This window comes from Maylandia zebra, linkage group LG7 (assembly GCF_041146795.1).
Source record: "Maylandia zebra isolate NMK-2024a linkage group LG7, Mzebra_GT3a, whole genome shotgun sequence".
Classification (NCBI taxonomy): domain Eukaryota; kingdom Metazoa; phylum Chordata; class Actinopteri; order Cichliformes; family Cichlidae; genus Maylandia; species Maylandia zebra.
This window is the reverse complement of record NC_135173.1, coordinates 26586745-26657756: the sequence shown is the minus strand read 5'-3', so window position 1 is coordinate 26657756 and position 71012 is coordinate 26586745. Positions and strand designations below refer to the sequence as shown.

The 71012-nt window shown below is 40.1% G+C and overlaps 5 protein-coding genes and 1 long non-coding RNA gene across 10 annotated transcripts in view; 3 read left to right on the top strand and 3 right to left on the bottom strand.

The window, feature by feature from the left end:
* LOC101480502 (peroxisomal succinyl-coenzyme A thioesterase) overlaps positions 1–12002 on the bottom strand; it is a 31139-nt gene extending 19137 nt beyond the window's left edge. Inside the window, exons 1-8 of one of the 2 annotated variants that reach the window (XM_004556278.6) lie at positions 11380–12002; positions 10505–10701; positions 9364–9463; positions 9097–9287; positions 8847–9016; positions 7405–7524; positions 7083–7165; positions 6873–6966 (exon numbers count right to left, since the gene is read on the bottom strand). In XM_004556278.6, the coding sequence (XP_004556335.2) occupies positions 6873–6966; positions 7083–7165; positions 7405–7524; positions 8847–9016; positions 9097–9287; positions 9364–9463; positions 10505–10700 (954 nt within the window). In that variant the 5' untranslated portion in view covers position 10701; positions 11380–12002. Of the gene's footprint in view, positions 1–6872; positions 6967–7082; positions 7166–7404; positions 7525–8846; positions 9017–9096; positions 9288–9363; positions 9464–10504; positions 10707–11379 lie in introns of both variants that reach the window. The other variant, XM_004556277.6, reaches the window with a different exon arrangement.
* A 5338-nt stretch (positions 12003–17340) lies between these two features.
* Positions 17341–20555, bottom strand: kbtbd13b (kelch repeat and BTB domain containing 13b). The gene has a single exon (XM_004556280.3). The coding sequence runs from the start codon at positions 20486–20488 to the stop codon at positions 19046–19048; it is 1443 nt and encodes a 480-aa protein (XP_004556337.1). The 5' UTR covers positions 20489–20555; the 3' UTR covers positions 17341–19045.
* An 898-nt stretch (positions 20556–21453) lies between these two features.
* On the top strand, positions 21454–26937 carry LOC101481950 (serine/threonine-protein kinase pim-3). Its single transcript, XM_004556281.2, has 6 exons — positions 21454–21688; positions 22310–22419; positions 23475–23525; positions 24830–25193; positions 25439–25615; positions 26381–26937. Exons 1-6 carry the CDS (start codon positions 21556–21558, stop codon positions 26581–26583), a joined length of 1038 nt encoding a protein of 345 aa, XP_004556338.1. The 5' UTR covers positions 21454–21555; the 3' UTR covers positions 26584–26937.
* Positions 26938–31674: 4737 nt separating this feature from the next.
* On the top strand, positions 31675–39206 carry ftsj1 (FtsJ RNA 2'-O-methyltransferase 1). The gene is made up of 11 exons (XM_004556283.3): positions 31675–31809; positions 32076–32213; positions 32518–32587; positions 33765–33885; positions 33978–34056; positions 34153–34205; positions 34280–34333; positions 34926–35028; positions 35373–35456; positions 37220–37323; positions 38586–39206. Exons 2-11 carry the CDS (start codon positions 32093–32095, stop codon positions 38757–38759), a joined length of 963 nt encoding a protein of 320 aa, XP_004556340.1. The 5' UTR covers positions 31675–31809; positions 32076–32092; the 3' UTR covers positions 38760–39206.
* Positions 39207–40035: 829 nt separating this feature from the next.
* Positions 40036–54538, top strand: LOC101482734 (bromodomain-containing protein 1). Of its 4 annotated transcripts, none has more exons than XM_004556285.5 (12): positions 40036–40345; positions 41847–43231; positions 43680–43836; positions 43930–44058; positions 44477–44605; positions 46101–46413; positions 46593–47324; positions 47433–47562; positions 48771–48901; positions 49936–50030; positions 52204–52358; positions 52959–54538. In XM_004556285.5, the coding sequence occupies exons 2-12, from the start codon at positions 41865–41867 to the stop codon at positions 53143–53145; spliced, it is 3525 nt and encodes a 1174-aa protein (XP_004556342.1). In that variant the 5' UTR covers positions 40036–40345; positions 41847–41864; the 3' UTR covers positions 53146–54538. The 4 variants fall into 4 exon arrangements, with proteins under 4 accessions (XP_004556342.1, XP_004556341.1, XP_004556345.1 ...); XM_004556284.5 differs by having other exon boundaries at positions 40037–40345; positions 46593–47330; XM_004556288.6 differs by lacking the exon at positions 49936–50030 and having other exon boundaries at positions 40037–40345; positions 46593–47330; positions 52959–53125.
* On the bottom strand, positions 50801–57061 carry LOC105941020 (uncharacterized). The gene is made up of 4 exons (XR_001167663.2): positions 56926–57061; positions 56599–56678; positions 52604–52640; positions 50801–52386 (listed from the first exon to the last, which is right to left on the bottom strand). It is a non-coding gene; the product is annotated as an uncharacterized LOC105941020 (long non-coding RNA).
* Positions 57062–71012: the final 13951 nt, after the last annotated feature.

The window sequence follows — 71012 nt, the reverse complement described above, 5'->3', positions numbered from 1 at the left end:
TTCCTGTCTCCTCACCCACAACCCGTTGCGTTGGCTACCCCTCCCTGAGCCTGGTTCTTATGGAGTTTTTTTCCTGTTAAAAGGGGAGTTTTCTTTTCCCAACATTCTCTGCATTATAAGGTCTTTAAAATACAATATAAAATACCCGGATGCAACTGTTGTTGTGATTTGCTGCCAATTGACGGCATCCCAGGTCGTATCCTCAGAGACTGCGCATACCAGCTAGCTCCTGTGTTCACTGAGATATTCAAGATCTCTTTATCTCAGTCGGTGATCCCCACATGCTTCAAAGAGTCCATCATTGTTCCTGTCCCGAAGAAACCCCACCCTGCTTCTCTCAATGACTATCGCCCTGTAGCCCTCACCTCAGTAGTGATGAAGTGCTTTGAACGCCTGGTCAGAGACTTCATCATTTCTTCACTACCAGACACACTGGACCCACTACAGTTCGCTTACCGTCCAAATCGTTCCACAGACGATGCCATCTCTCATCTCCTCCACACATCACTCACTCACTTGGACACTAGAAGGGGGAATTATGTTAAAATGCTCCTCATAGACTACAGCTCTGCATTTAACACCATAATTCCCTCCACACTCACCACCAAGCTGGAGCATCTGGGACTCAGCTCATCTATGTGTCAGTGGATCTCCAACTTCCTAACTGGCAGACCACAGGCAGTAAGGATGGGCGGACATGTCTCAGCCTCCACCACTCTCAGCACTGGAGCCCCCCAGGGGTGTGTTCTGAGCCCCCTGCTGTACTCTTTGTACACATATGACTGTGTGGCCACTACCAGCTCCACCACCATCATCAAGTTTGCTGACGACACCGTCGTGGTGGGCCTGATCTCTGATAACAACGAGACGGCCTACCTGAAGGAGATTGGGAATCTGGAGAACTGGTGCCAGAGGAACAACCTCCTTCTAAACGTCAGTAAGACAAAGGAGCTGATAGTGGACTTCAGCACTAAGCAGGAGAGGAACTACCAGACCCCCGTCATCAACGAGTGCCCAGTGGAGAGAGTGGACAGCTTCAAATACCTCGGAGTTCACATCACGCAGGACCTGTCATGGTCCTGTCACATCAACACTGTGGTGAAAAAGGCCCGACAGCGTCTCTACCACCTCAGACGCTTGAGAGACTTCCAACTGCCCTCCAAGGTGCTCAGGAACTTTTACTCCTGCACCATAGAGAGCATCCTGACGGGAAACATCTTAACCTGGTTCGGGAACAGCACCATGCAGGACAGACGAGCTCTACAGAGGGTTGTGCGGTCAGCTGAGCGCACCATCCGCTCCGAGCTCCCTGACCTGCACTCAATCTACAGCAGGCGGTGCTGGACCAAGGCCAGGAACATCGTGAAGGACCTCAGCCATCCCAACAACAGACTGTTCTCTCTGCTGAGGTCAGGAAAGCGATTCCGCTCCCTGAAGACCAACACAGAGAGACTGAGGAGGAGCTTCTTCCCGCAGGCGATACGGTCTCTCAATCACACCACCACACAGTACTGACCCACACATACAGTTCTTACACACACACACTGGACTTTCTGGACTTTGGTTTTGCACAACACTGGTCACTATATTCTTCATTTCCGGTTAATACTTGTACAGCTGCTGTTATTGTGTATATATTTATTTATATTTAGATTTCTTCATACATTCTTATATAGTTCTATATTGTGTATTTTGTTGTACAGTTATTTTATTTTCAACTTTAATTTATATATTTTATCTTATTGTTTTTAATAAAGTACAGTTTTTAATTGTTTTTGGGTGCCGCTGTTACACTGTTACTTGTATTTTGTATTAAAAATTAAACCCTTTTTAACTAACTGTGCGTCTACAGCTCTGTCCTATTTTAAATAGGTACCTACCTACATATACATACATATACACACACATATACATATGTATATGTGTATGTATGTGTGTGTGTGTGTGTGTGTGTGTGTGTGTGTGTGTGTGTGTGTGTGTGTGTGTGTGTGTGTGTGTGTGTGTATATATATATATATATATATATATATATATATATATATATATATATATATATATATATATATATATATAAAAAAACACCCAGCACGCCCCTGCGGGCGGTTTATCCTTCAAGCTCGGGTCCTCTACCAGAGGCCTGGGAGCTTGAGGGTCCTGCGCAGTATCTTAGCTGTTCCCAGGACTGCGCTCTTCTGGACAGAGATCTCCGATGTTGTTCCCGGGATCTGCTGGAGCCACTCGCCTATCTTGGGAGTCACCGCACCTAGTGCTCCGATTACCACGGGGACCACCGTTACCTTCACCCTCCACATCCTCTCGAGCTCTTCTCTGAGCCCTTGGTATTTCTCCAGCTTCTCGTGTTCCTTCTTCCTGATATTGCTGTCATTCGGAACCGCTACATCGATCACTACGGCCGTCTTCTTCTGTTTGTCTACCACCACTATGTCCGGTTGGTTAGCCACCACCATTTTGTCCGTCTGTATCTGGAAGTCCCACAGGATCTTAGCTCGGTCATTCTCCACCACCCTTGGGGGCATCTCCCATTTTGACCTCGGGACTTCCAGGTTATACTCGGCACAGATGTTCCTGTACACTATGCCGGCCACTTGGTTATGGCGTTCCATGTATGCCTTGCCTGCTAGCATCTTGCACCCTGCTGTTATGTGCTGGATTGTCTCTGGGGCATCTTTACACAGCCTGCACCTGGGGTCTTGCCTGGTGTGATAGACCCCAGCCTCTATGGATCTTGTGCTCGTTCCGTAGTCGGTATCCGTAGCCAGTCTTGTTAATGATCTCACTGAGGGGGTTCAGGCCTATGCAGAACAGCAGTGGGGACAGAGCATCTCCTTGGTAGATCCCGCACTTGATGGTGACTTGTGCTATGGGCTTGGAGTTGGCCTCTAGTGTTGTACGCCACATCCCCATTGAGTTCCTGATGAAGGCTCTTAGGGTCCCATTGATGTTGTACAATTCTAGGCATTCCAGTATCCAGCTGTGGGGCATTGAGTCATAGGCCTTCTTGTAATCAATCCAGGCAGTGCACAGGTTGGTCAGTCTGGTCTTGCAGTCTCGGCTGATTGTTCTGTCTACCAGTAGCTGGTGTTTTGCGCCTCTGGTATTCTTGCCAATTCCTTTCTGTGTCCCGCTCATGTATTGACCCATGTGCCTGTTCATCTTAGCCGATATGATGCCTGACAGGAGCTTCCATGTAGTACTGAGGCAGGTTATTGGTCGGTAGTTGGAGGGGACCGGTCCCTTCTTGGGGTCCTTGGGGATCAGGACCGTCCGGCCTTCAGTTAGCCATTCCGGGTGTATCTCGTTAACTAGCAGCTGGTTCATTTGTGCTGCCAGACGCTCGTGGAGTGCAGTTAGCTTCTTCAGCCAGTAGGCGTGAACCATGTCGGGCCCTGGTGCTGTCCAACTCTTCATACTGGAGACCCTTTCTTGGATATCTGCCACTGTGATGGTTACTGGACCCTGTTCAGGGAGGTCGCTGTGGTCTGCCCTCAGATCCTCTAGCCACTGAGCATTGCCGTTATGGGTTGCATCCTTCTCCCATATGCTCTTCCAGTATTGCTCCGTCTCCAGCCTTGGTGGTGCTGTTCTCTTATTGTTCCCTTGCCACTGAGAGTACACCTTTGCTGGTTCTGTGGAGAACAGCTGGTTTATTCTCCTGCCTTCTATCTCTCTGGTGTACCTCCTCAAGCGGCTGGCCAAGGCTGTGAGTCTTTGCTTGGCAGTTTCCAAGGCCTCAGGTATGGACAGCTTGCTGTATTTCTTAGGCACCTTATTCGTCGCACCTTTCTGCAACTCCGTTAGTTGGCTAACCTCTCTCCGTGCTATATATATATATATATATATATATATATATATATATATATATATATATATATATATATGTGTGTGTGTGTGTGTGTGTATATACATACACATATATATACACATATACATATATATACACATATATGTATGCCTACTGAATGCACTGCTTTTTTGTGGAAAATTGGGTGTTGTGAATAGAGCAGGGCGATATGGCCAAAAGTATTTATCACGATATATATTTGAAAATTTGCGATAACGATATAACTGACGATATAATTGATGCGAGACAAAATACAACTCCACAACTTTACTAGCGCAAACCCCCCCCCAAAATCCATTTATTTTCACTTAAACAAGCAGCTGTTTTTTTACATGCATTAAAGCTTTATAAAAATGTAACAGTGCAAATGCAAATTCCTTGCTCAAAGTTTAACCAAAAGGCATTTCCAGTAGAAATGGGCTGACATATCCTGAGCATAACCATGTATAATATCCACTGAAGTTAAAAAGAGGTGCTTTGCAACATTAAACTACAGTGCGCCAAATAAAAAAGTCAAATATGTATTTTTCGGACCATAAGGTGCACGGGATTATAAGGCACATTAAGCAAAACAAAGCAGTCAGAGAAATCAAACTTTATTCAACTCATTGTTCTTGCTTCCTCCACTTCTGTACCATTGATTCATTAATGCTGTACTCTATCACAGCTGCTCTATTCCCGTGTTGTTGCAATATATTAATGACTAACCTCGTATTGTGGAAGGATTATCTCAGTTGTTCTCCTGACTGAAGTTTGGTCTGTTTACAGCATCCTGCCATGCGATTGCATTTGTCCCTAACCACCAGGAACCCTCACGTTAACTTTTATCGAGGGGAAAAGTGTTAGCGTTCATCCTCCAGTTTCACTGTTTATGTTATGCTAATGTGTAAGGGGCTACTAGCCCCTTTATGTAGGGGTGAAGAGGCGCACAGGCTGCCCTGAACGACTAAAGGGTGGTCGGATCTGAGTCAGTGACCCCCCCCCCCCCAGTACAGTTGACCCTGATACTTACTTCTGTAAGAATCGTTTTAGCTGTCTGGCTGCTACAGGCACAGAAGAAGGCTCCGGGGCCCAAACCTGCGAAACAACGACTGCCTGGCGCGCACTGTACTGTTGAATATTAACACAGCCTCGCTTACCTCCGTTTTTCTGTACCTAACCAGACAACTCGGGTGCCCCTACTCCAAGGCAACCTAAGTTAGACAGAAGCATACAATGACTTTTTAAACAACGTGGCCCCTTTTATTTTTTCGGATGGCCCTCGTGAACCAAGATTGATTATAGATGTTAACAGTGCCCTGGAGACAAAGGGCGACAGTAAGGAAACTCCCCAAGAGTAAAATAAAATAAATCAAACAGGCTGTTGTAACCCAATGTTTCGAGTTCTCGACCCCTCCCACCACACTAGCCACCGGAAAAGGGCGCCAAGATCACAATACAGCAGAACAATTCAGGTTAACACAGAAATTCTCTTATCTAGAATGGTTAACACAGCTTCATCACATTACTTGCAATGTCCAAACAGCAAAAAAAAAAAAAAAAAAAAAAAAAAAAAATAGTTCCAGTCTTTACAGTAAAGTCCGATCCAGTGAATTGTCCCTGGTATGTGAAACCAATAAACAGTTCTAGGTGTAGCTGTCGTGAACCAGAGTTCCCGTCTGTTAGGCTGCCCAGAAATTCCACAGCCGGAGCAGGATATCCAGACTCGGGTTCACAAAAAAACAAAAAACTGCTGTAACCTGAGTCGGATTCCACACACGGAGGGAAACTCCACATAAACTCGCTGCGATCCCGTCCGTTGCCCCACTAACCTCCCGGTTACTCTTCGTTCAGGTTCGTTCTGACCGCGGGGCTTTCCTGGTGTCTTCCGCTGTAATGGCACGCGCGGGATCAGTACCGCACACCCCGCTCGCTCCCAACAGCGCACCTCCCTGTTTTTTTTTTTCGCGCGCCCACAGGCTCTCCTCAATATGTCACTTCCTCTTGGCTTATTCAGACAGGCCGCTAAAGGCCCTACGTGACAGTTTTCCACAAGTTATATGCATGCGCCCTCACACTAACATAGCTGTATCACTAGCGATCACGTAGCACATCATTATATACCACCTAGCCCAACTTCAGTAACCCTACAAACGTCACTGCTGTTTAGTTTCCCGTCTTCATTTATGTTGGAAGTGATAGCAAAGCAGTACATTTGAATTTTCTCAGAAATCTCTCAGTCAGAACATGCTATATCATGCTTAAGTAACTAGCGAAACTAGCGAGCTAACTTCCGCTAGCTTCCTGCTAACTTCTAACTCCGTTAAATGTAATAAATTCTGTTTTCATGGATGCCTGGATGTTCAACTTCATAGTTACACCTGGTAAAGAAGCAATGCTGATCGTTTTATTAAAGATGAAAGAATTTAGACAGTTTTTAACTCTCAGTGATGCTGTGTGTTCGTTTGACTTTGGGACCTGAAGGGGACGGAGTTTCGGATCCAGATTACTTCCAGATTTACGAGCACCTTAGTCCGACAAATACGGCAATAACGACGACCCGCTTGCATGTTCTACAAAAAAATGTGCTTTGTTGTGTATCTGATGGACAAACACCAAACCAGTTCCACATCACTGAACTTGCACCATTTTTACAAACCAATTCTGGTTCATCCGTTTCACTCAACAATCGGCCATGTGCGTATGAAAACAAAGGCACTGCGCATGCGCGTTTTATCCATATTCTATCGCGGTATTTCATTTTCTTACCGTTGCCTAACATTGTACCGGTATTACCGTGAACGGTATAATATGGCCCAGCCCTAGTTGTGAAAGAAATAAAGTGAAGCGATGATGAGTTTATCTTACTGCATCCTACCTCAGCAGCAGGAATAATTACGGGGTTGGTGTGAATGGCTACATTAGATGAATCCAAAGGTGACTTTTAATGCACAAAATATAAGCATGGATTTATTGTCTCTCGTGTGTAAGGGCTTTAAGACAGAAATATGCTTTAGCTGGTGGTACCCACATTGACTTTGAGTGAAGGGTCGGTGGGGATGGGCAACAGCAGATCTCGCCAGATCACCTCGTTCTTTTCACTGAAGCGAGTCTTTTCACCATTTCTGATGGGACAAAAAATTAAAAGGGAAAGTTAAAAAGGATTATTCTAACATCTTTCAATATATTAGATTTCCAATTTGGCTTTAACTAAAAAGTAACTGACAACACGTAAACTTACTTCTGAAAGAATCTCAATATTTCTTCCACAGATCCATCAACTGGCTGCACATGACTCCCACTGATGCAGACTGCAGCACTGAGCTGGAAAAAAAACACATAAAATACACAGATGTTATCAACTGACAAAAAGACCTGATTAGGAATAAGATGGGTAGACAAGAATATTCTAAGAAATGATGAAGTTGCAATTTGCCAAAACCAGTGACTTTAAAAACACAGCCAGTGGTCAACCTATTTCTTCATCCTGACCATGCATTGTTGCTGAAAATAGACTGATGTTGATTTTCCAGCTCCAGTGTCACTATAAAAATATGTCTTACTTTTATAACTTCAGAGTAAACAGCCATCTTGAGGGTGATACTGGTGCCAAAGGAAAGACCTATCATGGCGATCTTGCTGCCGCAGACCTGAGGATGTTGCTGCAGGACTCTGTAGGCTGTCTGTAGGTGGAAAAATATATCAGACAACAGGTAACACCAAAACCAGGACTTTCATTTTGATCTTTGAGGTTAGATAAACAAATTCTTCAAGAGGATTTTTAGGGCCAGGAAGTGTCAAACCCAATTCCTCAAAACATAAAGGTACCAACATAATTACTAGGCAAAACACAAAATCTTGTACAAAAGTCAAAAGATATAAACTAAAACTGAGAATGACAGAAACCATAGTCCATGGTATATCATCTATATTTTAAAAATCATGCAGGGACCATGCATGCCATAACACCTGAACAACAAATTTTAATTGATTTTAAACGTTTTAAACTAAAACAACTTCAACACTTTTCATTCTCGTTTCTGTGGTCTGATTAAAGACGTGTGTGAAAGAGAATGACACTTTGAGACAGTTTTTCATGGGGCTAGTTACCTATAAACACACACACAGCATAGTGACAGCAGCTTCAAGGGCAGTTTGCATTTCAGTATTTGAAATTAAAGAAACTGAAGATCTTTTAAGGCATACATGATTTGAGATGATCAGATGTCCCATTTCTTTGTGGCATCTCGTGACATCACCCAAATGTTTTATTCAGTCTTAATCAACCTGACATGAATCATGGTGCATCTAAAAGCCCAGAGCTTTGTAGCATTCAAAGTATTTCAGGCTGTAAACTGTCTCGCTGTCATTCTAACTTCATCTGGTTTACATTATACAGAGATTTCTGAGCTGTTTTCATACATCAGAAAGGTTAAGAGAATTTAACCAAGGACAAAGATAGTGCTTGGGTAGGAAATGCTGGAGGCAGGATGCTGTTGCATGCATGTAATCAGACATTGCAGAGACTTTGTTTGAGGAAAGTGGCATTAAAGATCATTTAATATCAGATCCAAAATGCATGACTACTTCATTTTTACCACAGACTCTATGAAAACCGATTTTATTCACTGATGTACGCAACAGTATCAAGAAGTCTAAGTGTATTAAAACATACCTTGTTTTCCATGATCCATATGGTGATTCATCTGGTTGCAAAAAGACATGTATGGAAGTCTGTGGAATGGACCTGAAATCCTTCAGTCTATGACATCAGTAAACATTCTTGTTTGGCTTTTGGCTTAATTGCTTGTTTCAAGTCTTTTTGAAGACAATATGATTTTGTAAACTACAGTCTTCATTGGAGTCAAAAAGAAGGATAACTCAGGTGGAAGCCCAGGGTGGTCAACATTGCTATAGAGGTGAAAGAGACTAGCTGAACCCATCTCCTTTTTTTTTTTTTAACGTTGTTTCCTTGTAACCAAAACATTAACTTTGTTAGATGTACCTCAAAATACTGGTTGTCCACCATCTTTCCAGTTTCCATGGTGATTTTAGCGGTCAGGTAGTCGATGGCCATACTAGCGAATCCATGAGAGGCCAAGAGCGCTGCACGGTACTCCACCAACTGCCCTCCACCCCCCCATAGATCCAGCAGGCCAGGAAAAGGTCCAGGACCTTAAGACAAGTTAACAAACATGTGCTGATTTAATTTACACCCACGGGATATCTCACTGTGGACCTTCTTCAGGACTTACCCGAGGGCAGAAAAAGGGCTGCGGTGAGTCCACCTTCTGTAACTGGAATCCTACGCACACCAGGTGCCATATACCAGCGCTCCACCGCCACACCAGAGAGTGGCACCAGATCTGCGAAGCCCTCTGTCTGGTGACCCTGGTAAACAGAAATTGTGACCTCCATGGGAGTCTGGATGTTCTTCTTTCGCATCCTGAGGAGAGATGGGAGAATTATCTATGGTGCCAATACTGGATTCTGCGTTGGTGTCATCTCCACAAAAAGACTACCTCAGTCCAGATTTGCTGCCTGGAATTGGTCTGAAGCTCCACAGTAGACCCATCTGTTCGACTCCGGAATATGTCCCACCTATACTGGGATCCTCTGAAACTAAAAAAAGTCAAATAAAACACAATCTTTTAGATACGTGCACATAGGGGTGGGCGGTATAAACGGTATATGGTAGAAGCGATATGAATTTGGCCAACGGTAGAGATTTTGACTATACCTCGGTCGTTGTGTCCTTGGGCAAGACACCTCACCTACCGCCTACTGGTGTTGGCCAGAAGGGCCGATGGCACGATATGGCAGCCTCTTCTGTCAGTCTGCCCCAGGGCAGCAGTGGCTACAACTGTAGCTTGCCTCCACCAGTGTGTGAATGTGTGTGTGAATGGATGGATGACTGGGTGTGTAAAGCGCTTTGGGGTCCCTAGGGGGAACTAGTAAAAGCGCTATACAAATACAGACCATTTACCATTTTATACCGCTCTACCGCGATAGCGCATGTTGATGGTATCATCAATCTGCGCCTGTCTTGGTCGAAAGCATTGCAGCGGCTGCAAGCAATATCATCTGCAACTTTTGCCGGGCGACAGTAATAGCCAAGAGATAAAGCACCTTTTGTTGACGACAGTTATGTAATTAACTTTTTAATTACCTCATTACATTATGTTATTTCTGTCATCTATAATCCCAAATTTGGGGGTAGCTTTCATGGCTACCATTTTTTTCTGATAATAAGGCGCACCGGATTGTAAGGCACATTATGTGAAACATAACAGTCAGATAAGTCAAATTTTACTCAACTCATTCTTCTTGCTTCCTCTCCCCCCCAACACACACACACACACCTGCCCTCTCACATCATCCATAAGTGACTGAGACAGGACTCTCTTCTAGATACTCTAAACCCACCGGCACAATGTACATTTCAAATTCCTTTAATTTTAAATATGTTCATATTGTCTATTTTGTAAAATAGTCAGATTGTCTATTCTTATTTAATTCACTTAATGTACAGAATTCACCTGCTTGCTGCATACATGCTACTACTGCACATTCACCTATTGTATATATTATATATAATGTCTTTCTACATCTTTCTACATTTTCTTCTCTTAGTTTTCTAGGTCTCAGTACTGAACAATGTACCATTGATGGTCCCTGTGGTATCAGCAGTGTAGTGACCAAACGCTTCCCAGCTGTGTCCATCTTCACACTGGTGCAGGGCACGGATGGTCAGTTGGGAACCAGGCAGGGCATTCTGGACGAGGACAATGAATTTCTCATCCATGAGCCCTCTGGATGGCTGAACCGACAGCTTCACACAATACTGCTTCCTGTCCATCCTGAACTAAATACAAACATATTACTTGACTTGGATTTGGAATTGAATCACTCAAGCATTATATGCATTTGTATTAAATACAGTTCCGATCAAAAGTTTAAGACTACTTGAAAAATGGCAAAAAAAATCATATTTTGCATGGTTGGATCTGAACAAGTTTCAACATGAAAACAAGAAGAAATGGGAGTGAAAGAAAACATTTTTGGGGCATGCAATTTATTGAAAACAACATTTAAACTAAAACAGCTATTTTACAGCTGATCAAAAGTTTAAGACCACACCTCCAAAAAACGGACTGGACCTTTAACATGACTGACACCTCTACTGTAGAATGTGGTCAATAACAAGAACAACTGTTACATTTTGTTTTTCCTTTTTGCAATTATTCAGTGTCATTACTGTGCTCCACTGATCTACGCTGTATACCTTAAAATGCCAAAACATTTGAAATTTTTGGGCAAGTCATTAAAATACTAGTTTTTGCTGGCGACCTGTCTGGAACCTATATTAATTTTATTACACATGTATTGGAAAAAATATAATACTAAATGAAATATAGTGACCTGAATGTAAGTGATATAACAGACCCTGATAGTAGTCTAGCACATCAGTGGAAAAACACATTTAAGTCTCAATGACAGCTGCATAAACATTGTAGCGAATGTGGAACATTTCTTACCTTTATTTGTTAAATCACGTGAACAACTTCCTGTTAGCAGCAGACCTTTGAGCTGGTGTCTTCGGGTTTGTTGCTTCTCCGTCGATTTTTGGTCTGCAAGTTCCCTATAAGGGTCTTAAACTTACCGAAGAATCTAGCTTTAAAAGTTGAGTCAACAAAACTGCGAACTCAAAGCTTCCACACAAGCTGCGTGAAAGGGAGCTACAGTCTCCTCCTACAGGGACGTGCTCACTAGTGATGCGCGAATCATGAACGAATCGTTCAATACTCGAGAATGACTTTACTGACTCATGAATCATGATTCATGAATCATGATTCACAAGCCCAACTGACTCACTGACTTATCCCTGTTGCTGTTAGCAGAAATGTATCTAGCTTATAATTAAAATTGTGGAGAAAAAGACAACATCCAGTATCGTAACAAAAAAATTTCTGCTCTGAACTGGAAGAAAAAACCCTGAGTAGAAGCTCACATCAAGAAAATAGCTCCTCGGTTCACAGTAGCATCGCTCTGCTAAGATGCTAACAACACTTTGAGCTACTCACTCCCTCCCTCCTGTGCTGAATCATAGAGCGAACGAATCACTCAGGACTCACTAACGCCCTCCCTCCTGTGCTGAATCGTAAGCGTAAGCGAATCACTCAGGACTCGCTCACCCTCTCCCTCCTGTGCTGAATCATAAAGCGAACGAATCACTCACTCACTCACCCCCTCCCTCCTGGCTCACAGCTTCTTCTTTTTCTTGGTTGTCAACCAATGTTAAGGCGCATTACCGCCCCCTGGCTCACAGCTCAGTGGACATTTAGATGAGAAAATATATATTTAACACATTTAACGAAAATACTAATAAAATAAAAAATAAAAAATATATTAAAATAAAATAAAATGTTTATTAAGCAATTTTGATAGGAAATTGCTTAATTTTAGAAATGTTTTTGCTCTTTTTTGTTTCTATAAAATAGTGGTTTTCTTTTAGAATCATTCATCTTAGCAGTAGGATTTACATGAAAAGAGAAACAAATTGAGTTTGAGTGAAAATGTACATTTTTTGCACTCTCTGGTCGACTGACTCAGTGAATCAAATGACTCAAATATCGATTCACTTTGGTGAGTGACTCATTAAAACTCGATTCAGTAAAAATAATCAAATTTATCATCACTAGTGCTCACTACCATGTATACGCCGCTGGACACAAGATGGCGTTATCAGACAGTGGTAAGCGTTCATAATCTAGGGCACCCAAGGGAAAACTTAAAAATAGTCATCATTCAGGGCTTCATGTGATCAATAGAGAATTATACTAAAATATTAATAGTCAACCTTTATAAAGTGGAAACACTGCTGTAGTCATTTACTGAAACATCTAAAAACATAAAGGTTAATGCAGTGTGGGGCAAATACAGAACATGTACAAATCTAATTGTCTTAAAAGTCACGCACACACAAAATTATCTTGAGCAGCTTGCTTGAAATTTAAGTTTTTCATCAATTGTTCTCAAGGCTTCTTGAAGGGATTTGCAAACTTTTTCTTTAGGTGTTTTTGCTATTTTACTGCCATGATGATCCCATGCTGCTTTAAAAACAGTGAAGCCATTGTCATGCTGAAAAATGAAGCCAATGATGTACATTCAAGAAGCTGACTGCTTTGAAAGATCCCCAAACCACTTCCTTTAATGTAGTTGGCTGTAGATATACTGTTGTACCTCTCCCCTAACTTCCAGTCTACATATTGATGCTCATTTGGAGGCCTGCCATTTCTTCACTTGTTAGAGTTGGATGTCTCGAGACTGGTCTTAGTCTCGAGACCACTTTTATGTGGTCTTGTCTTGGTCTCGACGGACTTTGGTGTTGGTCTTGGTCTCGCTGTCTAGGTCTTGCTTTCTCAGATCGACATAGTGGTCGGGAGATTTGGAGTCAGTCAACAGTATCCATGACACACATCATCACGTTCGATAATGTGTCATGCACAAAAGCATCAGCTCTAAGAGCCGTGCTTAGAGAGTGCTTTATAGTGAATCATAGTGGACTCCCATTGAGCGAGAGCCAGCTCCTCACTTAATTTCCTTTCGCTGCTCAGCTCTCACACAGTGGCTCAGCTATGCTCCAATCCTTCCGTATTGTGGCCAATCACATGCGAGGATATAGGATAATATCATTATGTGAAAAACAGAGAGCGTGAGAGACGCGACAGTCAAGTGGAGCGTGTGTCTGTCCTCTCAGTAAGTGAGTGAGACAGTAGACAGCGATGAGGAGGGCTGTGCGAGTGCATCGCAAAAACACATAAATATGCCTGACACCCGTAGACGAAGCAGCATCTGGCTGCAGATTAAAGACTTTTTTTGTCTCTGTCTTGGTCTTGGTCTCGATACCCTCTGGTGTTGGTATTGTCTTGGTCTCAGTTTAGGCGGTCTTGACTACAAGTCTATCATTTGTCCTCTCCTTGTTGAGATTTTGTTAGGCTTTTCTTATTTTATTTTTTTTCAAAGAACACACTACACACCATTCCAAGATATTCCAATTTTTCAGCCACTTGCTCTCTGGAAATCACCTTGTTGGTCCAAAAATACTAGTTTGCCTGTAGAACCATGTTATCTTTGGCATTTTTAATTTTGAAACAAAAAAAAAAAAAAAAAAAAGGGGGGGGAAAGTTTTTTCGCTCACATTGATCACCTTTTAAAGAGGAGATAGGGTACACATGCAAACATTTATATGTATATATGTATATACATATGTGTGTATACATGGTCTAACTACCTGCCCAAAAGCTATCTCAATGTGCCTGACAGTCCTTAACCCAACAGCAAGACCAATATCAGTTCCTTTATGCAAGGACCTCCAGGAGGCCACTGGTGTGAATGTCTCTGACCAATTATAAACGGACTTCATGAGTGTGGCCTGAGGGCATGGCGTCCTCTTGTGGGCCCTGTGCTCATTGCCCGGGACAGTGTAAATCATGATTTACCACAGAACACAAGAATTGGCAGGTCCACAACTGGTGCCCTCTGCTTTTCATAGGACACCATCCATCATCTCATTAGGAGTTTGTCTTAGTCTTATCTTCCTTTATTTTTAGCTGTTTATCAACCTACACTCTCTTGGATGCTATCGAGCTAATCATAGTAACAACTACGTAAGGAAAAACAAGCATATTGAGATGAGTTAAGAGGTCAAAGGTCAGCAGAGACTGACATGGTGAAAAATGTCTTCAGCCACGCCTCTTTTCTGTCCAAAGAAACATGCACACAATGCCTGACAACACAGACTAATTAAAGACAGACAGACAGAAAAGCTCAGCAACTCATACATTTTATATTCACCAGAGTCACAGGTTATTCTGCTGACATGGGTGGGATGGGTGGGGAGTCTGAAAACCAAAAGACACAAAGGAGGGAACATCTGTGATCATGGGGACTGATTGTTTTCTCTGAAAAGTGAGACAAGACTGAAATGTAAGTGAAGTGCTTTGGGAAAACATACCATTTATTTTTGATCACAACAACTGATTTAATTTCATTTCTACCAGCTTACATAAGCTTTAACTGCCATTATTTTTTAACATGTTACTAAATGACTGGCTAGAACTGCCGTATATCAAAAGTACAGGCTAGTTGTGTAATGATTGTGGACAGTGTTTTCTTGGTGTTCCACAGGCCCTTTATGGCCAGTTCATGATGATCTGAACTCTAAACTATGTCTGAGTCATAATGCTAATGTGTATCCTGATATGGGTATAGTGTTTGATCTTATAGCTACTTTTAGCATGACAATGCATCATTTTAACAAGGTGAAATCTTCTCAGTCTGGCTTCCAAAACATGACGATTAGTGTCAATGGATTTTAGGTGCTTCCCCAGACAACAGATCTTAATGGAATGGAGCATCTTTGGGTTTTACTGGAATAGTGGAATCTTAAAGGAACAGAGTCCAGAGAGTACGTGCCCATGTCATGAGTTCCTCATGTCAAAACTTGTCCTGGTTTTCAGCACCAAATGTTGGATCTCGACCAGGCACTCTCAATCCATTGCACTGAATCAATCCATAGAAGGAATCGTGGGCAGCATGATGGTGTGGTCCTGAGTTCAACTCCACCATCTGGCCATGGCTTTTCTGTGGTGTGCAGTTTGCATGTTCTACCACCAAGTACCATAGGCATAAATGGTTGTTGGTCTTTCTGTGTTAGTCCTGCAACAGCAACCTGTCCAGGCTTTACCCTGCCTCTTTCCCTGTGTTAGCTGGGAAACGTGACTTGTTTTCAGTAGCCTTTTATTACCAAAACAAAACACTTCATTTTGTTTGTTTAGGTTTGTTGACGTTGTCCTTCACTTAAGTGTGTGTGTCCAAAAACTTGAGATCTGCAGCTTGTATATTAAGGGGTTTCCCCAGCTATTTCCACCTCTAAGTGAAGATACAGGTAGGCGTATTAGGTCAGATCTAGTGTGATCGATCATTATTTATTTTATTCTTGGCTTCCACTCATCCACCACGATAAATACTAAGATTTATCTTCTTTTTTTGACTATATGTTACATTTTACTTAATATTTTAAAATATATTATAACTTGCATGAAACAAATCAACAACAAATTGGCATGAAAGAACATGCTCCTTTTGTCGTCCATCTTCTGGACATTGTAGTTTTAACATGGTAGGTACATTCTTAAGCTTAGGTTTAGTTAATATTCTCTGAGCACTATGGTTCTCTTTCCATCAAATGAATCAATTCATAAGTTGGTTAAAAACTGCTGTTACCTGCATAAAAAAGTAAATAAGCTGTTGTATTTGACCTCAAAGATCAGCTGGAGTATAAAATAGAAATACTAAAGTAAAGAAGACAATCAATATTTTTTATTTTGGTAGTTTAGGTTTTGTTTTTCTTGTTTGTTTGTTTAAAGTGTGTAGTAGGATTGGTTCATGTGTGTTTGCAGAGACGCAGAGCAGACAGAGCATGCCCCCAACACTCATGACAAGATTAATGTCTATAGACAGACGTTCATCCATCACCTAGGCTGGGTCCTGGCTTCTGTCCCAGACTAAAGCTGACGGGGGTCACATAGAGCGTCCTCCCATGTGTGCAGACCAGACATTGGCCTTCCCCTTATTCTTGGTCACATTTACCATTACAGAAGATCTATAAGAAGATAGTATTAGGAACAGTCCCAGGGTTGTATTTGACACAATTAACATTGTCGTTTCTCTCCCACCTCAGCTCTGTTACTCTCTCACATTATTGTTCTCAGTCTTTCTCAAAATAAGGCTGTGTACCTGAGATCCAAAATCAGAATACTTTATTAATCCCTAAGGAAATTATGTGGGTTACAGTTGCTCCAAGACAGTAACAGTAATAGACTAAACTACTTAATTAATACAATATGTTACAGAGTTAACACATTTAAGAAATAGCACTAATATATACAAAGCGCTCAATTATAAATATCAAGAATATTAGACGGGTGGGAATATCACAGAGGTGAAATATATATGATTGACATGTACCTCTAACCTGTGAACATTGTCATTTGCTATTTTACTGTACAAAGGTACTGTGCAAAAGGTGTAACTATTTCAGTCTACATCGCATTAGGTGGAGGAGTTGTACAGGGAGATGGCCATGGGCAGGAATGATTTCCTGTGTGGTTCAGTGGTGCTTTTTGGAAATCTCAGTCTCTCACTGAACGTGCTCCTGTGACTAGCCAGCATGTCATGGAGTGGGTGGGTGGTATTATCCAGCATTCCATTTATCTTTGACAACATCTGCCCGGGGCAGACCCAGGACACGCTGGAGAGATTATATCTCTCGGCTGGCCTGGGAACGCCTTGGTATTCCCCCGGACAAGCTGGAGGAGGTGGCTGGGGAGAGGGAGGTCTGGACCTCTTTGCTTAGGCTGCTACCCCCGCGACCCGACCTCGGATAAGCGGATGAAGATGGATGGATGGATGGATGGATGGATGGATGGAACATCTGCCCCTCAGACACTATCCTAAGGGAGTCTCGCTCCATCTCCACAACATTACTGGCCTTGCGGATCAGTTTATTTAGTCTGTTGGCACCTGCAATCCTCAACCTGCTCCCCCAGCACGCTGCAGTATAGAGGATGGCATTGGCCACAACAGACTCATAGAAAATCCTGAGCGTTGTCAAAAAGATGTTGAAGGACCTCAGCCGCATCAGAAAATAGAGTCGACTCTGGCCCTTCTGTGGAGTGCAGTGGTGTTTTTAACCCAGTCCAGTTTATTGTCAATGTGTACTACAAGGTATTTATAGTCCTCCACAATGTCCACATTGACCGCCTGGATCAAAACAAGGGTCAAGGTTTTCCTTCAGTCTCCCCCCTTATGAAGATAGCCTGAATCATTTATCTCATTTTTCATTAGACTGGATTGCCTCATATATATTTGATGGGACTTTCTCTGTTAAATCATTGCATTTGTTCCAAGACTCTTGTGCACTGGTAGAAGGCACATTGCCTTCTACCAGTGCCAGTCTATTGGACAGGTGTCCATCCTAGTTCAGTGTCAGGCCTGGATAAGTGACTGGGTTTACTCCATATTTATATTCTGTTTTTCTAAACATATACATTGATAATAAATAATAAACTATGAAAATGAATAGCATGTCAGGTATTTTGTGTCCTTTTTCCAGTTTGTTATACTTTTATACAGTCTGCTGCTGTCTGCTGAGCTGCCTGGGGATGCTTCATTCACTTGGAAATAAGAGTTTACATGTACCATTATCCCATTAACATGAATAGGAGAAAAATGTGTGGCTGGATTTAGAAAGAATAAAAAAAATAGAATCAATAATCTTAGCTATGGATTAAAAACTATATATTTCACATTCAAGCACCACATTTTTTTTCTTACTAACAAAAGCCACATGGAAATTATAACCAGAACCCTAAATACTAAACTGAGAGTATAACCAAGCAATATGTTACAAGAGAAATGATGCAAAGCTCAAAACACCATACAACAGTAACAAGAAAGAGCCAGAAAGGAAAACATGATAGAGAAGACCTAAACAGCAGACAAACTAAGAATTAAATTAAACAAAAATAATAATAAGAACTAAAAAGGACCCCCCACATACATACACACACACACAAAATGCTGAGTCAAAGAGCAAGGACTGTGAAATCCACAGCAAATGCAGATCTTCTGTCGTGCGCCCTCCACATTTTAACTTTAGAAACTGAACCTAAATTTAATGCATTTGTTCAGTGAGCCAAAATAGAAGAGATTTGTCTCACTGAACAAGAAAAAAAATGAAAAGCTGCACCTGAAGTAATTAAACTGCAATCAGAGTAGCAAGAGCACCTTGTATAAAATTCAAAGTGTTTGAAATTTTGCAAAAACATACACATTTTGTTCAGTTGTTGTGGGTAATGCTGATAATAAAATGTTATCATTTTTACTATGCTTGTTTCACATGTCCATTTTCTAAACATGTACTCTTACCAGTAGCACTTTATAAAGAGATAAAATCACTACCGAGCAAACCTGAGTTCATTTTATTGGTTCAGTTGACTTTTTTATTCACTTACCTGGATGATTGAGCATGCATCAGGACTAAAAATAGTAATATTGCTGTAATAAACAAAAAACTAACAAAACCCCATCTGAGTTTAATTTAAATAATACTGATAATCCAAAAAGCAGACAGTGTCACTACTGCAGGCTGAGAGCTTTTGGCAGCTGAAGCAGAAATGTCCACACAGATCCACTTCTTGGGAAACCCTTCATCTGCCGCCTAGGCTTCCAGGTTTTACCTTCCACTACGTATTCTAGAGTCATGCTTCTGTTCAGTGTAAACACATAGTCCCCTCTTACAACAGCAGTGAATAGTGAACCTTTACTGTTGGCGAAGTGTCCAGGCAGGGTTGACCACTGGCCCAAGCTCAGATTATAACAGTCTATGAGGCATCTTAGGAAGTCATCAGATGGGCCATTTCTTATGATGAAGAGGTTGTCCCTGTGGCCCACCATGCAGTGACCATAGCTTTGGTGCCTGATCAGTGTGGTAACTAGATGCCACTCATTTTCCCCAGATGCATACTCGTAGATCTCAGTGGTCTCCATTGGCCTCCATAAACACACAAATATCCTGCTCATGGTTTTGGTGCAAGCTGCTCCTGCTGCCGGCCGAGGTAGGTTAGCAGCAAATGTCCACGTTCTGTTTTTTACATTGTATATTTCCACAGACGACATTACTGTTCGCTCATACTCCCCTCCGATGGCATATAAATGACCATGGAGACCCATAAGGCTAAGATTGTAACGCAGCTGTGCTGGGCTGGGAATCCTGCTCCAGCTGTTGCTTTCAACACTGTAGCAAAAACAAGATTCCACAACTTGTTTATGGATGCCATGAATGCCACCAATTATGAACAGTTTGTTGTCTAAAACAGTCACTCCAGCCATTGAGGTGCTGGCCTCTAGTGGAAGATCTGTTAACACTTTCCAAGTATTGCCAGTTTCATTGAGGTAGCAGATGGTCCTTGAGGCAGCATGTACAGTTTCATCCAAACCACAGGTCACATGGGCTCCTACAGCCATGAAAACATGGGGGGTCAAAGACTCCACATAAGAGATAAGCTCTAATGGTAAGGTTTTCTTGACCTCTACCTCAAGGTCAGTGTACATGTCTCGAATGAACAGTGCTGCTGCATGGTACAGATCCATAAGTCCAAAGACTGCAGAGGTGTGATACATCAGCAGACAGTTTTCTGCATCAAGAAGGTCAATAAGATGCCTAGTAAGTGGGGGCACCTGCAAGAAAGCTGCACATTCAATGGCTTCCACAATGTCGTCCTCATCCAGAATTGGCTTCTCTCCATGTAAAACTGCTAAAGCTAAAAGGAATCCTTGAGCTCGCAGAGACTTGAGGTGGATTTCTTCCTGCTGACATTCCTTCATACCGGAGCGATACAGAGCTTGAAAATAGTCGCAGCTCTGCACCAGTAACATTTTCTCCTCAGAGAACTGTCTGTCTCCAACCACAATAGTTAGTTTAGCCGAGACGAGACCAGAGCCAGCACATGGTAGATACCTTTCACAGTCTGCACCATTGAAGCGGTCACTGTCCTCTGATTCTCCATTGTACACTGACATTATAACTTGCTGGCAGTAACAAATATCCTCTGTAAAAATTACACAACAGGTTAAAGCTCTTGGAGTAGAGCACAAGAGCAGTGACTCACTCTTTAGAGTGGATCAGTTATTGCACAGGCTTTAAAATAGAAGCAGCTAAATATAGCAGAGAACAAATGATCGGGGTCACATTCATGTAGTGGACAGGACTGAAAGGGGTGAATACAGGGTTAGTGGTTGTTGCTGATACAAAATCAAAAAATCAGTTTGCCCCAAATTTACATTTGCTTTTTGATATAAAACAAATATGCCTTAAGAAATCTTTTTTTAGTACAATACTTTTATAACTTAAAATTGCTACTTTATGGTATTTAACAACAGTGGTCTTGATGGTCTACACATAACATGGACAATCAATGGTACAACAAAATTAAATCTTCACATTGACCCAAAAAGTAACATATGAGTAACTGGAGCTTCCAATAGCAAATCATCTCCATTACCAGTCTTTAGCGAATGGTTTGGAAAAAAACAAAACAAAAACGACATCATATTAACTTTCTCTCACATTGTCCAACCAACCTTATTACCATAAACAATAATATCATTTTAATTCAAATATTAAAATCATTGCATTTTAACATTATTTATTTATTTATTTATTTATTCGTTTATTGTTGGGGGAAGCGCTTTTTCGTTTTTGGTGTGCTGCAGCATTGCCGAGTGACCGTCTCCGAATCCCTGCACTAGTCGCGTAAAGAATAAACTAGGCCGTGGGTTTCTCATTGAATTACGACTACATTTTCAAGAAAATGACTTCACATTTACCTAAAACATGGGGCCCCTTTGTTTTTTATTCCATTTAAGTGTGTTCGTGTAGTTTTAATGCAGCAAGCTTTGTGGTACAATTTGGTGTGTCAGCGGGGGTCAGGCGGAAGGATTTTCTTGTATATACTGGCAGCAGCGTTATAGCGGAGCAACCTCAGACTTCTGGGTTTGCGCTCTGTGGACCACATCCGGAATGGATTTTAGGTTATGTTTATCTCTCCCGTGAGAGGAGCCGAGGACTGTTTTTTTTTTTCCTGAGGATGTATAGCGCCAATAATTTCTCGGTGCGGTTGAATTATTCGGGAGAAGTCAGGAGCAGCATGCTGCTCTCTAAACTGGACACCCTCTCACACATGTCGTTCAGCATGGACCTGCCGGTGAAGCTCCTGCAAGGTAACAGCCTCGACTTCGCAGCTGTGTCCATTTCACGTCACTTTATTTTACCCGCCACGCTTCAAGTCTTAATCAGAAATGGATTATTCGAAGCCGGGATTTCGAATCGGGTTGGAAAATCTGGGTCATCTGATACAAAATACAGATTTTTCTGGACTTAGTTATTCATTTAGCTAACATGTGACTAAACTAAAATGAATTTATTATTATTATTATTATTATTATTATTATTATTATTATTATTATTATTATTATTATTATTATTATTATTATTTTAAGTATTGAAATCAACTCAGCCTGAATGGAGCTAGGACACCTTTACCCCAATCGGAGGGACTTAAACCACTTAAAGTTTCATATATCTGCCGAATACATGGCGATCATTGTTTAAATTAGGACATTTTCAGGCCAAGGACGGGACCATTTTGACATCTAGGTGTCTTGTATAACGTAAAGTGAGTTTTTGTCTTTGCTTTAAACGTTGCAAGTGTATTCGGTGATGTGTACGTTTGTGTCGACGATTACACGCAGTTCTAATCGCGGGACGTACTATGTTGGGGTTTATTTGCAAAGTTGACATGACTTTGATTAGCCCTGACTTTTCTTCCCTGTGCTCTGCAGCCAACGCAGAGAAGCAGTCGCTTGAGAAGCAGTACCGGCTGGGTCCGGTTCTCGGCAGTGGGGGATTCGGTACCGTTTACTCAGCTGTTCGCCTCGCTGATGGTTTGCCGGTAAGAACCGAGGGGCGGCTTTGTTTTGGTCGCAGCACATGGCCAACTCTCATTGTCAAGATGCCTTGTAGCAGACAGCTGAGTTTCCTGTTTGACCCTTCAAAATCAAGCCGTACTTGAATGTTCGAGTTTAAAAACAATAACTGACAATCCTACTTAAATATTTTGTATTAGGCCTCAAGGTTCTTGCATTAAAAAGGAAGACTGAATTTGAGACTAAATGAAAACAATTATCTCAAATACGAATTAATTGAATTGAAATAATGAATTGACAGTCATTAATTTTTCAGTCTTTGTTAATTTGGTCCAGTCTTTCAACAGCCAGAATGAAGAGGCATTGTTTTATTTAAGACCAGTGTCTACATGACTTGTAGTCTGCTCTGAACTTAAATCTTGTTGTTTTCTCCAGTAAATGTGTCACATTCATATGAATTCAATTAATCTAGGCTTTGTTTTTGTTTTTTTAATTGTTGTTTTCAATTACAGCATCTCCTTAGTCTGTTAAAAGTATTGGCTTCTCGCCTACATTATCATTACAATTTTCCATAGCTGTAATTTTATCTATCATCATTTTATTATGTAATTAACAAAAAATTGAAAATTCCGTTTCTTTTTGTCAGTTCGGAATAAAAAAAAAAACTTTTTCAGATGCTGCTTTTATTTAAAACCCACATCTGTCACTCTTACTTCCTCTTTTACTGCTATCAGCTGTGCAGCTTGACTCAGTGCTGGCATGCCTGGCTCATGTCTTTGTTGTCACAAAGAAAGCTGGTTATTAAACAAAAGTGCTTTACTCTCTGTTCCTTCTGCTAAATCTTTACTTATTGGAAGTAGGAATTTGACAATAATAGTTATTTTAATTACAGTGGGAAAATAAAGTTATTTCATAAATCAGGAACAACATTGTTAGACCAAAAGATTCATATTATCAGCATGCACAGATCTACCCTAAAGCTGCTGTATGATGGTTTGTATTTTAGTATAGAAAGAGAATTTATTCAGTTTTATTCTGAGGATATGTTTATAATATTTTGATGGTGTTTATTTACATGTAGGTGGCAGTGAAACATGTGAGCAAGGATCGGGTGACTGAGTGGGGTTCTCTGGTAAGGGCTGCCTGCATTTCTACTTGCAGTTTAACAGTTTTAATTGCCTTACTACCTGTTTTCTTACCACTTCAGCTTCTATTACTATGTGAAATTATCTTTCGTGTTCACAAATAGATGAATAAAATGAATATTAGGGGTGGGGGGAAAAAATCGATACTGTGTAGTATCGTGATATTTTGTTTGCTAATAATGTATCGATACAGGGACAGCAGAAATCGATATTTTGTTACAAAAAAAGTTTTTGTGGACTGGAACATGCTCCGACTTCAGAGCATGTTGATCCTTTTTCTGAGCAAGAATCCTGACATTCCTTCACTGTCCAAATGTGTTTAACTTTTTTTTTGGCAGCAATAAACATGACAGTTTACTTATTTTAATTTAAGACATGTTTTATTTTAATTAAGTTTAAAACTTTATTTAATGTAAAATTATATTTTGTTTTAATTTACTTTCAAATTCTTCAGTTGCTGAAGAGGCTGCATAGGTTTCACAAATTGCATAGTTCAGAATAGCTATAATTGTGCCAGATGGTTGCATTCAGTTAAGTTGGACTAGACTGTAAAACAAACCGATCAGTTTGTCAACAATAAAACTGACTGAAATGAGAGAGAGACTGAGTGTGAGACTTTGATATTAGATAAAATGAATATTGATAGTTTACCTTTATGTACAGAATCTGAATATCGCAAAATATTTTAAAAAATTGCAATAATATCGTATCGTGCGTTAAGTATTGCGATAATATCGTATCGTGAGATGTATGGTGATTCCCACCTCTAATGAATATGTCTGGTCAATAACTAAGTCTAACTTTCTACTGCTGCTATGTATGGCCCATGAAGCTTCTTACTGTGCCCCCAGTTTCCTTGTGTTCTTTGCATGCTTTGGTATAGTTGCATGACTGGTTATCATTAGACAAAAAAGCCACTGTCAGAGTGCGTGTGCTTCTGTAGGATGAGGTGCTTGTTGCATGAATGCATTAAATGATTTAAAAATCAGGATATAGGTTTTGTTTACCTTAACTTTATAAACTGCTGTAACAAAGGAACATCACAACTGTTGGGACAAATAAAGTATATCTTGTCTTTATAATCATAAATTTTTTACCAAGCAAAACACCCCAAACACCTTAGTTCCTTGTTTTTGGATTTGTTTGGATTTCCAGCAACCTGTTGGTCCTCATGTGCCATTCTTCATAAAAACCCACATGATCGTCTTCCTCTTCTTTGCATACTTTTATCTGTATTTAACTTGATGTAATTTAAAGGACGACATCCTGATTATTTAAATTGCTCTCTCAGTCCGGAGCTTTAATTCCTTTAGAGATTGTGCTGCTGAAGAAAGTGAGTGGGACCTTTGCTGGCGTGGTGCAGCTCTTGGATTGGTGGGAGCAGGCGGATGGCTGGTTTATAGCGATGGAGCATCCCAAGCCATGTCAGGACCTGTTTGATTACATCACAGAGCGTGGCGCTCTTGATGAGGAGGCAGCACGTGGCTTCTTCCTGCAGGTACTGGAGGCCATACGTCACTGCTATGCCTGTGGCGTTGTCCACCGTGATATTAAGGACGAGAACCTGCTGGTGGACCTGAGGACCGAGCAGGTCAAACTCATTGACTTTGGCTCAGGGGCTGTTCTTAAAGACACTGTCTACACAGAGTTTGATGGTGAGTCCAAATGTCCCATTATCTGTCACTGTTTTTGTGTCTGTCACTATTTTGTGCTCCCACCCACACATCCCCCACTCACACACACAAAATTACTATTTAGAGATGGATCATTATGCTCAGAAAGTTGCCTTCATTGATGAGGAGGACATGTTCCTGACTCTATAGGCAGCCAGGAGTTGCAGCTGGAGCCATTGCTTGGCTTTAAAATGCCTGATGCTTTTCTGTATTTGTCCTCCCTGCAGGGACACGAGTATACAGTCCTCCAGAGTGGATCCGATTCCATCGATACTATGGGCGACCAGCCACCGTCTGGTCACTCGGTGTGCTGCTGTATGACATGGTGTGTGGCGACATCCCCTTTGAACATGACGAGGAGATCCTAACGGGACAGATCTATTTCAGGCGGAAAGTCTCCTCGGGTCAGTCTACCTAGTGATAGAAATTGTCTATTGTCTCTGTTCCTGTTTTGCAGCATTGGCATTTTTAGTGGCAAAGAGGGTGGGAAAACTGACCAATGAACTGACATCATACACACAAATGCTCACAAGCATGAAGCATGAAAGAGGCTATCCTGGGCTCTGTTTCATGAAACAACTTCATCCACTCTGAGTTGATTGACTCTATTTACTAACACACTGTGCCAGTGCAAGCTGGATTATGGCAGAAAAAGAAGTGCCAGTATTTACAAAGACAGTGCAATGACAAGATTGTGTATAAGAGCTGGAAACTCAGATTGTTGTGACTCACCCTATTGCAGGGGTCTCAGTCCTTGAGGGCCGGTGTCCCTGTTGCAACACACCTGAATAAAATTAGGTCATTAGCAAGAGCATAGAACTGCATGCTGAAGTGTCAACCCCTAACCCTACTAAAGTAAATTTAAGTTAATGTAAGTGTTTGGAAAAATGTACTTCTAAAAATACTTTTGCACCATGTTCATTCACTCATGAGCTGCTGTAAGATGAATCAAATGGCTGAATTGCCACCTCAGCATGCACTCAAGTTCTACAGTCTTGCTAATGACCTACTAATTGTCTTCAGGTGTGCTGCAATAGGGACACATGGAAAAGTTTCAGGACAGCGGCTCTCAAGGACTGGAGTTTGAGACCCCTGATATAAATGATTGGTCATTGGTCAGTGTGTTGTGCCTCAAGCTTTTGTACTAGTAGTTTATCTTTCTGTTGCAGAGTGCCAGCAGCTGATTGGCTGGTGTTTGTGCCAGCAGCCGTCCGACCGGCCAACCCTGGAGCAGATCTTCCTCCACCCTTGGTTGATGGGCAGCAGGGCTCAGCGAACAGACGAGGCAGCCATCACACTTCATGCTGTCAAAGATAACACCTCCTGCTCCTTCTTGAATCCATCTTCCTCCTACTCCCCTCCCAACCAGTAGAATCTCATGGTGGGCATGGTTTGGACTTGACTGACAGCTGTCCTTCAGTGTCTATGACATGTCGGTGGGAGTTGTTCACAGTTGTGGATGAAGTTTGCTGCTGTGGCGCAGCTTTGTGCTGCGTTAAAAGTGCCTTGAATTTGTTTATTTAAAGCTGCTATGGGGAAAGTGTCATTCATTGGCAAAAACCAGACTGCAAAGGGAGAGAATCTCTAGACCAGGGCTGCCCAATCCCAGTCCTCAAGAGCTACTATCCTGCAGCTTTTAGATGCATCCCTACTCCAACACAGCTGAATCAAATGGTTTGATTACCTCTTCAGCATGCCATCATGTTTGGTAAAGGCCTTATAACAAGCCATTTAGAGCTGGGCGATATATCGAGTTTTTAAAAAATATCGATATATTTTTATACGAGATATAAGATGTGACCATATCCTTTATATCGATATAGTCTATGTTACGTTATAATTATACTTGTGGAGCCGCAAGTTTGCCTCTCTTTCGTCCACTTTCGTCTTTACGCAACGTTACTCGGCCTCGCCTCTCCTTCACTGAACACAACTCCCCCTCCTCCCCCATCGCTTCACCTGCAGGAAGCGACAAGATGGACACGGCAAATCTCCGTTAACGAGTTACTGCGCATCGCCCCATGCGTCAACGTGTTAGCTAGCTAACCACGCTAACGAGCTAACCACGCTAACGCCATGCAGCCCAGAGGTGCTGCACGGACTAAAATCCTTTCATTTTCTCAAAAGTTGACAGCGCGCCTTATGTATGAATTCTGGTTGTGCTTGATGGCCGCGAACCGATTTTATGTGGTACACGGCGCTCAGCAATCTGTCACAAATGTTTGAGTACGACTTTGGTAAGCTACGGAGCTGCACCGCTTGATGGATTGTCGGAGCATTACGGCTGAGCCTCGCGGAGTGATACGTACTGTGCTTCAACGTAATATTACCCTACTGTGTATAAGGACCATAAATGGCACCTGTTAAGAGACGTGGTTGCGAAGCGGATTACAAACTCCAGGCTGTCAGTCACGCAGTACAAGTTGGGAACAGAGCAGCTGTGAAATCTGTCTTTGTTATTGTGCTCAGCGTCTATTAGTTTACATTTTGACTGCACAATTGTGAGCTTTTTGTTATGCACAAAAACAACATTGTTTTCTTTTATTTATGGAGCATTATTATTTAATAAATGCTCATAATTTATTTTTGAGCAAATTTTATGTACATCTGCTCTATGTTAATAAAAGTGCCTGTGTGACATCTGGGACACAGCTTTGACTAAAAACTCTCTTTTTGTTCTTACTTTATGGCTTTAAAAAATATATATCGAGATATATATCTTATATCGCCATCCAGCTAAAAAATATCGAGATATGAATTTTGGGTCATATCGCCCAGCCCTAAAGCCATTCATTTGATTCGGGTGTGTGGGAACAAGGATGCATCTAAAAGCTGCAGGACGGTAGCTCTCGAGTACCGGGATTGGGCACCCCTGCTCTAGACGTTGAAAATGAAAACATTTTTGAACATCTGGTTAAATTCTGCTGTGTGCAGCCACATCAGGGCAATGGAACATCTAATCGTCTGTAAGGCTGCAGGGGATTTTAAGTCTTCCAGATATATTTAGTTAGTCTGCAATGTAACACTTTTTTGTTTGTTTGTTTTTTGTTTCTTGTTTCTATGGTTAAACAATCATCTGGACAGTCGGTTTTTTAGTTGATTGGGTTTTTTTTCTCGCAGGGCTGATTTTACTTAAAATGTGTCCACATCCAGTGTGCTTGACAGGGAATACCTGCAGTCAACCTCATCTGTTTGTCAGGGTATAAGATGCACAGTCAATGCAAATATTGTGTTTTTTATTTTGAAAACATGCATTTTTGTTATATGTATATACTTTTGTATGCATTTATTGTATTTTGTTATCTTCTTTATTGTTTTTTAAAATATTTTATTTGTTGACATTTTGAAATGTAGAATCCTGGCAGGAAAGGTTTCTTCATGGACATTATTCCAATTAAACTTTTTTTTATATATATATTTTTATATAGAAGCAGATAATATTGGTCTCAATTCTTTTCACTATACTACACAGCTTTTCCCTGTCACAGCTGCCACCACCAGTACTCTGACTCAGTCTTTCTCTATTAATAGCTGTCAATCAGGGTCAAGGCCCTCATAATGTAGGTATGATCAGCTTTGAAGAGCAGAACTGTCTACAGGAACATTTATGGCAAGCCAAATATAATAAGTTTGTTTAATACTCTACACACAAGCGTGACGGCCAGCAGTAATGTTGGCCACTCATGTAGGTTATGTTGTACGGCTCTGCAGAAACATGTAGTCATGTAAAAATATGGCAACTGTTTTACTTTGCGTGCTGGAAAGCTAAAAGTTGACAACTGCCAGACAGGTGCCAATCTCTCCTTCACATGGTTAATTTTTATGTGACTGAATAACAAATAGGTAAAGGTTAAAAACACTTTTTTAACTTAAAGAAATCCTACACAGTCCTACTCTGTGCAAACCAGGATTTGCATGTAGCCGGAGTTTACCATTGCCTGGTATATACCCTCTTAGTATGTTACTGGACTGCAGTATGTCTCTCCTGAACCAGGGGAAGTTGTCGGAGGGCTGGTGCCGTGGAACATCATGAGGATGTGTCCATGCTGCCCGCATCTCCAGCACTTCTGCCCTGACAATTGCACGGCTTCTGAACAGCTGGGCACAGTTTCTGTGGCTGCCGGGAATTGTGGAGAGACAATGCATTTAATCAAAGGAAATGGCTGCTGCTCAGCAGAACCTTGAGAAACCTTGTTAAGGCCAGGTCTGCCTGACTTCCTGCCGCTGGCCTCGGCTGCTCCCGCGATGGAGCTAGCCGCACTGCCGGATGGTCCTCAGCCAGGGTCACGGCAATCTCAAGGCTCGAGGACCGGTGACAGCGGATTCACTTTGCTGTCCCAGCCAGGAGCCCCTCCATGGATTGCTCCAGAACCACCATGTTCAGCACGAAAACTTCTCGCGGGGAAGGGTCAGGCTGCAGCCACCTGGCCACAACATCATGCACCTACCTAGCTAAGGCAAAGGGCCAGTCCCCCATCTGACAAGAGACCCAGCAAGTCTAGGATTGCCACTGGACCGCATCAAATGATGTACATGCTGTAATTTGGAGGCTGAGGGCTGTGGAACATCTGTTTCATTTGTTAAAAAAAGATCTAAAGTAAAGCGTAAAAATTCATCTTTACGTTTTCTTCCTTGAAGGCTTTATGAGTTTTTGTACATGTGCGTCTGTGTGTTTAAGTGTGCAAGTAAATGAGTGAGTTTGTTTCTGCAAGCCTTTAAAGTGAAATGTGGTGGCTGCAATGTTGAGAAGCAAGTATATTAGCATTCTGAAGTTTGCCCTGTGCTTTGATGCAAAGTTCTTGTGTTGAGGGTATGTTGGTGTACATGTTAATCAATATTAACAATAATTCAGTGTCCAAGTTCAAATCCCTCAGGTCAGTGGCTCAGTTTTACTGGCCCATGTACATTTTTATTGGCTTGGGAGTTTTAATTTTTTTTAGAAAAGATATTTTTAAATATTAACGCAATTTAATCGAGTCAGTATTTTATAATATTTCACTTTCAGTCTGAAAAATGTTATGAAACTACAAACCTATAACAACTCCGGTCACAAGACTGAGGCAGTTAAGTGTGTTCTTCTGTCATGCAGACAATCCATGAGAATAAGGAAAGAAATGATGGAAACTGAGTCAAGGACATAATGTACAACGTAGAAGTGGCGTACAGTGATTTAGTAAGGGCAGCACTATTCAGTTTTCCTCAGAGGTAGCAAAAGTGCAGACATTCTGTACTTAAGTAGAAGTACAGATACTTATGTTATAAATACTGTAAAAGTTAAAGTACTGATTTTACTTCTTTACTCAATGAAAAGTGAAAAAGTGCAGCCTCTGAAATGTACTCAAAGTAAGAAAGTAAAAAGTAGTCTTTTAAGGCCATTTGCAGGCTACGAGTTATTACTGTGCAAAGCCAACTGAATCCTGTATTAATATGATAAAATTATATTAGTACAAAGGAATATAAACTTTCAGTCCTAATATGCTTTATGCTAAACAGTATAAAACTGGTATGAAGGTGGAATTCAGTGAATGAATCTACGTGTCGTCACCAAAAATGTAAAATAATTTCCAATTCCCTTCATTTAACCTACCCATGACCAAGAACATCACAGCTTCTGTGCAGCAGTCCGACACAGTACAGCAAACCAACCTGTTTATCCTGCATTAAACTGCACAGTATTTTCATGCAACCTTTCAATAATACAAAGTTACTAAGCTATACCTCAGTTTGTTTTGCAGGATGTTTCACAATATGAAACATCCTGCAAAACAATGTCATATACAGAGCAAATATCTTATTTTTAAAAATGAGGATTTACATGTTAGCTTTAAATTTCCCCCTCATCAAATCCCACTGGCTAGGCCTTAATTTTAAATACAACTTCTCTTCTTCCTATCCTGTCCTGACTTTCTTATCTTTTTCCACCTCTGAGTAAAGTTAAGTGTAGCAGCAGATACACCTTTAGCTAGCAGACACACTGTGTGAGAAACAAACAGTCTGTGTCTTTGTTGAGCTGACATAAACCTTGCATTTGAAAATACTTACACTTACAAAATGTTACCCCCTTTGTACATGCTTCTCTTCTGTAGAGCTAGGTAGATGCTGAAGTACGCTAACCCCTGGTGATTGACACACCATTAGGACTATCTTTCATGTTTTACTGTGTTGGCTCAAATCGGTTTAATGTTTGAAGGCCCGCTGTGGCATGAAATTTAAAATCACTTCAAATATGTTAAACCGAAAGTAGTCTATTTTGAAAATGAAAGGAGTGGGAAGTACAGATATTTATGTGAAAATGTAGGAGGAAAAGTAACGTTTTCAGAAAAATAAATACTCAAGTACAATTTTCAGGTATCTATACTTTACTTAAGTACATTAACGAAATATTTGTACTTCGTTACTTCCCACCTCTGGCGACATAAGAGGATCAAGAAGCAAAATGATTGGCTAGTGACCTTAAATGATTCGACAATCCTACAGGAGGCAGTAATGCACTATCCTGGATGCGAATTGCCGTTAAACACCAAAGAAGAAGAAGAGGCGGAAGGACGAAAAGAAGAAGAGCCTTTTCACAGTCGACAACAGCAAAGCCCACGTGAAAGTAAGTGAGTCTGGATGTCGTGAACCAGTCTTTGTGTTTTTACGTGTTTTGTGTAGTATGAACTTGAATTTAATTCACACAAAGACGCTTACCTACCTTCAAACAACAAGGACGGACAGCCATGCAGCGGGTCTTCTCCTGTAGTAACCGAAATCCAAATGCAACAATACTCAAGAAATACAGCCTGTGTTATACAGACAGCTTCCATTATAGCGATAATAGCTCTAAAAGAATAGGGGCCATTGTGACTGTGTGTTTTCCTTCAGAGGGGTCATAGGTCAATATGGGTCGGTCCTCCAAAGACAAACGAGACATTTACTATCGACTGGCCAAAGAGGAGGGCTGGAGAGCGAGGAGCGCCTTCAAGCTGCTGCAGCTCGATCAAGAGTTCAACTTGTTCACAGGTGAGACCCATAGGTCACCTGAGAAAGACTTTTATCAATAGTTTAGTATATGTATAATATGTAGAAAAGGGGTTCTTTAGAAAACCCTGATGTGACTTTTTCATGATATAAAATGATTTAGTATTGAGATGTTTTGTCATGAGCTTATAGGGCATACATTCTTACAAACCTTCTAATGTGGCTAAATTAAAATAATTCTGTAAAGAATAGTGGGCCAAAATTTCTCCACAGTGACATGAAAAACTCACTGCCAGCCCTTGTACTATTGTGTCTGTTGATAAATGTCTGTTTTCTTCTTTTTTAGGTGTAAACAGAGCAGTGGATCTCTGTGCAGCCCCTGGAAGTTGGAGTCAGGTTCTCAGCCGGAAACTCAGGTAACATGTTACTTATTTTAATATGCCAACATATAGTGAACATATCCTAGCTGAGCAAAAATGATTTGCATGGCTGCAGTATATTACACTTTTATACAACAAATCTTTTTTTTTTAGAAATATACCATTAAAGAAATAACATGGGCCTTAGAGTTGAACTCTTATCCGATTCCTCTTTTTATAGCATATAAACTGCTGCAGGGGTGTATTCTCATATTTATATGGTGTTTTCACAACTGCGGTGTTTAATCCATTTCAATTGAACTCCCGGTTCATTTTCCTACCTGGTGCAGTTCATTTGTGCAAGTGTGAACACAGTATTCGTAATGAGATGTGAACCAAAACAACCCCACCAAGACAATTTGGAGGAGGTGGTCTCAGTACCATTACAAATAAACTCCAGAGCAGTTTGTTTATGTGTCAACCTGATCCAACTACGTCACGAGTTTGAGCTATAAAAAACCCCACCCCATAGCCATCCATGTATGCTTGTTTTCTCAGTGCAGAAAGGTACTATAGATGTGCAAAGGTCTGTACGGGCTAGCAACAAGCTCTGAAATGAAAGTAAATTCTGTGTTCTCCAATAAACCAGAACACAGCACCTTCTTCCTGTATTTACTTTTGTTGCACTTGCCCCAGACACATCTGGCTAATGAGCTGACTGAACATTCTCATGTGGTTTATAGTGACGCATTTTAGATCTTCCTCAGTATGAAAACAAACTAACCCACAGGAAAAAGCTACAAGTTTACAAACTCATCAACTGATTTGGATCAAATTAACAAACTATAGGTATGAAAACACCTATAGGATTAAAAAAGGTGTTGGAAATACCAGAATATCATGCTAAGAATAACACACCATCCTTATGCTGCTCTTGTTGTTTCTGCACCAAGTGACCCCTAGACTGGCATCAGCTGTGGTTGTCTTTAAATCTAATCTGAACACATTTATTAAGCTTTCAACGCCTAATCTCTGGGACTGTGGATGGAGGACAGTTTGTTGCTGTGATATTTTATGTAAATTGTGTGAATATGTGTTTAAATGAATTTTTTGGAGCTGCTTTATTTCTATTATAAAGTATTTGGATTATGATATGTGATATATTCATAAAATGTGTCTACTTACTAAAAAACTATTCTGTGCATTTTGTTTGTTTGATTGTTTTTATTAAAAGAGGGTGTGCGGAGAAAGCTGAAAAGGGTGAGAGCGGTGAGGAAGTGAAGATTGTGGCAGTGGACCTTCAGGCCATGGCTCCTCTGCCCGGAGTTACTCAAATCCAGGGAGACATCACCAAGGTAGGGACATAAGCACAATGATGTCAGTAATCACAGTAACTCAACTCGTAGGCGTGGAGGAGTGAAGACCTATGTCAATGTCTTTCTCCTAGGTGTCAACAGCTCAGGAAATAATTCGCCACTTTGAGGGTCACCCGGCCGACCTTGTAGTGTGTGACGGAGCTCCAGATGGTGAGAGGCTTGCTTTCTGTCTGACGTCGTTGGTTCTTAAGTCTCCTCTGTCCCCCTCTTGTTGTTCTTATTCTATTTCTTATGTTCTTTTCTTAGTAACTGGACTCCACGATGTGGATGAATACATCCAGGCTCAGCTCCTGTTAGCTGTGAGTACAGAGATGTGTTTGATTGCACTGTCAGATTTCTTGTGATGTCACGCTAACAGCTGTTTGTTTCTTAGGCTTTGAACATTACCACACATGTCCTGAAGCCTGGAGGAACGTTTGTGGCTAAGGTGAGCTCAGGATTTGTGGTAATTCATAAATGTACACTTATAACATTTGATGTTAAATAAATGAGTCCTGTCTGCCAGAGAGGTGACAGTCATTTAAAATCCATCCACCCATTCTCTTAAAGTCTCATGGACACTTCCCGTCCTTCTTTTCCTGCTGTCATTTATGACAGACGAACTGTCAAGCTATTGCCACAGCAGTAGTAGTGCTGTAATGCAACAATAGTGACAGAGTATTATATGTCAAATGTATATATCAAAAGTATTGTACATCAAATGTGAGCACTAAAGCATCCAAGGTCCCATGAAATTTTAAGTATAACATAAGTGCATAACTTTTTGGTTTACTTAACAAGAAGTAAAACTTAGCTAAACTAACCAAACCTTGGAACTCTTCAGGAGGCGGCACAATAATGTTGCACGCTAAAACTGAATTTGAAAAATATTTTCTACCTGGGTTTGGTTGGCTTTCTTACACAGCTGCGTAAAACCTTCCTTTTCCACCATTTGAATTAGCCCTGTTGTGGGTCCTGGGTTTCATGTCTCTTGTCAGATTGGCCTGTAATGACAGCCGGGCTTTTACTCTCTCTGACAGATTTTCAGAGGTAAAGATGTGACACTGCTGTACTCCCAGCTGAAGCTCTTCTTCGATGGTGTGACCTGCACCAAGCCTCGCAGCAGCAGGAACTCCAGCATCGGTGAGCCACCACAGTCATAACCCACTCGCATGGATCTAATAGAAGGAAAATCTCATCTCCATTTCATTTATTTATTTTATTATGAAATCCAAAGCAAAGAAATTTATATTTGCTGTGGATTTTATTACATGTTTCAGCAGCACTCACACACAGGCGGTGGGCTACACAAAATCTTATACTAATAATGAATGGCTGCCTGGTCTTATAAAATCGTTTGGAGATTCTCTCTGAGGAACTTTCTAATCCAGTATCCATTGTTTGATTTTACACACCCATTCCCATCTCAAACATTTGAATGACCTCTGTTGACATACTGCGTGAATGATCTGTCTTTCTGTGTACAGAGGCCTTCGTGGTCTGTCAGAATTACTCTCCTCCCAAAGGCTACATCCCCAACATGTCTAATCCTCTGCTGGATCACTCCTATGGTAATTATCAATCATTTAACCACATAAGTCTTTACTTTGCTATCTGAACTGGATCAGGAAACTGTACTTGGGTCAGAATTATCACCCTGTTCTATGTGTTCAAACTAGTCATTGAAAAAATGTAAACCAAGTCTAAATAATAGTTTTCTCATGTTTTCAACCATGTAGTTTTAGTTGCAAGACAATAAGTTGTCTTAAAATTTACAGACGTAAATTACTAAGTGTGTAACATACATTGTATTGCCAAAAGTATTAGTTCATTTGCCTTTACACACATATGAACTAGACTGACATCCTATTCTTAATCCATAGTGTTTAATATATTGGTGGGCAACCCTTTGCAGCTATCACAGCTTTTGACTCTTCTTGGAAAGTTTTCTACAATGTTTAGGAGTGTATTTATATTTTTAGAAGCACATTTGTGAGGTCAGACACTGATGTTGGATGAAAAAGGCCTGGCTCACAGTGTCCACTCTAATTCATCCTAAAGATGTTCTATTAGGTTGAGGTCAGAACTCAGTCAAATTGTTCTACACCAAACTCTTTCATCCATCCCTTTATGGACCTTGTTTTGTGCACTTGTGTACAGTCATGGTGCAACAGGAAAATACCATTCCCAAACTGTTTCCACAAAGTTGGGAGTATGAAATTGTCCAAAATGTCTTGGTATGCTGAAGCATTAAGAGTTTCTCTCATTGAAACAAATGGGCTGAGCCCAAGTCTTGAAAAACAACCCCACACCATAATCCCCCCTCTACTTTATACTTGGCACTCTGCAGTAAGAAAAGTACCGTTCCCATGGCAACCGCCAAACCCAGCCTTCTCCATCAGATGGAGAAGTGTGATTTGTCACTTCAAGAGACACCTCTGCACTGATCCAGTGAGTCCAGTGATGACATGCATTGTGCTTGGTGATGTAAAGCTTGGGTGCAGCTGCTCAGACATGCAAACCCATTCCATGAAACACTATTCACTGTTTATGAACTAATCTGAAGGCTACATGACGTTTAGAGGTCTGTAGCAAAAGTTGGCGACCATTGCGTACTATGCACCTCAGTATCAGCTGACCCTGCTCTGTCATTTTACATGGCCACTACTTCATGGCTGTCCTTCCCAATCGTTTCCACTAGTTGGTATAACACCACTAACAGTTGACTGTGGAATATTTAGTAGTGAGGAAATTTCACCACTGGACTTCCATCCTATCATGTAACACGCTGGAATTCACTGAGCTCCTCAGAGCGAGACGTTCCTTCAAACATGTTTGTAGAAGCAGTCTGCATGCCTAGGAGCTTGATTTTATACACTTGTGACCATGGAGTTGGTTGGAACACTTGAATTAAATTATTTGGATGAGTGAGTGAATGCTTTTGGCAAAATAGTGTATGCTAACAATAATTTTGTGGCCACATTTGGTAATTCTTTTAAAAAATACCCTGTGGAGTTTTCTTGCACATAAGCAAAAGTTATATTTAGTAAGTTTTATTCAAAGCTAAAGTTTAAATACTACATTTTTTGCATCTGTAGGTCCTGCTACGTGTTTCTTTTCCCTTGCTTTTTCCTTTTTTCCTTGCTTGCACATTAAGCCAACACAAGCTAGATACCAAACCATGGTGTATTGCATGAACAGAACCTCAGACTGTGCAGCACTGCATTACACATCTTTTGCTTCTTCCTTTGAATGTTGAATTAACTTTTGCATAGTCTCTTTCTGCAGCATAAATTCACACCTATAAGTTTCTCTTCTGGTCTCTGTGCTTAAGATGTGGATTTTAACCAGTTAGAAGGTCCAAACCGTGTCATTGTCCCATTCCTGGCGTGTGGTGACCTCAGTGCCTTTGACTCTGACAGAACCTACCCTTTGCAGGTGAGCTGCTTTATCCTCTTGATCCTGATACAGAGTCAAACTTGCCAACCAAACTTAAAGTAGACGTGAAACCGTATGTGTATAAAGGTTAATTTACACCATGGAGCCCTGCTCTCAAAAACTGACAGATATAACTCCGTCTGTGAAGCTGTATTTAAGATAGAAGTGCTTACAGATTTTATAACATGTTTAGCGCCATCTTGTGCCAGTACGGAACGTGTCATCACTGGTTGGTTGGGGCTAATAGACACATTAGTTTGTGTTAGCTAACTAGTGACAGAACTGATAAATCTGTGGAAAGCACTAAACTACACTAAAACTAAAAATCAGTCTAAAGGGGGAGGGGGGTCACTTTTGTGCTGTCTCTGGCTGCAACAATGAGTTTTATGTTAAAACTGAGGATATACTGTCCACTTTCACTCTGTTTCTTAAGCAATCAGTGGTTTGTTATTGTTTTGCTAGCTAATTGTGACACGGGGAAATCCAGCTGTTAGCTGTAATGTTCAGGTTTGTAAAGCACTTTATAAATGAGAACTGTGTGGAAGAGAGTGTGCTTGAGCCAGGTGACAGGTGGTTCACCAGCCCAACAAGCTGGAGTCAGAAGTTGATATTTCCTCCTCTGGCCGAGTGTACTGAGTGGGGAAATCAGCAGATGCAATAAGCTCTATTTTATGCAATAAAATCTCTTTTCTCAAGCACGCCCAGACAGTTTACAACATAGCAGCACGCTACATGCACATCACACCACAAACGTAACTATGTTTCTTACCGAAGCACGATCGGGAATCCCATCAGCACGTCTGCAGGGAAAGTAGGTCAATGTGTATACTGACAGAAGATGACATTAAACATGTTTTAAAAACTTACTTTTTTTAGCAGAGCTCCATGGTGTAAATTAGTCTTTATATGTGTAGTGTTTCATGTCCACTTTAATTAATGTATTTTGAAAAAATTTTCTGTTTGAGTGTAATTTTTAATTAAACTTTTGTTTTTCTTGTGATGTCTTGGTTATCCCTTGCTTTATATTTTTTTCACTCTAATATGGAATGCATAATTATTCCAATATCTTAATACTGAATTTTAATGGTTTAGTAATAAATGAGTGAAATATAATAGGGGGTGCAGTTTTGCTTAACTCACCGTTCAAAAATAATCCTTATTTACCTACATACATAAATGCTGTTGAACAAATTGTCCAAAGAAATTAATGTATTTTTCTCTTTGCTGTCTTTGTGTCCTGGCTGTTTCTTGCCTTTCCTCAGCTTGATGCTGGTAAAGAGTACCAGTATACGCCCCCTGCTCAGCCACCCATACGTCCCCCATACCAGCAGGCCTGCCATCTCCGCAAAAAGAACCTGCTGTCCAGAGAGGATGCTCCATCAGTCTGTCCCACCCAGAGCCAAGATGAGCCAGAGCCAAACGCTGAATCAACCTGATCCAAATCAGTTATGCTCTTGGTGGTTTGAAGAAAAAAAACAAACAAAAAACAAAATCGGCCAACACCCGGATACGGTGGATAGTTACTATTAAAAGAACTCTTTCCTGACAGATGAGAAGATGGCTAACAGTTTAATTTCTATGAGGCCTGTAGTGGCATGTCTATCAACAAAGACACAGGAGGCTGTTTTGAATGTTTTTTCTAAGCAGAGATGTATGTTTTTATTGGTTTGTATTTTGATGCAAAATTCTTTGAAACAAATGTTTTTATCCATTACTTTTAAATTGAGAAAAATATTATTTTAAGCCAAACCAGGCACAGTCAATGTTATGTTATTTTTTCCATGACTAATAATTGTTCAGTTGTCACACTATAATAAAATTGTATTTAAAAAAAAAAAAGTGAAATAAAAGCACTCACTATGGTGATGTTTAGTATTTAATAATGCCACTCTTGCCAATAACCCCAAGGATTATCTACTTGGAACAGTAATAGTTTTAAAATATATACCTAATATAAACCGTAAGTCTCGGATGGTATTTTTAACTCACTGCTCCGCATTTATACTGGTGCAGTTTTTACTTATTATATATATTTTTTAAAAACACGAGACATTTTTTCAGGATCATAAAAATAGATCAATATATGGTTGACTGATATTATTGGCAGTGCCAGAAGTATACATAAAGGCTGTCAAAAATCATTTTATGCAAAGAGAAACTACCAGTTGTAGTCGGTCACGATCACTAATGAGAAGTTAATATGCCTTCGCCTTCTCAGGTTAGCATTGTGGAACTTTCAACATCACTACCTGAGTATATATTTGGGCCAGTATGTATACTTATAAATCCACATGGATTAGAGAAAATTCAAAATAAATTCAGATTCAGTCATAAAAGATATATTAATGTACATTAAATGTATATATTTAATGCAATCATTTAAAAGAAAAAGAAAATTTACAATCACAAATACATACGGCTCATAGTTTTATATTCCTTGAATCGTAATTTACCTTTTACTAAAGTGCAGTGGGTAGGTTCAAAACGTCTTTCAGACGACCCCACAAGCGGTTAGCGCGTGTACCATATGGAAGCGATGCGGTCGGAAAGTCCATACCCTTTCGATCGGTCATCTGTTGGATGCCAGAACGACTTTAATGTTTTTAATAATCTTTGCGTATCGTATTTAGAGATCATATGCTCGTATTTAAATATGAAATAATAACAATAATAAATATATATACACTTCCTGGTTTGCGTGGTGACGTCGCGGCATAGCGACTCACACAACCGCATTGTTGTGGGGGAAGAGAAGCTCAGGCAGCCGCTGAGCCCTGCCACTTCTTACTGCTTTTCCACAGTCCCAGCGATCGATTTTAAGCCTCATATCCTAGTATATCACTTGAAACCGCTCCCGTCGCCCTGGATACCTGTCGGTTACTTCTAAGGTTCACTCGGTTCAGCGCGAGCCGCGGTCGCCTTTGGATGACCAGACTGAATGTGGATTTAACTGCTGCTTCGCTCCGCAGGCCGCACCGCCATTGCTGCTGTTTTTATAAGCTTAATTCTTGAAAATAGCGAGGTAAGTTTTACCTCACTCTCGTTTTACCCGTTTAATGTTTTTCCCTGTACCCTGGATACCTTTAAGTTAGAAACGAAACAGTGCTACTCATAGAAAAAGACAACTTTTTTAATTGAGGTAGTTTCTTGTGTTGGTCGCCATATTTCCTTCCTCTTCAAGTCCCTGTAGTAGCAGGCTAATGTTAGCCCGGTTTCTGGACGGACTAGCAACTAGAGAGGCCACCGCCTGTTTATTAAGGGGAACAACATGGTTGTCTTTTCTTGTAACCCGCCAGTGTTTGATTGGTCGTTCGAAACATAGCACGGATCACTGTCTAGACGGACTTACCGTACCGTACCGGACATGGATCTAGTAACAAGCTGCAGCTACGTGGAGCCGCTGTTATTCAGGAAACAAACCACACAGGTTGCGCAGATCGGAGGCTCCTTGTCTTCGGCATTGCTGCTTCCTGCTCTCGATGCATTTCTTTCATTTGTCCAGTGAAGGTTGAAGGTACTGTTAGCGCAGCCGGCTGAAAGCGCATTGATCTCACGAGTTAAAGGTGCACCAGCACACGTTGGAGCACTATGTTCAAAGCTGCTAGCTTAACTTCACTTGCCCTGGTTTAAAAAATAAAATAAAGTGTGTGTGTCGCGAAGGTACAAATCTAAGTAATAGCGTTATTTGGGGGGAGTTGGATTTCAGGGAAATCGATATACATATGCAAACATGGCTGGAATAATTCATTTGATAATGGTTTACCTGGCCAATAATAGATACGCTTGGAAAGTAGGTTTTGGTGGTTTTCTTCGTCTATGACATTTAACTATATCTTTCACGTTTTGGTTACAGAAAGATAGATCTTTTTAATGGTGTGTCAACAAATTCATAAAGAGCACAAGAAATTAAAATCCAAGTAGCCCCAGTCCTGATCTGTTTTTCTGTAGCTGTCAATGGATCAGATTTACTGTAGGATTAAAATTTACGTCACAACTTTATTCTGGATCTCACATTAAGGTTTTTATTTAATATTTACTAATTAGCATTTTGGAGTATTTTGATATGATTCCCTAACTAATGTAATGAACAGGGTTTTGTTTAGCAACTTTAACATAGCACTCCTTTAATATAGTCAAAACAATTGCACCATCAGGATCAAAAGACAGCAGTCGGTCATTTAAATGTAGAAGGCTTACTACTACTTTAAATTAGGCTTGACGAAGAAGACACAAAATACAGAGGTGAAAACTTTGTTTCGGGACATTTTTTCCCTTATCTGTAAACAAGGGTTGGAAGATGTGACAGCAGCCAGTTGTGTACATGCAGAAATGTACAGTGAAATCCATGACATGACAGCTTTCTCAGCAGCTGCTAGATCAGCGAGTTATTTATAATAATAATAATAATAATAATAATAACTTTTTGTGTAGCGCTTTTCAAGAAACCCAACGATGATTTACAAAAGAGTATAAATTTTAAAACATATATTTACACATTTGTTTCATTGCTTGGGTTTTTTCAGGGTCCTCATAGCTCAAACATGAAGAAGAAAAGTCGAAACCAACGACCAGCAGTGATTAAGAGAGAGACTTCTCCCATCAAGCCATCGCCCAACCGGGAGACACTGACATATGCACAAGCTCAGCGAATGGTGGAGTTGGAGGTGGATGGCCGTGTACACCGGCTCAGCATCTACGACAAGCTGGATGTTATCACAGACGACGACCCCACAGCTCAAGAGATCATGGAGTGTAACAGCAACAAGGAGAATAACGAGAAGCCCCAGCAGGTTCTGGTGCGCTCTGTCCGCCTCAAAAACAACCAGCAGAAGAAGAATGCAGCTCTCACCACCTCACATGGTGGTAGTGCCACCCACAGCAGTGCCAGTGGCCTATTGGAGCCGAAGGTTAGAACAGTTGAATACAATCTGCCAGTGGTACCGAAAAGGCCAGCAACCTACTACAAATACACTGAGAGGACACCTGAGGAGCTGGATGAGGAGGTGGAGTATGACATGGATGAGGAAGACTATGCCTGGATGGAGATCATCAATGAGAAAAGAAAAAGTGAGGGAATAAGTCAAGTGTCGCACAACCTGTTTGAGTTTCTCATGGATCGCTTTGAGAAAGAGTCATTCTTAGCCACGCAGGGTCAGAGTGACTTGCAGTCACTTGTGGATGAGGATGCTGTGTGCTGTATATGCATGGATGGAGATGGAGCTGACAGTAACGTCATCCTCTTCTGCGACTCCTGCAACATTGCCGTGCACCAGGAGTGCTACGGTGTGCCATACATCCCCGAAGGCCAGTGGCTTTGTCGCCACTGCCTCCAGTGTCCGACACGACCGGCTGAGTGTGTTTTCTGCCCGAATCGAGGAGGAGCTCTGAAGAAGACAGATGATGACCGCTGGGGCCATGTAGCATGTGCCCTGTGGGTGCCCGAAGTTGGCTTCTCGGACACAGTTTTCATCGAGCCCATTGACGGTGTCCGCAACATCCCACCTGCTCGCTGGAAGCTTACTTGCTATCTGTGTAAGGAGAAAGGTGTCGGCGCGTGCATCCAGTGTGACAAGATCAACTGTTACACCGCCTTCCACGTTAGCTGCGCCCAGAAAGCTGGTCTCTGCATGAAGATGGAGCCCGTCAAAGAGGTGACTGCATCTGGTGCCACCACTTTCTCTGTGAAAAAGACTGCTTACTGTTGCAGCCACACACCTGAAGGCTGTGACCGCCGGCCACTCAACATCTATGAGGAGCCCCACCCTAAAAATGGAGCCTTTCACAAGCGAGCTGAAAAGAAAGGGAAGGCCAAGGGCTGGCAGAAGAAAAAGAATAAACGAGCAGACCCTGAACCAGAAACGGAACCTGAAACTCCGACCAGCTCTGGACCTAGCATTACTGCTTCAAGGTAACAGTCAGCCTTAGCTTACCAAATCAACACTCTCTCTCCTTGGTCTTTTGTCCTTTATTTCATTTGAAATGATAATTTTTTTCTGCTTCTAATTTTAGTTGAGTGCTATCTAAGGTAGGGATTTTTAATACATACAGAAAACAGTAAAACTGTATGAATCTGGAAAAAGTAAATATTGAAAGTTTAACTTGAGATAAGTGATATTTATCAGTAGTACTTCAAGAGAACTTTGCCAGCATTATTCCAATACAGTGGAGTTAAAGGTTTTTTCCACGGGTGTGTCAGCAGTGATTTTTATAAGAGATGAATACAAAGATATCTGATTGGTCAAAAATGACAAGCCAGAGATCTGACAGCATTTTAGAGCTACGGAGAAAATATTATCAAAAATATTATTATTATTATTCACTGATTAATATTCCCCTTTTCTTCTATGTTGGGTTAGTTTTGATACCATCCTCAACCAGGTATCAGTTCAGAGGAAGCGTTCATTTGTTGAGGGGGTGCTGAGCTACTGGGTGCTGAAGAGGCAGTCAAGGAACAATGTGCCCCTAATCCGCCGGTTACAGGCCAACCCACAGCCGCCCAAAGCCAAGAAGACGGTCAGTTCTGTTGACAGCTAGCAACCTCACACAGTAGGGTATTGTCCTTTTTAATGTAGTTCTTGTTATTGAGCTGACGCTTGTTTCCTGCAGGACCATATGGAGTCTAACCAGGCACTGAAGGAGCAGTTGAAAGAGTGGCACCGCCTCCGTCACGACCTGGAGCGAGCCCGCCTGTTGCTGGAGCTCATCAGGAAGAGAGAAAAACTGAAGAGGGAGGAGGTAAAACCCTTTCAGCATTTACTACTTCACGATTGTCTAGTGCAGAGCTTTATTCCTTTCATCATTTCTTTTCAGGACACATTGTTTATTCTCAAGTTAAAGCTAAATATTTTACTTTTCATTTACTACTCACTATTGTAATTATATTTGTTCTTGTTTAGTTAACTCATTACTACCCACAACATCCCAAATTCCACTGATTAGTTGGACAGCTCCTCACAAATTTGACTACTTGACTGTTAGTCTAAAACCTTTTATGTGCTTCAAACACCCAATGCGCTAAAACATAAACATCGACCCCAAAATGGGATTTACTGTATACACACATTCGGTTTTAATAAACATTGACCTTGGACTCTTGGTAACACCTCATGCCATTCATGTGGATTAACATTGTTTGGCTACCTTCTTTCGACAGATGAAGCTTCAGCAATCAGTGCTGGAGGTCCAGCTGACTCCCTTCAACATCCTGCTGAGAGCTGTGCTCAGTCAGCTGCAGGAGAAGGACCAGTACAGCATCTTCGCTCAGCCTGTCAGCATTAAAGAGGTCAGCAGTTGTTCATTATTCACTTTAAAACAGTTTAAAGCAAGTCTTTTTCCCCAGTTCAAATGAAATGGCTAATATATAACGACATTTAGCAACACCTCTTTTTCCTGCCATAGTCTTAGTCAAAGATGTTTATTTATAAAGTCTGTTTAACATCTACATAACTGTATTAAACAAATCAAGTGTGTCTCCATCATTATACTAAAAGTAGTTCACTGAACCGAAATCACCAGTTCAAGAAGACCCAATTTAATGTGAAAGTATTCTCATTTCAGAAAACATTTCACGCATTGCATTTGAGATGACTGGCTTTTCATTACATTATAGTGCTCTATCAGTTGCTTTAAGCAACAGTTGCATTCCTTAAAAGCATACTTTCCATTGAAACTCAGGAACGATGTCCCATGTTCACGTGATGAAAATTTCAGGATAATGAGATGCACTGACACCAATTTGTTAATGAGTATTGGTTTCGACTAATGGTAAAAGTGTAAATAACATACTACCAGGGATATCAGGGATCACCACCATATCACCATATTTGCAAGTTTAGCAGTAGATTGTGTGGTATAAAGTCTGGTTCCACCATGCTCAACTGGTACAGACAGGGTTTCAGGCCCTTGTACTTCCACAATGTGTATTTGGCTCCACACTCTCTTCAGCCTAATTGAAGAATATTTGTCCATGTGCAAATAGAGAGTGTATGATAGGGGCCTGCGATTCAAATCAGCGATTCCTGTGCATCTGTGGTATTCTCTCTACTGTTTTCTTTTTTCCTTTTTTTAATTTATTTTTTTTATTTAAAGTGATATTTACCACAATGAAACATCCATCCATCCTCTTCCACTTATCCATATCAGGGTCATATCCCAGATACCATAGAGCAAGAGGCAGGGTACACCCTGGACAGGTCACCACTCAGAGCCATTCACACTTTAATCACCAGTTAACCTAACCCCACTCATTCCATGTCTTTGGAGTGTGGGAGGAAGAGAGAACCCATGCAAGCGCCACACAGAAAGGTCCCAGCCAGGTGGTGAAGTCAAACTCAGGACCTTCTTGCTGTGAGGCAGCAGTGTTAACCACACAACACCGTGCTGCCCTGACAGTGAAACATGTAGCACGGATTCCATACCTCAGTATCAAGTGGGTTGTATGAACAGCTAAACAGTGAAACTAATGGCACCTTTTGTGCCAATGATCGAAGAAATGCAATTTGTTTATGTGAGTGCAAAGCTTCTTGATATAAATGAAAGCATGCATTGTTTTCTAAATTTGGACAACCTGTGTTGCAAAGGTTGACCATTTTGAGGTTTAAAAATTGACATCCAAGTTCTGAAACTAGTGCCCAAACCGATCATCCATAAAAATCAAGCTTTAGAGGGTCAAGGCTCAGTACCTTCCAGCGTGCCTTTTGAAAAAGGGATATCGTGAACCAGAATTTCTTCCTCCTCTTAGACTGCTGCACCTGATGTCTGTTCTCTGTTCTCTGCAGGTACCTGACTACCTGGATATCATCAAGAACCCTATTGACTTCTCCACCATGAGAAAAAGAATCGATGCTCACTTCTACAGGAGCCTGGAGGAGTTTGAAGCAGACTTTGACCTCATAATATCCAACTGCATGACATACAATTCCAAGGACACCTTTTTTTACAAGGCGGCTCAGCGGATGCAAGACCATGGCGGAGCCATCCTTCGCAGGGCCCGCAGAGAAGCAGAGAGGATTGGCTTCGACTTCCCCAGTGGGTTGCATCTTCCTGAAGTTCCGAAACTGCAGCCAACACCGCCATTCACCTGGGAAGATGGTAGGCTTATAGTGCTTCATGAAGTAATATCTGAAAGTGATAAGTAACTTATCTTTAATCGTTATCTCTTAAGTATATTGAATAATAATAAATATTTAAACAGTGAAAGTGTGAGTTCAATAGTAAAATAGTCATGTAATCAGGATAATGACGTGGTTATATGTCACTGTCCTCCGTAGTGGACCGCTTACTGACTCCCACGTACCGCCAAAAGACTCCTCTGGAGGATCAGCTGAAGGAGCTCCTGGAGAAACTGGACCTGAGCATAGCCATGAAGCACAGCCCGTCCCGCAGCAAGAGGCTAAAGCTACTCAAGAAAACCATCACGGAGGTCCGCAGTGAGATAAGCCTGAAGAATTCCCTGCCACCACAACCCTCTACTCCAGATCCCAGCCCATCTCCTGCTGAATCTGAAGACCAACCACTACGAGAACTGCTGGCAGATCCCAGTATACCACAGGAAGACAAGTCTTTACCTCCACCACCATTAGAGACATTAACCTTACCATCCCAAATTTTGCCTATGGACTTGGACCCGACCCCCGTGAAGCTCACAAAGCCCTTGGACCAGTCACCCACAGAGTTTGAGGACGTCACCAACACATCTACCTCAGTGCCATCGGACACCCCTAATGGGCACATCCCAGAGTCGTTGCTCCCCAAAAGTGACCTCTACGTGGAACGCTATAACCGGAGGACCAATGTGCTCTTTCGGAAGTCAAAAAGTGCTAGCCCACAGAAACTACCCCGGACCCAAGAGGTCTCCTCTGGGTCCCCCCCACCCCTGGGCGCCAAAACCTTCCTGTCAGTAGTGATACCTCGATTGGAGACGCTCCTTCTGCCAAAGAAAAGAAAACGCAGCAGCAGCGCTGATGGTGAGGACGACGAGGAGTCGCCGATCAAACGCCTTGGTACAGGTGCCAGTCAGATATTAATTATTTTGTTTCAATTGCAAACAATGCTGGTGACACAAAGATTCAGTGAGTTTAAAACAATTCTTGTATTATTATCCCTCTCAGGAATGGCAAACGGTTTTGTGGTGGAAGAGGAGGGTGTGGTCTCACAATCTCCCCGTTTGCTTGAGCCACGCCGACGCTGTGCCTCCGAGTCGAGCATCTCTTCAAGTGGAAGTATCCTTTGTGACACAAGGTGAGTGAGAAAAGAACCAACCAAATCCTGAGTGGCTATGCTTATTTTCATAATTTTGTCCTTAACTTCTTCCAGTGTTAACATTGTGGTGACCAAGTTTATAGTATAATCAGAACAATTAATATATGCGCCTCCAAGGCGAAAGGTGCCAAGACACTTTCTGTTTTCAAACCAAATTAGTTAACCGTCAGTTGCACACAGAGGTTTTCCACAAATGACAATACTGTCACAGTAAGTCTGCTTCTGTGGTCAACACCAGACCTTTAACAAACAAAAGATCATAGCAACAAAAAACTCACGCGGCAAAATGAAACGACTGAAATTAAAAAGGTGCTTGTTTGTGGTTATAACATATAAAAATAGTAGAATAAAAAATGTGATGACTTTAAATTACAGAAACAAAAGTCTTGATAGTGTCTATAAAAAGAACTAACCAAGAACAGTCACAGGTGTCACAGCTGGTTTATTTAACGTTTTCTTTGGTGTGTGGGGAGACGCTGACATGCGGAGTTTAAAACGAGCTTCATTTTGTAGTGGATGACTTTAGCTGGTGGAATACATTTGTGGTGCTGCTACCTTTAGTGGCAATAGTTTTACGGCATCCTTCCTGTGAAATCCAAATGATAGTCTCCATCCCTCGCTCGTCTGAAACTCCTGCTGCGATATGTTTTTCCTTATCTGGTAGTATATAAACACACATGCTCAGTGCAGTGTGCCAGGTAGAAACATTTCTGGTAGGGAGCGGGGGATTAATGATTCATTGGATGCATGGGAGAAAAAAAAAACTCCTAGTAAGTCCCATGCAGACAGCCTAGTATTGCCATGGCAATTTATAATTGTTTTAACCATCGTACGTGGAAAACTTGCAATAGATCAAGTATATTCGATATATCACCCACCCCTAGTTTGATGTATTATCTATTAGCTTATATTTTGTAAAACTAAAAGTTCTTTTGAAGTATAAAATTTGATATTTAGTAATTTGGAACAAAATGTCATAAGACAAAAATATATTTTTAATAATATGAAGTAGGTTTCTTTTGGTTTCACTTGCTTAACTAGATTTGGAGTTTGAAAATGAATTGGTGAAGACAAAATTAATAATTGTTAGTCAATCATTCCAGCAGCTCATACATGAGGGTTTTTTAAAAAACAAAACAAAACAAAAAAACATTTTCCTCATTGACTTTTGCTCCTGCATCTTTCAGGACCGTTATCCTGTCTAAAAGTGGTAAAGGGCGACCGGCCACCGCTCGACGTAGCACTGTGGATGACAAAAGCACTCTAATGACCTGCATTGAAAATGGCGAGTTCATCAAAGCTGCAAAGATCTCTTCAGGTGAGCCGATCAGCTCTGGATTGTGACCTAATGAGTGTGCATGAAACAGCTTGGCAAGCTTTGATTTGTCATTTCTTACTTCTGTCTTCTGAAGACATTTACTAAACTAATTAAAGAGTGGCTCTTTATTGGGATACTAATACTTCTTATGTCCAAGCATGCAGCATTTTATTAAATTAATTTCTTGCTTTCATGTTACATCTTCACTTTTCTACTTTTACACCTGTGTAATACAGAGCAATTGAAGTTGAATGAGTCATGTTGAGTGTCATAGGTTTTGATGTAAAAATCCTTTAAATAGAAATCCTTGAAAAGGGGTTACTACAGAACCATGAAATCACCGATTCATCAATGGAGTCTTCCACACTGGTTCTGAAACTGAGGTTAAGTGGTTCATCAGGTACTGGATTTAAGTCAGCATATTCTGCGCTCACACTGAGTTCAAGCTACAAAGGAAGTTGTGAACGCAGGAGAACAACAGAAACGGGAAACCGCGGATGGACGAGGTGGAAGTGAACTAAAGACTGGTATTTTCTTTGTGGATTCAAAGCGAATTATACACTCGTGCCCGTCAGCTACATTGTACTTGAACTGATGTGGTGCAACTACTAAAACTGCATTGTTCATCATTACTGCCGACGTTAATGAACATTGCATTATGACAGTCTTGAAGTTAGGAAGTTGGATTGATTGTGTGTGTGTGTGTGTGTGTTTGTGAGAGTGCGTGTGCAGTTTGTTTTTGAGTGTGAGTGTTTGCAATGGTAAAAGCAAATCTAAAGAAAGTTATTTCCTATGCCATTCATGAAAAGTATCAGCAGTACGTGAACTTAATATATAAATTAACACGGACATATTTATATTAAAAAAAAAAAAAAAAAGAGCCAGTACCCACACATACATACGATATACACCCTAAAAATGGTTTACATGGTCTACTTAATAGAAAGTATTATTGGCGGTGTGTGTGCGTTGAGATTGGTTGTGCTCTCTGTTGCAGTGTATCCTTCATAACTTGCTTGTTGTTGTTCCTGTAGAGGTGTGGAAACCCACTGCTGCTTCTCCATTTGTTCTGGAGCCTCTTAAACTAGTTTGGGCTAAATGTAGTGGATATCCCTCCTTCCCTGCCCTGGTGAGTGAGTGTTAGTCCCCTCTGTATCTCATTACCCATCTGCCCCTCTGCCATTGTCCATCCTGTAGCTCGTAATTTGTGCTCATGGCCACGCAGGAGCTTCCAGCTGGCTGATAGTGGAATGGTTGTTGTTGTCGTCGTGTGTAGTGTGGGTCGCTTCGCTCTGGGTGTATTGGGCTTGACTTGGCCTTGCATGCTTGTCTCTCTGAATGCTGCCTTCTTTCACCAGGTTATGCACTTCAGCTTTTTTTCTTTTTTTTTTTCTTAAAAATACTGGAAATCAAGTGCTTTGAATTAGAATACAGAAAACACAAAGGACATGGAAGTGACTAAATATGTCAACAAACAGGGCAATAATTTAAGATACATCAGTTGAAAGAAATCTCACGCATTCACACAACTGTCAGTTCAAGATGGGGGATTACATTGGATTAGTTTATCTAATTTTACAGGCTTCTGCAGATTGTTTCACTTGTGTGCAGCATAATAAAAGTCAGCTCCCTAAATTTAGTATTAGGATAATGAATTTCAGGACCAGTGAGTCATGGAGCTGCAGAGCAATGTGAAATTGATCTCTAGTTAAAGGATAGTCCCTGAAAGTTTGCCCACTTGGGCAAAGGATGAAATTTCCCTCCATAACATGCATTGAGAACCAGGAAAAAGGCTAAGTGTCACAATGGTAAAGAATTGTTCCAAAAAGCCTGGATCCTTCTCCTGATTGAACCACAAGTTAATCACTTAAGTTGGGCCAAGAACCCACCTCTGCTAAAAAACGTCATGCTAACCCCATCCATAACATTTTGTGTAAATCTGCTAACAAATAGAAACACTGAACCAATCCCCCTTTTTGGCGGAATTAACAAATAAAATCCAGTAAAGTTCTTTTCAACAGCTACCTCCCAACTTTCACATATGGAAAGAAACAATGCATTCTAAAATCTATCCCCTGTTACCAATGACAGGGTGGAAAGAGACTGCGCTGAAGGGTTTAAGGTCAGAGGCAGTCTAATGCAAATACATTACATCATCATGTATAACAACAATTTGCTCCTTGCAAATCTGGGCAGAATAGTCTCTTTAAAGAGCTTAAGTTCATTAATATGATTTTAAAATACAGTTTGCAAGTCAGAAACAAAGATCTTTCGATCAGTGTCACTTAAAAAGAAAGTCACTTTACAGGAACTGTTAGTTTGTATAGAACAGCATCCTTCAGTTTTAGTTACAAACTTTAAAGTTAGCAACATGAAAATCAAGTCCACTTATAGTTAAGCATGTAATTTATTTCTTACATTGTCAAAAGCCTTAGCTAAATAACTTGGCTGGCACAATGTCAGTGTCATGTAAGACTTACACTGCTCACACAGTACTGTCTAAAAATAAAGACAGTACTCTGTATTTAATTGGTATAATATTTGCTAACTCCTTAGTCTGAATGTCTAACAAACTGGGGTGTTTTTAGTCACTGCAATTAGACATAAAATGTAAGTCGAGTAGTCAACTTGTAGCAGGGCTACAAATAATGTCTTTAGCTTTACTTGATCAGCTAGAATGGAAACGAGTGAAATGAGAATTAGGAAAAAAAAAAAAAAAGCTCAGGGTCAGATTTTTCTAATGCAGAAAACACTTTCAAATATGCCCATCCAAAAAAAATAACATTCATTAAAACATCACATCTACTGTAAGAATGAAATAGAAATAGTAATTATAGAACTGTTTAGATCTTCTCTATTTCCTTTACTTCCGAGTGGAGACAAAGCTAATTTTGCATTTTGAATTATTTGATCTAGCTCAGTAGGAATTGAGCCATTTGGAATTAATAGTTTTTTTGGACTTCTCAGTTATCAGTACCTTTTACAGAAAGATTTTCCCCCAAGCAAGACGTGGACAACTTACAGCTTAGATGTGGAGTTGATGGCAGAAGCAGATATTTAACTCTTCACAGAAATGGCACTGACTTGGTGATGTTAGTGGGCTGTTCAAATAACACAAACAAACCAAAAGTAATGTACTTATCAAGACAAATTAGTATTTTTGCAAGTTTTCAGCCAGCCATTTAAATTAAAAAAACAAAACAAAAAAGTCCCAAACTCCAGGTGCCAATTTTTGGCCACACGTTTTCCTGCGAGAAGTCTGCCTCCCTCAGTGTCCCGCTCCATTTTCTTGGTCTTCACAGATCATGGACCCCAGGTCACGGAGGACAATGTGTCGGCACAGCGGGGTGGAGCTTCCCCAGCCACCGTTGGACGTTCTCAGAGCCGGAGAGCGGATGCAGTTCAGGTCCGCAGAGAAACTCTTCCTCGTCCACTTCTTCGACAGCAGGCGCAGCTGGTGAGCAGCCAACTTCTTTCACTGTTAGCTGGGATTGAATTAATCTTGCTTAAACAAAACAAGTGATCAAGACAGATTGTACGTTTGAAACCTATTTAACCTGGAAAGCAACATTTGATCCACTCTAATCTACTCCTGCTGTTGTCGATGAGCTCCACCAGTCATATCTGTGGCTAGCCAATGTATGAGTCACTGTAGCCTGCTTAATGACAGCTTTTTAATGTGTTCATAATAGGAAACTTAACTATTGTGATGTGGTCCCCAAACAGTTTTTCCAGAGACCTAGTTTGGGAGAAGAGGGGGAAAAAAAAGAAAAAGAAAAAAGGAAAGCTTCACTTTAACAAAAATTTACTTTTGTACTGATGTTGTTTAAGAGTGACTTCTGAGACAAAAAACAAAACACGTTAGCCACTTAATACAGACCTTTTTTTTGTCCTATGTCAAATTATTACTATATATGTAAAACAAAACCAATTTAGACTGATCAGACTATGAAAGAGATGCTGAACTGCATTCTGTGTCTTGTACAAAAGGTCTTGAAAGGAACTCCACTTCGTCACATGTGAAAACATTTTCCAAAATGGTCTTCTCTCTCATCAGGCAATGGCTTCCTAAATCCAAAATGGCTCCCTTTGGCGTCAATAAGATGCTCGACAGAATGAAGCTGATGGAGGCTCGGTCGTCCTCAGTCCGAAAATCTGTGCGACTCGCCTTCGATCGAGCCATGAACCATCTAGACCGAGCTAGAGAGCTCAAGCCGAACACTGGCCTTGGTGTCACGATTTGAAGCCCCGCCACCTCAAGAATCCTCCCATCTCCCATCTCTTAATCATGTTTTTGTCACTGCAGAGAACACGGTGTCTGCTGTATACGCACAACACAAACACATCTTGTTTACTATGTCCTTCAAACTGGAACCAAATCATTTCCACCCTTCCTCACACACAGGTTCCACCTCTCTGAAATACTGTAGCTTGAAACAGTTGTTCTTATTTGTCAAGAGCTATGCAATGAAAAACGTCTTTGTTAGTGGATTCAAAAAGTTGACAGGGGAAAAAAAACAAATCAAATCTTGGCTGCGAGGACTGAAAAGTAGCAGGTCTAAACCTGTTGAATGTGGCAGAGTTTGGCCTCTGACCTTAAATGTGCTGCAAGACTGCTGCAATCTCACTGCCATGAAATTGTCCATCATTGTGTGTGACAGCAGCAGCTCCTGTAAATATCCTGTACAAGGCCTGACACTAATTTATTCATTCCCTCAGTCAGTTTTGGTACACAGCATTCTGATATTTATACAGTGAGGTGATGATCCGCGCTGTCAACAGCACTGACAGTGTTGGGATTTCTGCTGGTGCTATCTCTACAGAGAAAAATCAAACATGCATACTGTATTGAACCTTTTTATTTCACCTTCTTTTGTACGTTTTTTTGTAAGTTATTGAGTTCTCAAGCTTCAAGTTCTCATCTTTGGCATTAATGTGTTTTTGTGTGTGCTTTTTTTTTTTTTTTTAATTCTGAATGTTTTTACTGGACGACTTTTTTTTTTTTTTTTACTGTTTGTACATATTTATATAACATCTATAAAACTCTCAAAGTTTAAAATGCCCAAAGTGCATCATTCACACCAAAACAAAGGAGAAAAAAAGCTGCCCACAGGTTCCCCAATTATCTTTTATGGGGTTTTTATTAGATTTTTTCAGGTTTTTGGCCTGTTTGTTTGCTGTGATGAGTTCGTCTTCTGTAAAAATGTCATAGAATCACCTTCTCAACCTGGAGTGGACAGTCAGCTGTAGGCGAGAAGAGAATGTGCCTGTACTAATTTATTGTAAATTCAAAAATGTATATGCATTACTTTATAGAGAAAGTAAGAAAATACTACAGGTGCACTAGGAGTCACATAGAAGCCCCTTCTCTTTTACCTGTGTCAGTCTTTGTTTTCCCATATTGATAGCATTAAATCTGAAGGGTGAGGTGACAGTGTTTTATTTTGGCAGGGTAGCAGTGGGTAGACTTCCTGTTTTCTTTGGTCCTTCTGAATGTGGATGTTGTGTGTAAATAGATTTGGTACTTTAGCTGATTCTCTGGGAAAAACCACAGTTAACAGGGAACAGAACCCAGCTGACAGCAGGCTGGTGGGATTTTTATACTAAAACACTGAAATTAAAATGTTATTAAATCAATCCAAATGTCTTCTGGCTTTGTTTTTACACATTTTTCATTCAGACTTTACAAGAAAAAAAAAAATCAAGGCTGTTTGCCTGGTTTTATAGTACTTGTTATACTGAGAAGTTTTTATATTGAAAAAAAAAAAAAATTTGAGTAAACAAGTTCAGCAACTTCCCTGTATATCACCAAGTGACCATTAGATGGAGCCATTGCACCTTAACTGATTAAAGGAAATATGTCTTATTAACACAAACAAGAATAATAAATGCAGAACTCAATGCATTGTAGCCATTTGGGGACAGGGATAAGTCATCTATTCATTCCATATACTACATCACCATGACACTGTTTGACAACACAAATCAAAGTTGCACTACTTTATAGAGACACGTGCTTCTTCTGATAATGTGGATAGAAGTTGTTCTTTAAGAGCTGGAGCTTCCAAAGTCTGCCTGACCTCAACTCTGCTGTGGATGTTGTTTTTGATTTTAATGTCAGGTTCACTACATTTTCCACATGCCTTCAATATGAAGTCTGACCAATTTAAGTGTTAACTGAGCACTGAAATGTCACAAAAGGAAGAACCATTTCCACAAATTACTGCACTAATTTTTCAAGTGAGAAAATATAATTTCATTCAATATTTAATTGCACTCATTTGCACTGCGAGTATGCATTCACTAGAAGAAGAAGAAAAAACTACTTTGAAAGACTATGATTACACAAATGAAAAGTCATTCTGCTCCATTCTTCAAACTGCGGCTGCTGTTTGTTTTTATTATCATTGCTGGTTCAGTTTTGACAGCCGTCCCTCAAATGTTTTTCTGATGACTCGTTATCCTTCAATTAGAAGCAGGGTCCAGGGGTTTAAATGTCTTTGAAGTTGGAAATTGTTAATTACCCATTTGGATGGATAATTAACAATTTCTAGCTAATCAATAAACCTAACACATGTTGACAACAATGCAGCTGCCACTGCTGCATATACGATGCTGGCTGAATCAACCAGCTTGCATCTGTTTGTTTGTGTTGAAGGTCATGAAACTTATTTTCTCCAGAGTGAAATCTAAAAAGCTGAAACAGTCTCTCTAAAATTCTGACAAATTCTGCTGAAATCTCCTTCCTGTCAGCACCAGTTGGATTCCTGTTTTATTATGTAAAAATCATGGTGTTTGATGCAGCATCACTCGAGCCCTAACCAATATCGTTGTCAGAATACAGTTTTTAGTTGAAGTTTGTGTTTTGTTTTCTTTCACTTAAGCCAAGAGGCAAGGATAAACGTGAATGTGCATTCATGTGTATGGAGGAGGATTTGGAGGACTGTTCAAGTCTAAAAATTCTGGGGGATTGGAAGGTTAAAAACACAACCCACTTTCAATATTTTCCTTGTTACAGGGACAATACAGCTAATGTTGAGTCCACAAGTTCACATAACACAATCTTATTCTGGTTGATGAGATGCCATCCCACAGTGGGTAACCATCAGGAGGTGGTTCCATACTTGTGGTTCCTCTACATGCAGAGGGACCATTAACTCAATAAATTGTTATATTGCCAATATGACTAATCATCCAGTCCAATAAATGATGAACATAAGTCAATATCAGAGTAAAGAAAGATTGTGCACGTTTTTCATAGACATAGTGCATACACTCACACATCTTATGCTCAACCCCAAAATGCATTTTCCTTACAAATGTGCCACAATTTCAAGGGAAATAACGCCAATAGCATAAGATTTATTGCCTAGAAGCGCAGCTACAACAAAATAATCATGGTGTCACAAAGTGTGCCAAGTTTAATTCCTTCCTCTTCGAGGTAAAAAGGAAATTAAAACACAGAAAGGAACTTTAGTCTGAAGTGATGCCTTTAGTTGAAAAAAATAAGTTTTTAAATCAAGAACTCTGGTAAAATCTATTTAGTGTGCACTTTGCATAAGTCTGAGCTGTGAGGGATTATGCTGAAAACTGGGTTAATATAATTCAGTTCATTTGTATTTGCCAACTGGCTATTAAGAATTTTGCTAAAATATGTAGTTAAAATAAATAAATAAAACCAACCACTGCTGAGATACCTGGAGTATTCCATTAGTGAACAAACTGCTCCCAATATATCAACAAAGCCTAGAGCTGGAGGCAGCCACCCGCCACAGCACTAAAAACAAAGAGGACAGAACAACAAATATGAAAAACACAGTTATTAAATAGCTAAATAAACAATACTTCAAATGAAAGCTAAAAAATAAATAAATAAATCCCAGAATAAACAGCAGTCAGTGCTCCTGAAAAAACAAAACATAAGTTAGCTATGGCACCTACAAATTACTAAATGGAAATATACCAGTACAAAACAAAACACTGGAGTGGGTAAAACTATTAAGAAGTCCACTATTTCAGCTCACCAGGCAAAAGTGTAAATCAGTTCAACCCACAGGGGAGCCAAACCAGAGTCCAGGACAATGGCAGGAAGCAGTCCCCACACCTGGCTGCAATCACCTATTTAAGCCTTTGTAGTCCCCTTATGATTGGCTGTTCAACTGCTACACCTGTATGACTGATTGTAAATCCAGCAATAAACTTTGAAATGAACTGTAACCAAACACTTTTATAATTGTCTTTTTTCTTGGCTTGTCCTTTTTAAATCTCTAAATAGGACTTTTTTTTGCCAGCTCAAACCTTATCAAGTATAAGCTTCATAAAGTATTCTCACATATCCTTATAGTGTTATACATACTTTAACTTATGTGTGTGCATTACTCCTCACTGTATTCAGTCCAGGTTTTACCATAATAGCTTTACAGGGTAAAAGAGAAGAAGCTGCAGGCTTTATTAGAAGCCTTCTTTTTACCTTTTAATTATGGGGGAGTGCGCTGCAAGAGCTGGCTGATTGAAAACACACTAATTAACCAATCAAAAAGTGCTTGGGCAAGTGGTTACCTGTGTGATCACTCTGAGTGCAGTTTCCTTCTGCCTCGTCCCCTGATTCCTGATCTGCTAATGAGACAAAAGTGTTGGAGTCTATCTTAATGAAATTCAGTCATTCCCTCACATGCTGAAGCAAGTGCTCAATCTTCTGTCACATGGGCTTTTTGTAGCCCCTTGGCATTTGAATTTTTTTAAAGAGGAGAGATGGTTTCCTGATTTGGATTTTTGGATTCTCTCCTCGAAGAGAAAAAGGTGTTGGTGGAGGGTGGCAGGCTCTCAGCATGAAAACCTCGTCTGATTTCTTTCCCTGCTCTTCCACTTCTCATCTCTTGATGGCCAGGTCATAATTGGCTGTGACTGGATGAAAATGGCACCTTCAACCTTCCCGCTGCCTGGAAATAATATTTCCTCATATTTCTAACATGAGAAAATCTAAAACCAGGTGAAAAGAACGGGGTGGAGAAAAAAAGAGTACTTTTGTAAAATCTTATTTGTTTATTGGTGTAACATTTTGATTTACAGGACAAAAGCCAAAAAGTATAAAACCTTAGTTGAGAGATGAATTTTTAAGTTCTTTTAAAAATTTTGTTTTAATTCAAGGTAATATGTCTGAGGTATTAACATTACTACTAATTCCTAATTACTACTATTAAATCTTTCTAATTGTACACTATCTAAAAACTCATCAGTGCAAATTTGGATTAATCACCTGCAGAAATGTAAGTGTTTGAATACCTTTTGAGAAAAAGTACAGTCCCTGTTTTTTCCTTTCCCTGGAAACTATCAATTTCAGGTTCGCTAATCTGGCCAGAACATTTTTTCAAGCACTAATCAAAGCAGAAATAGAAAACAATGATGTGGCTTTATGAGATACAAACTGATTTGCAAAGTTTAAAAAAAAGGAAATTATTAAAAAAAAAAACACCCACACCTATGAAATATAACACACAAAAATACCACTGGGGTCTGCATGACCCTGGTCAATAAGATGAGGGTCCAAACATTTGAGAAGACTTTAAATGAGATCTGGATCAATATGAGTAACTGATGTCTTTATTAAGTCAAGTCACAGACGTAAAGCAATAAAGAATACATTGTTGTTGTTTGACAGTGATCAATGTGCTTTTAAGGTTGTACAACCTGCCATTATATCCAATGGAATGTTGGACAGCTCTTTGTGTGTGTGTGTGTGTGTGTGCACTTGTGTATATTGCAGGGAAAGTGATAGTATAATTTGCAGAGGTATGAATATTTTATGGAGTGAACTCATTAGATGCTCGGGCTCTCGGGAGCTGAGAGGAGAGTTTGTTTTGTTCCAGATTATTTGTGTGATAAATTATACATCTCTGAGACTCAACAATATGAAAACAACACAGTTACAATTAGAGGAAGGGGGGTGAAGGGCTGTATTTACACTCCACACATCAAAAAGAAGCCTGGCCCACTTTTTTGTCCGCTATGCACAGCTTACTCTGTGAAGGCCACTCTGAAACTAAATCTAATTCTTAGATCAAGTCATTTCTGTTATGACATATTTTAACGGCAGTTCATTCTTAATTCAAGACTCAAGTTTGCACAGTCACAGTAGATACAAAATGTCAGTGATCTGTCATCATTTTAAGATTTCGTTCACTTAGTCCAAATTATCTGATGGAATAGTTCACATACACTTCCTTTTGTTTTATAATACAATTCAAATTTGTATGTTTTCATCATCACTATAAAAATAATTTCTTAAGGGCTGCTGTCAGAGCAAAAATGTCATATTAATTTAATTATTGTATCCCTTCTTTCACACAATTGCAGCTACTTCACTAGAATTTGTGTCAACATCCAATCCAAAATTAAAACAATATAATTTTTATTTGGTTTCTCTTATCCCTTGTCTTGGTATAGCTCTGATATTTTTTACTTCTATCTGTTCTATTCTACACTATAAATGACCATATTTTACTTGGTACGTAATAATAAGGCGACTTTAAAAGGAAGGGCTACCATACTAAATCACCTTCTCCCTTGAGATCAAACTTAAAATAGAATAGGAACATCTATTTAATTCTTAAATACTGTAGGAAACTGGTAGAAAATCCGTTCCATATCTAAAACGCATTATACTTTTAACAGCATGGTGGCAATAATGATGGTGGGGTAGCACTGGTAACTGTGGGGTTGTCTCCAATCTCCTCTGGCTCTATTAGAGAGTTGACAGGCTGTGAATGGGCTAGAGGCCCTATGGCCTCGGAGCAATCACCATGGCCATTTCACACCCTGCTGATCTCCTCATCTGCAGCAGATATTGGGGTGGGGTGGGAGGGTTGTAGAAGGTGCAGAGGCCCCAAATGAAGTTTTGTCCTCACTCTCAAGAACTCACAGGATTAAAAAAAATTAATAAATGAAAAATTGTCATCCTGTTCAAAGTTAAAATGGCCACTTATGCTAAGCAACTGAAAGTTTTATATTGATATGAGAAAAGTGCCTCCGGAGTACCAAGACTACAAGAACTTGGTAAATTGTAAATGTTTACCTATGAAGTTTATAACTTGTCAGATTTTTTAAAAAAAAGCACAACTTTAACAAACTTCTGATTGAGTCACCGCAAAAGATGTTAGAGGAAAAACTACGTTTTTAGCACATGATGTAACTTCAGCACATGTTGTTTTTAGTGAGCATAATACAATAGACAGCCAATCCTTATTGTTTACAGGTACTTGATTTATTTTTCAGTTGAAGGGTATAACTGAGCCACTACGTGATGATGAAATATAATCTATTGTGAGTGATTACTGCACAGTGGCCCAAATGAACTACCAGCAGCAGTTCAAAAGCAGACCAGTGCAATCAATTAGCTTACTGCCAGAGCTGAACTTGGCTCTCTCATTGATTGTCTGACAGGACAAATAGTGCACATCTTCACTAGCTTTGGGAGTTTGAAGGTGATACATTGAGTATGAGTATTACAGATGGATGACTGGATGTACATCTTTTATGATGCTGTTGTTATGTTTTGTTCTAGAGATTAATTTGTTTTGGAAATCTTTGGAGCAACGGCTTTACTCCTCCACATAGAATGGATGAAATCCTAACTCTATGTCTAAGGGTTCTGACAATTGTACTCACAATTTCATTCAGTCACTATACAAAGTTTGTGGCCATAGTTGAGGGTAAGGACGAAGATTGACCAGCAGCTTCACTTTCACACTCAGCTCTCTCTTCATCACGACAGACCAGTACAGTATCTGTATCACTGCAGTGGTAGCCCAAATCCATTTGTTGATCTCCCACTCCCCTCTTCCCTCACTCATGAACAAGATTCCAAGATACCTGAACTTTCCCCCTTGGAGCAGCAACTCGTCCCTGACTTAAAGTGTGCAGTCCACTCTTTCCCGGTTGAGACCAAAGGCCTCAGACTCGGAGGTCCCAGTACTCACCACTTCATACTCTGCTCCAAACCGCTCCAGCTAACAGACTCACAAGTGGAGAAAGTGGTGACAAAATGATAAGAGAGAAACCTGCACAACCAATTCAAGAAAAGTCTACTGTAGCAAACCTGATAACAGTGTCTAAGGTCCAAGTAGGAAGGCACAGATTTCCAAATTGTTTCTGCGGGAGTAAAAATCTTTTAAAAAATAGTTGGGGCGGGTATACCGGGACCTTAAAAGCAAAGTGTACGGATAAGTGTTTCAGCGGATAAGCTGGAGGAGGTGACTGGGGAGAAGGAGCTCTGGGCTTCTCTGATTCAGCTACTGCTCCTGTGACCTGGCCCCAGATAAGCAGAAGAAATGGATGGATGGATGTTAAAGCCTACACCTTTATTTGTTTTCCCTTACATATATTTTTTATTCATTCCGAGCATTTTGGTGCAGTGACATTTAACTGAAATTTTGTGGAATCACATGGACACAGCTTGAGGAGCAACTCAGTTGTACCAGTATTTAAAAGCTCATCCATAGAGATTGTCATTAAATAAGATTGGGAGCCAGGGACACCAATAAAAGAATGAGGAGCTGCTATTTAGAATTTTATGTCATTTAACTTTAGACTTGAAAAAATGTAGAAAGTGAAGACTTTTCTCAATCAACACCATAATCTGATTAAAGGTTACAGAATTTAAACACTCCAGTGTGTTAAAAAGAGCTCCAAGGCTGTGCTTATTTGTGTTAATTGAAATAGAGAAGTACCCATTTCTTGCTTTATTAAGCTCTTCATTAAAAACAGTCATTAACACTTTCGTTTGACTAACACTTTCATCACCCTGAACTGGTCACAGCAGATGGCCACCCCCCTGAGCCTGGTCCTGCTAGAAGTTTCTTCCAGGAAAAAAGGGAGTTTTTCCTTCCCACTGTCACCAAGAACTTCCTCAAAGGGGGTTGTTTGAACGTTGGGGTTTCTCTTTATTGTTGTAGTGTCTTTGTTATACAATATAAAGTGCCTTGAGGTGACTGTTTTTGTAATTTTGTGCTATATAAATATGGTTGAATTTCAATTAATTGAACTGAACTTTTTGATTATGTACTTCCAGACTTCTTGCTGGAGCATGTTACCAACATATAGGGGGCCCCAGCAGACCAGCACAGTCAGACTCAGAAAAACCTTACTCTAATTAAATTTGGAGGTCATCTCCCTCTGCACCTCTGCACTGCATTCAGTGCTGATGCTATTTTTAGATTGCTCTTTAAATGTTTTGCCAACTATTTGCATATCAGCACTGGCCGTATGCGCTGGACCTGTGAATCTTTAATGTAAATTTCGTATTGGGGAAAAGGGATTGAGCCACATTTGGTGAGTATGGCAGTTGTTGATCAGAGATTGTCTATCTTGTGAAACATTGTGTTTAATTTGTACAATCTGATGCACAATATTTATTGAACTGAATGCTCTTCCAGGTCCTCACATCCCTGTTGACAGCCTGATGCTAAGGATCAAATTTAAGGTGCACACTCCTGCCAAAAAATAAAAGAAATGATGACAATATTCCTTGTAGCACTTCTATTTGTTCTTTGATTTCACTGTAAACCTCAAAAGCCTGTAAAACAGGACTACTAGTGGTTGATCTAAAATTATAAGCTACTCTGTTGAAAGCTGCACGCGGCGATTAACTGAATTGCATAAGGTTTTACTATTTAAGAGCAGAGGTGCAGTGTCTTACTATGAGTAATGAATGTAGCATTGAAGTATGTCATTCATGAAGCATCAAATCATAGTTGTTATAGATTGTGAGTCATTGCTGTAAGACTACATGTGTGTTTTCCAAATCTCTCTCATCTAAAGAGCAGAAGATGAAAACATACTATTCAGTTCCTCTTCAGAAGGTTGTACTATGAAAATATTTAGTTGGAATTTCGGGAGGAGAGCATTAACAGCAGCATACTGTGTTAATGCCTGTACTGTACGTGCGTGTGTTTACATGTATGAGTTTGCGTGTTTAATGCAGCGTTTAATGATAATCTAATCTAATGATATGATAATGCTATCTGTGGTGTGGACTTATGATAACCAGCAGGCCTGCTTACTGTGTGCAGAAACTGGGAAGTAGCAATAGAAAACACATAAATAGGGCTGTAAGTGGCAATCTGCTGCCCAAAATTAGAAATAAGATGGAAGAAAAAAAAAAAAGAAATGCCACATTCACAGGCTAATGCCATTCCATTCATGTAATGATCTTGAATCAGAGTCCAATAAAAAGAGTTTTCCTCCCATGCTTTAATGTGTTATACTCATCAGCTTCTCTGCCTCAAATGGAACTGATGTGCACGGTCTCTGGCTGTTCCTAGGGAATGTGAGAATTTCACTTACTCCAACTCAACACCAGTTAATCTTAACTTCTTTCTTAAGTCATGTTCATGTCTGCATTTGGGTGTTCCATCTAGGCATTTTCCTCTTACAACAGCTTGGAGAATATGAGAGTGGCATCACTGAGCTCCATCAGGACATTGCACCGACCCCACCCGCTGCTCCCTGCTAACTGCTCAGCTCCTGGGGAATAAAGGTCAAGTAATCAGGCATCTGGAAGGACAGCTCATTTGTCACCCCTTGATAAATGCATCAGTGGCTAAACTGTGGAGCAGGACCCCACTGTGATGCACTGAACAGATAGGTTAACTGATCCAAAACAGGAAGAAATGGTGGTCATTTCTGGGCAAGTGGGGATGCTCCAGCAATAACACCCACCCACTGCTAAATGACAGCAGACTGTGAATACTAACTGTGACAAGACATTAAAAGTAAAGAGGCAATAAATTTTACTGAGGGAAGGAAAAGCTGCTCACATCAACCCCTCTCACACTGACTTTTCTCCTGGCCTCCCCTTAGGTTCTCCACTCATCAAAAGTGTTTTCCTAACACAAGAATCCAAAAGATAGATTTTATGATACATAGTTATGATGCAAAAATAGAATATCAGTCCCAAGAAGTACCTTCATGGCTTGTATGGATTCCCTTAGTTGTTTCAATCGTTTGATTTGGTGATTCTGAATGTCTGAATCACAGGATGTTTGGATCTTAAACTTTCTGAAGTGTTTCCAGACAAGCCAAGAGTCAGCAAAGATATTTTTATCTTTAAACTGAATTACCTCAAAACCCATGATTTATGAGGGGAGATTTGCATCATCAGTGGGACCTATTTCCTGGAGAAACACCAGGTGTACCTATAACAATCAACTCTCAGCTTATTTAGACTGACAAAACACAGCAGTGTAATTAAATTAGTCTGTATTAGATTTTTTATTGGACAGATTTTTTTTCAAGTGTCTGCATTATATAAAAAATATTCTCAACCCAAAATGTCCACTGTTTCTTTTGGAAAATAGTTTTTCAACATTTTCTTTTATTGAATTTTTGTCTTGGAGTAAGGTTACAAACTTCAGAAGGAGGCAGGCCAGCCAAGAGACAAACCGGGGGGAGGGCAATTTAGCCCTTGCTGAAGGCGTACTGACTCTGTGTTTCCTTTCACGAATTCAAGGAATAGTTTGATTCAGATGATGAGCAACCAAGAAAGGATTGTAACCAAAGAATCAAAAAAGCCCATGAGAAGTGGTTAAAAGCACAATTTTTGCAAATATTGGTAATTATAAAAAAAAAATCCTAAAACCCTAAACAATACTAGAAAACAGAAGAAACACTTTAAACTTGCAAAACCCCTGAGACTTCTAAAAGAAAAAGTAATTCTTATAACCTAGGATTAGGATGTTTTGTTTGGATCACAAGGCATCCTCAAAGGCTTTCAAGGGTTTAAGGCTCCAGCGGGTAACTTCAGGTTTAACCCCAGGTCTTCAGTGTTATTTTGCAGGTACCACCAATCCTCATAGATACTCTGGATATCTGTGCACACATAGTAGACAGGCTTATAGTTTTAGGTCTATAATTTTAGAGGCTAATTTTGTTATTTACTTTTTTCCTTTTGGCCGCAAGCAATTTTTTAGTTTTTTAAGCTTTAATATAGTGAAATATTCCTACAAAAGCGCACTACTGTCAGTCAAGTATTTGTTGATGCCACTTAATTCAGACATTCATGTTTCCTTAAGGGTGCATTACAATAGCCGATGATTCCTTAAACTTTTATCTGTTACCCTTATTAATCTAATATTTAATCTTTCAAAAAGACCAAAGATCAAGACGTGTAGGCTCATATTTAATTCCACTTCATCTTGGTTCAGTCTGCAGCAGACTGGAGGACACAAGGATCAAACCACCAACCTTCCAATTAGATGATGACCTGTGCTACCGCCTGAGCTACATGCTCAGCTGCGTTTTGCATGTACAGTCTTGATGACCTTACTATCTTCAGGCTAGCAGCTTAGTCTACAGAAAGACTTAATAAGTACAATAGCCCATCAAGTGTCAAAGTATGGGATATATTTTTAATGTCTTCAAGAGAATAGATTATAAAAAAATATACAGATAAAGAATTAAGACAATTTTAAAACATAAGTTCAAGAGGAAATACTAAATTTAAAAACATATTTCAGATTTTAGAGAAAAATATTGATTCAAGAAAACAGACAAAAAAGAAAAATCTCTGCAGAGGGCAGAGAGCCTTTTCACTAATGCATCCTTAGTAGCACAAAACTGTGTTGATGCTTGCCAGAGGATTAATCTTGACTTTAAAGATTGGTCTTTTGCTTTTATTTTAGAACCACTGTTAGGATGAGGTTACAAATTTTTAATGAAATGTCTCAGATACGTGAGATATTCGTGTAACATTTGGCAGGAAGACAGTTTTACTCCTCACAGGATGAAAAGAATCGGAAACAATGCAGCAGCGCCACAACACAATACAGGGAGGCCATTATTGGCTGGCCAATAATTAGCAAATTGCATGCCAGTTACTCAATCTTAAAATATTTAACACATATTTTTCCGTAATTATTTACAATTAGCTCAAGCAGATATGGCCAAAACAATGCCTTCATCATCAGTACATTGACATTTTTGTCAGAGGCTGCATATGTCTTACCATTATACTGGTCTTGCACTATAGTCCCTAATCAATCAGAGTGATACTGACCATTGAGAAATAACCTCACTGCTTTAGAAGCCTACAAGTCTACATGAGAAACTTGGAAGACTGGTGGTAGTATATAGTATAACCTCCAGCTTTATTGGCCAGGGGACACTGGTTCCCATCCTGTTTGGATTTTGTACTTTTCTCCCAGAAACTGACTTGTTTCCCTTCAACTTCTTTATGGAGTAGACTGAACATTTCTAAAGTGTACAGTTGCAGAGTCAGTTGTAGCTTTTTTTGTTTTGGAACCTGACAACATGTCCACTGGTTTGAGTGCTTTCAGGAAACCATTTACCAGTAAACCAAATCTGCATGTCTTTGGACTTTTCGTGTTTTTTTTTTTGTGAGAACGTTGGTTCGTTCTAGGTGTTTGTTCACAGACAATAACTAAATCATCATCAGAAGTTGAAACTTCACTTAAAGAACACCTTAAAATTTCTTGAGTTATTCATATGATTCAAACATTATGTTTTGTGGGCAGGGTTCACCTCCTGTACTGTGGGGAGGCCAAATTCATCTTTTAAGAGAGATGTCAGTCACACACAAGCACATTCATCATCAAGTCAAATGACTGATCAATCTGCTGATTCATAAATAAAGCTGGGCAATATTCAGCTGCACCACATCTGTGTGATGGAATAGAGATTGAATATCTGTCAGTCTCCACACTGACTTATTAGCATATTTCAGACCGTTAATTAGCTCTGACACGATTGGCTACTGAGCTTGCAAAAACTAAATCTTTGTACAAGGTTAATGCTTCTGTGTGTGTCTGCATTGTAACAAACTGCAGTCCAAGCAGCTAATATGCAAAGCTGCTGATTCAAAGAGAAAATGACAAACATAGTTATACATAGTAGAGCTAGCTAGAGTTAATTACAGATAGTGAAAGTGTGTTTTTCAATTTGAAATGTTTTTAAGTTGTGAAACAAGAAAAACATTTATCCTAGCAGCAACAAATGAGTGATCAACAAAGCCAAGACAGCTTCTTAAGACATTCACCTCACCCATTCTGCAGTCCAATAATATAATATGACAATCTTGATATTAGTTTGCAAAGCAGAGTGCTGCAGGCACACATCTATTGCCACAACCCTGCCAAGGAGGTCCTGAGGTAATGACCTAGGTGTCAAGTGATGCTGGGGAGGAAGACACTGTGACTTTTTTTTAAAATGGTTATGGAGATGATCAAGGGCAGATTATGTCTAGGAGACAGACAGACAAAATACATTAACCTAACCAGATCTAAACTGTATCTTATCATACATCTGCTGATGGGTAATCAAGCAAGTTCTTTTTGCTATTCTTTTAATATAACAGAATTTTCCCATTATTTTAAACAGATGAAATAATAATAAAATTACAAAAATAAATAAAATAGTGCTTTTTGGCTAGCTATGGGGCGCAAAAGAATAAGTGAGTAGCCACACTCCTGCACAGAGAGACAGAATAACTTAACAGCAGGAAGAAAAAGAGAGACAGTTCAGAAGACCATAATACCCAAACTCAGGGAACCAAAAAGGCAGTGAGAGTAAAATGCCAAGTCTGTAATCTAAAAAGCTGAGGACATTAACAGGTCATCATTCAGCAAAGCATAGTATTCTGGAAAAGGCAAATCCAAACAGCTGTACAAAATAAAGTGCAAAAACAAGGCGAGGAAAATCAAACCTATGACTCAACAGGAAAAACATGGGAGGACACAACAAAAAACAAACAGAGGCAGACTCATGAGACAAAGGGTTGCAGAACTAAATACAAGGCACACGAGACGAACGTCTATCAAAATAAAACAGGATATAACAAACACTAAGACTATTACTGAGACATGACGTGGGAACTACATCTTGTTCTGGAGAAAATCATTGCTACAGAATCCATGCGCAGTTATTGCCACTGTGGAAAAAGACTTCATATGGAACTATGAAACAATATTTACATGTTTTTGTTTTATATATTTAATTCATAATTTATAAAACATTATTCCCCCTTAGTATGTAATTTATAAACATGGATGTAAATGTCTTTATATAGGGGGGGGGGGGGGGGGAGGGGGGGCTGGGAGGAGTTCACCGTCCGATTGGGGTCTGGAATGTGGGGCCTCCCTGCTGCTGCGGAGTCGGGGCAGTCTGCTTCTCTCCACCCCAGGAAGAGGGTAACACTGACTGGGTCTCGGTGCAGTTTCCCCCTCTGGGGGCAAGGGTACCTAGACCTGGGGTATACGCTCATGCTCACAGGTGTACACACGGGTGCTCACAGACACAAACTACACCCTTTTTGGCTCCTACCTCAAAGCACACTGTGCGCTGTCGGTCTTACATGCTGCACAATAATATTCAGTATTTAGTATTTACTGTTATATTCACATAGATTATTGTGATGATGTTGTTTATTATACTGCTCTCTTTTTTGCTTGTTTTCTCTTTTTTCTTTCTCAACAGGTGATCCAGGTGATTGATATATGCATTTTTTGTCTGTTTGTTTTGTTGGTTTTTGTTTTTTGCCCTTTATCCCCATCCCTCTTCTCCGCTGTTTTTCTTTCCCTCTTTTTTTCTCCCTTTTCTTTCCCCCAGGCATGTCTGTCCCGCGTGTAGCAAGTGAAAATAAAATAAAATAAACAATAAAAGCAAAGGTGAATCAAATAGACCAATACAGCAAAGCTGGGGTGGTCCATTTGGTAAAGTAAATCTGCTGGGCATCTTTCTTTGCCTTTAGACAATAATTCTGATAGCAAACCAAACGGGACATGCGGGAAAGAAAAAAAAAAAAAAAGCAGAGAGCTCCTTAAATCACAGTGAATGGCTAATTTGCATCGATTTTTCTCCAAGGACCAAAGGAATCACAGAAATGCTAAATGGGATGGCTAATCTGATCCCAAAGCTAATACATTAACTAATTTACAAGTTAATCCTGTAGCTAACAGGAAATAGAAGTGCAGTCAGGAAATGAATTTGAACATGACATTTCCTCCTGCTCATGGCCACTAAATCAGACCCATGTCATGTCTACAGTGACAAATGAGCAGTTAAACTATGCATTTCCCTACATTGTAAGAACATGCTATGTGGTGGTCGACCAGCAAATAGTAAAGTGTAATGAAAAGCTGTGAAGGAGAGTTAATGGAGCTTGATATTGGCTCTTTAAAGTTTAGTTCCCTGTAGCACTGCAGTGTCTAGATCACTACTGAATGCTGGCAGATTGTAAAGGTGATGTGAGACCACTCCAATGTCTCCACCATGATGGTGATGGATGGCTGAGTACTGCTATCATTCAGTACAAATCTGCACCAGTATAAATGTTTTACTACTCTTATGGTAACAGTTACAATGTAATATAGCTCCAATCCAAGAAATAAACACTATAAAGGGAAAATAACTGTCTGATCACATTCATTGGAGTATTTATGTACTAATAACGGGGGAAGCAAAAAAAAAAGAAAAAAATTACAAAAAAAATTTTGAAAATCTGTTTTTTAGGCACTGAAATAATATTCACATGATAGCCCTTTGATTTCACTACATCTCTTGTATCTTCTTTAAACCTTTAAAGGTTTATTAAAGGATTCATAAATTTCAGTTTCCTTTCAGCACTCAAAATACTCCATAGTTACAAAGTAGGTTCGGGGGTGTCCAGAATCAATAAAAACCAAAGTAGAAATATGGTAAAATGGTGATGGGGAGATGGTTCTGATGCACTTGCGCCAAAGAAGGCATGTCAGAGAATGGTCAAATAAGTACTCTTTGTGCTGATGTTAATTTCTAAATTGACAGCTGCACACAGAGCTTTCAAAACTTTACATTGGATTCATTCAAATAAATGAAAATATTGCTGTCCCAAAGCCATGGAAATCTCTTTAGTTCAGTTTAGAACAAAGTAAAATGTCTATTACACATATTGCCTCGATATTGTACCACAGTGACAATGTGACAGATACTTTTTGTTTCATTTACTGGTGTTAGTACAGTACACAACTTATAAAACACAACTGCCCAGCAGCAAATCCAGCATTGATTGAAAGAATCAATAAAATTGGCATTTCCAGATGATTGTGAACAAAAACTCAGAACATACTAAATCCCATATTCAGCAAAAGTTACCAAAGTGACATAGCCAGGTAAAAAGAGAGCCACTTATGTGACACTAAAAATTCCAACTTCAAGCCATTACTCGCTTCCTTCATAGTAAACCCGTCAGATGTGTGTCTGTGACAGCACTGCTTTGTTTAGTCTTTCACATCACTTGAAATCACTTTAGGTGTTTCAGAAGGTGTTTCCTCACAGTGTTTTGAGTCCTTGTTGAATTGCTGATAAAACTTAATGGACTGTGTATCTAGGTTTGTTTCTTTGCATAATAGAAGTCCAGTCAGACTGGAGAAATTACTTTCTACTTAAATAAAATGGTTGCATCAGCTTCGGACTTCACATCAGACGCTGATGCACCATGGGATGACCTGATTGACTTTTTTACTGAATGCTTAATTTTTTCCCCCCATTTTTAAAGGGTTTGAGCTCTCTCCCTTTCATTTACTTTCTTTTGTGGGGCAAAATTCAATTGTTTGCAATGCCACAGTTTTGAAACTTGCAGTAGCCACAAATTCTGCTTATAATTGGCAATTATCTATATTTAGTCTCAACAGATGAAACAACATATTGAAATCAAAGCTAGAAACAGAATATAAAAAAAGTTGATGACTAATGTATTTAAAATCACACATTTTGGTGAAAATGCCACCTGTTAGCCATTTTCTTCTACACATCTTAAAGTCGGGGTAGCCATCACAACAAAAGAGCTGATCCTGGCTGTTTTTATCAGTCTTCAGGCTTCAAGAGCAAGCACTTTAAAATAATAAAAGATCGTTCCATAAAAGAGTTTTATTTTGATATAATGTTAAATGTGTTTCCCTGTTATATTTTATTGAAAGGATATTAACAAACCGAAGATGTGCTATAGAATTCAAGATAGAATCATCAACAAATCTGAAGGAAATCATCAGATAACTAGTGTAACGAAGCAACTGCAATTATCAAATTTATGTATGTTTCAAACATGAATGTTTGTTTCAATCAC

Coding starts and splice junctions, on each gene's coding strand:
- LOC101481950 (XM_004556281.2), top strand. CDS start 21,556: ATGTATAGCGCCAATAATTTCTCGGTGCGGTTGAATTATTCGGGAGAA. Junction 21,689..22,309: donor GCCGGTGAAGCTCCTGCAAG/GTAACAGCCTCG, acceptor TGTGCTCTGCAG/CCAACGCAGAGAAGCAGTCG. Junction 25,616..26,380: donor CAGGCGGAAAGTCTCCTCGG/GTCAGTCTACCT, acceptor TTTCTGTTGCAG/AGTGCCAGCAGCTGATTGGC.
- ftsj1 (XM_004556283.3), top strand. CDS start 32,093: ATGGGTCGGTCCTCCAAAGACAAACGAGACATTTACTATCGACTGGCC. Junction 33,886..33,977: donor TCCAGGGAGACATCACCAAG/GTAGGGACATAA, acceptor TCTTTCTCCTAG/GTGTCAACAGCTCAGGAAAT. Junction 34,334..34,925: donor GAGGAACGTTTGTGGCTAAG/GTGAGCTCAGGA, acceptor TCTCTCTGACAG/ATTTTCAGAGGTAAAGATGT.
- kbtbd13b (XM_004556280.3), bottom strand. CDS start 20,488: ATGTCAGTGTACAATGGAGAATCAGAGGACAGTGACCGCTTCAATGGT.
- LOC101482734 (XM_004556284.5), top strand. CDS start 41,865: ATGAAGAAGAAAAGTCGAAACCAACGACCAGCAGTGATTAAGAGAGAG. Junction 43,232..43,679: donor CCTAGCATTACTGCTTCAAG/GTAACAGTCAGC, acceptor ATGTTGGGTTAG/TTTTGATACCATCCTCAACC. Junction 50,031..52,203: donor ATCCCTCCTTCCCTGCCCTG/GTGAGTGAGTGT, acceptor TGGTCTTCACAG/ATCATGGACCCCAGGTCACG.